The sequence below is a fragment of the Helianthus annuus genome, chromosome 8, assembly GCF_002127325.2.
Source record: "Helianthus annuus cultivar XRQ/B chromosome 8, HanXRQr2.0-SUNRISE, whole genome shotgun sequence".
NCBI classification, from domain to species: Eukaryota; Viridiplantae; Streptophyta; class Magnoliopsida; order Asterales; family Asteraceae; genus Helianthus; species Helianthus annuus.
Window position 1 is genome coordinate 91,906,323 of NC_035440.2, and position 72,089 is coordinate 91,978,411.

A 72,089-nucleotide genomic window follows, 5' to 3' on the forward strand; every position below is an offset into this window, starting at 1 on the left:
AGAGACATAAAGGTGATACGAGGTTGCAGTGTCCCGTGAACCCTAAGCGCCGCGCTATGGCCAAAGCGCGGCGCTTCGACCCCAAATTTTCATTATTTAAACCTGCATAGACAGAACATTTAGCATTCGTGTTTTGTTGTTTGTTGATTTCTTTGCTGTATTAGTTACGTGTCTTTAAAAAACGATGTCGTGGTTAAGCAACTATCTTTTCGGTGAATATTCTAACGAGTCAGTTGTTCCTGATTCTTACGAGGGGACCGCTATTTCTGACTCATATGAGAAACCGGTCTCGTCCAACTTGAGGGAGGCAGAGGTTGTATCTGACATTCGTTATCGTGATAACACGGTGAAGCTGGATTTGAATACCCCTGTGGAGGACCCTTACGCACAACAAGGTTATTCGAATTTCGGTTACGGTGGCGAGTACAGCTTTGTACAGCAGGAGTGTTATCCAAACGACGGTTACGGTTGTCAACAGAGCTTACAAGGTTATTCGAATTTTGGTTACGGTGGCGAGCACAGCTTTGTACAGCAGGAGTGTTATCCAAACCACAGTTACGGTTGTCAACCGAGCTTTGAACATCAAGTATATTCGGACCTCGGTGACGATGGTGAGCCGGAGGATGTGTCTGTTGAAGAGGAAGGCTGTTACCCGGTTACATTTTCGTTTGATACAACGCAGACCTTTTCATCACGTAAAGAGTTGGTGCGTTGGGTACAAGACACGGCAAAAGACAATGGTTACCTCATTGTGATTAAGAGGTCGAATAAAAGAGGAGAGAATTACAAGATTTGGTTTCAATGTACTTTAGGTGGGGAGCATAAGAGTATAGCTACACAGAGGAAAACGGGTAGCAAGAAAATAGGCTGCCCGTTCGAGATGATCGGGTTTTCGGAATCATCCGGAAGTGTTTGGAGGATCGAGGTGACGAAGGCGAAGCATAACCACACTCCTATTGAAAACTTAGAGGGTCACGCGTATGCGAGAAGGCTTTTTTCGGAGGATAAAAACTGGTTAAGGAGCTGGCAAAGCAAGATATTCCCAACCAAAGTATCTGGCGAACGCTGACAAAAAACAATCCGGATAGAAAGCTTATTCCGAAAGATATACACAACGCTGTTTAGAAGATCAACGCCGAAAAAAAAGTCGGTAAGTCTCTGATGCAAAAACTTGAAAACATTCTTCTCGAAAAAGATTACACTTATTACATGCGCACGAATGAGATATCGAACGAAGTTGAAGATGTCTTCTTTGTTCACAAAAAATCATTCACTATGTGGTGTGCCTTCCCGCATGTGCTAATGATTGACGCCACATATAAAACGAACATGTACAACCTGCCATTTGTTCAGGTCATAGGCATGACGTCGACAAACAAATCGTTTACGGCTGCTTGTGCGGTAATTTCCGCTGAGAAGTCAGAGAACTACCTATGGGTGTTGCAGAGGATCAAGTCTATGCTGGTAGGATGTATGGAACCGCGCGCGATTTTAACAGACAGGGATTTTTCGCTAATGAACGCGTGTGAACAAGTTTTTCCAAAAGCGCATAAGTATCTTTGTCGGTTCCATATTCAACAAAATATTAATAAGAACAGCAAGAGAAAATTCTCTGACAAGGAGTGGAAAGAATTCGTACGTACATTTTGGACATTGTGCGAGTCTACGACCGAGGAAATATGCAGGTATAACTTGGAAAACCTTGAAGCACAGCTGAAAGAATATGGCCGTGAATGTCACGGCCCCCGACCCGGTTTGACCCATTTCAGGAGCCGCGGGACAGAAATCCCGTGATATTTATTTATGTGATTTTAGCAGCGGAATTCTTTAACATCAGGATCGTTATAAAGCTAAAAACTTTTCCCGATTATTTTATTTCACAATTCGGGCTAAAACCCCGATAATTTACAATAATAAGATTTTTCTGATAAATCTTTATTTCAAAACATATTTCTTTATTTTATACTGAGCCACTATCTTAAGCTTGAAATGCTCCCCGACACTTTTCCTGAATTACAGTAGATCACCTGAAACATGTTTGAAAAAGGTTTTTTGTCAGCGGGGAAATACTGAGTGAATCATTCAGTTTACTGAAAACGACACATTTGTTATAATTCACAGTATTAAGATCTTTTACATATGTTTCTGATATCAACCAACTACCCTCAGTATTTGTCATTCGACCGGATCTGTGACAGTGGTCATATCACCATTGGCTGCCCCAATGAATGACGTATCACTAAATTTAGGTTCGCCCACCTAAAGTGATAAAAACAGTAGTAATGTGCACAATACCCCACATACTGGCTGTAATTTGGTGATTACATCAACTTAATCACTGTAATTATAATTCTGAAAATAATTTGGAGTATTGTAAAACATTTGATAAAAAGAGAGAATGACTCACATTGCAGATTTAATATGGATAGAATATGATTTAGCCTGGTTAACCTAATTTCAATAATAATGCACACAAAACTGGGTTAGTGATCAATACAGCAGTCACGATAACTCACGAAATCAAATTCTCACAATGAACGACAAAGTGCAATACTTAAACATTCATCGATTTAACGACGAACGACAAAGTATAACCCAATGTGGGCGGCACTTAAACATTCTTTGGATATATTGATCTCGAAAAATGAATCGTAATAGCGATCGAGTAATTACCCTGTTTTGCGGCAGCGATTCGAGTGCAGTGTGTGTTTAATTGTAGTATTTCTGTGCTAATTCGACGTATACAGAAAGTTGGGACGTCGTTTTAACTTCTAAAAGCTACTGCCAAGGTCTGCTATTTATAGTGAATTTTGTGACACTCTTACGGACCGTATGGCATTTACGGTCCGTAAGGGGTGCAGTCTATTTATGTAGACTAGCTGAGTTCGGGACTAGCTTGGCTGACTCAATAGTTTTCTTAATTTCAATTGTGACAACGAATTTGATGGATAATTATCCACTAGGGTTTGCCCCCCCTTGAGTTTTAGGGGCCCTGATCCTAATTCCGATTGTTCCGAAAATTTTAGGGTTAGTGCGGAATTACTTGGGTGTCTCAATTAGGGTTTCCTTATTGACTAATTATCATTCTAATTATAAATTTTAATGAGAGTTGTTACATCCTCCCCACCTTAAGAAAAATCTCGTCCTCGAGATTTATTGAAATAGATGAGGGTATTTCCGCTTCATTTCTGACTTCAGTTCCCAAGTATATTCTGGTCCTCTCTTTGAATTCCATTTGACTTTCACCAGTACTAGTCGCTTGTGTTTGAGAAACTTGATTTTCTTATCTTCTATTTGTAAAGGTTTCTCTATGAATTATAGCTTTTCATTTACCTCCACATCTTGAAGAGGTACTACCAGGGATTCGTCTGATAGACATTTCTTAAGATTAGATACATGAAATACATCATGTACTCCAGCTAGTTCTTCTGGTAGTTGTAAGCGATAAGCAACTGGTCCGATTCGTTGAATCACTGGGAATGGTCCAACATATCTTGGACTCAGTTTTCCTTTCTTACTGAATCGTACGACTCCTTTCCAAGGAGAAACTTTTAAAAGTACTTTATCTCCTATCTGGAATTCTAGTGGCTTGCGGCGATTGTCTGCATAGCTCTTCTGGCGATCTCGAGCCGTCTTTAGTCTTTCCTTGATTTGTGTTATCTTGTCAGTGGTTTCTTGCACGATTTCTGGACCTGATAATTGACTTTCTCCTATTTCTGCCCAACATACTGGAGTTCTGCACTTGCGTCCATACAGTGCTTCGAATGGAGCGGCATCAATGCTTTAGTGATAACTATTATTATAGGAGAATTCGATTAATGGTAAATGGTTATCCCAATTACCACCAAAGTCAATTACACATGCTCGGAGCATGTCTTCTAGAGTTTGGATCGTCCTTTCACTTTGTCCGTCTGTTTGTGGATGATGTGCAGTACTTAAATTGAGTCGGGTTCCCATTGATTCTTGGAAACTTGTCCAGAAACGGGAAGTGAAACGACTATCTCTATCCGATACAATGGAGAGTGGAACTCCATGTAAGGATACTATTTCATCTACGTACAACTTGGCTAACCTTTCCATATTAAAGGTTTCCTTTATTGGTAGAAAATGAGCGGATTTGGTTAATCGGTCTACGATCACCCAAATGGCATCATTACCTTTTCTGGTTTTGGGTAACTTAGTAACAAAGTCCATTGTTATGAGTTCCCATTTCCATACAGGCATTTCTAACTGTTGTAGCAGACCTGAAGGTTTCTGATGTTCGGCTTTAACTTGTGAACAAGTTAAACACTTAGATACGTATTCGGCTATATCCTTCTTCATTCCTATCCACCAGAAATTCTTTCTTAAATCTTATTGTTTCCTGGATGTAAAGTATACCTAGATTTATGAGCTTCGTCTAAAATCTTTAACCTTAAATTTCCCTGTTTAGGTACCCAAATTCTGCTTTTGTGGAATTTCCAAATTCCATCATTTCCTTGTTCCAATTCTTTTAGGTAACCTTTCATTCCTTCGGCATCGTCCTTGATTGCCGTTTCCTGAATTTCCTTTAATTGTTCCATTAAATCTACTTGTAGATTTATTCTAAGAGCACGGACTCGTCTTTGCTTCTCATGATACTTACGACTTAAGGCGTCTGCGACTACGTTTGCCTTTCCTTCGTGATATTGAATATCACAGTCGTAATCACTCAGGATTTCCATCCATCTTCTTTGCCTCATGTTTAACTCTTTTTGCCCAAATATATACCTTAAACTCTTATGATCTGTATAAACAGTAAACTTACTTCCATACAGATAATGTCTCCATATCTTAAGGGCAAAAACTATAGCTCCTAATTCTAAATCATGAGTCGTATAGTTTTCTTCGTGCTTCTTCAATTGTCTGGAAGCATATGCAATTACCTTCTTGCGTTGCATCAACACACATCCGTATCCTAATTTTGAAGCATCACAATATACCTCAAAATCTTCTGTTCCTTCTGGTAAGGCTAAGATTGGAGCATTGGTTGATTTCTGTTTTAAGATTCTGAAAGCTTCTTCTTGTTTAGGTCCCCACTCAAACTTAGTGGCTTTACAGGTTAGCTTAGTTAATGGTATAACTATCTTGGAAAAATCCTTAATAAACCGTCTATAATATCCAGCTAATCCTATAAAACTTCTAATTTCCATTGCAGTTTGCGGAACCTTCCAATTGGTAATTGCTTCTATCTTAGCAGGATCTACGTGAATACCTTCGTGATTCACCATGTGTCCTAAAAATTGCACTTCTTGTAGCCAAAATTCACACTTCGAGAATTTAGCGTACAACTTTTCTTTTCTTAACAAAGTTAAGAGTGCATGCAAATGTTGACAATGTTCGACCTGACTTTTTGAATAAATAAGTATATCGTCTATGAAAACAATTACAAATTTATCCAATATGGTTTACAGATCCTGTTCATCATGTCCATAAACGCTGCAGGTGCATTAGTTAATCCAAAGGGCATGACTGTAAACTCATAATGTCCATACCTAGTTCTAAAAGCAGTTTTAGGTATGTCTTCTTCTTGAACCTTTAATTGATGATATCCGGAGCGTAAATCTATCTTAGAAAAATATTTAGCGCTTTGTAATTGATCAAAAAGATCATCAATCCTAGGTAATGGGTATCGATTCTTAATTGTAACCTTATTCAACTCTCTATAATCGATACACATTCTCATCGATCCATCTTTCTTTTTCACAAACAACACTGGTGCACCCCAAGGGGATGAACTAGGTTGTATAAATCCTTTGCTTAGTAATTCATCTAATTGCTTCTTTAATTCTAGCATTTCGGTAGGAGCTAATCGATAGGGTGCCTTGGCTATCGGTGTAGTTCCTGGAATTAGATGAATCCTAAATTCTACCTCCCTATCTGGTGGTAACCCAGGTAAATCTTCCGGAAATACATCTGGGTATTCTGAGACTACAGGAATTTCCTTAAGTTCTTTTCCTTTAGTACAAATGATTACTGAAATCATATATACTATTCCTTGTTTCCCTTCATAATTAGTAACTTTCATTACTGATATGAACTTCAGCGGCTTTCGAGGTTTATCTCCTGTAATCATGATTACTTTCCCAGTAGGTGATTGAATTTCTATAGAGTTTCTATCACAAATGATTTGAGCATGGTTGGCTATTAACCAATCCATTCCTAACACAACATCAAATTCAGAAAATTTCATAGGCAATAGCTTTGCAGCAAATTTATGACCTGAGAGTTCTATTTCTACTTTTTGCAAAACCTGATTGATTTTTACTGAACTCCCATCTACAGTTTCGACTGTAAAAATCTGCCTAACGGTAGTTAAGGGTAACTTAAGAGCTTGACAGAATGAAGTATTTATAAAACTTTGGTTTGCACCAGACTCAAATAATACTTTTGCATAAACGTTGTGAACTAGAAACGTACCGACGATGACATCCGGAATGAGCTCTGCTTCTTGAGTGGTTAGCTGGAATGCTCTGGCATTCTTCTTAGTAGCTCCTTCGGTCGCTTTGGGTTTGTTGTCTACTGGGTTGGCTAACTTAGGACATTCTGTTTTGAAATGTCCGGCTTCTCCACAATTGTAACAAATTATGGATTTCTTCCTGCAGTTTTCTTCACGATGTCCTATCGTTTTGCAAAAATTGCAAAGTTTGTTACATTTTCCAAAATGATTCTTTTTGCAAATTTTGCAGAATGGCAAAGTTGAGGATTGCCCTGTTCCTCTTTCCTTGAAATTCCTACTATTACCCACTCTAAATCCTTGGGTAATTTTCTGAGCTAGTTCCTTCTTCCTATCTTCATCTCTTGTACGTATCAGTTCATCGGTTAGGGTGTTAGCTAATTCTACTACATCGTCAATAGTGCGAGGTCTCGCAGCCTTAACGATATTGCGAATTATGCTAATTAATCCCCAAATATAGCGAGAAATGAGTACCGGTTCTGGCGAAGCCAGGTTAGGTACCACTCTAGCATATTCGAAGAATGTCGAAGTATAACCACGACAATCCACACCTAACATCCGATGAGTTAGGAACTTATTTGCCATTTGTTCCTTTTCATACTCAGGACAGAATTTTCTTTCTACGAGATTCTTAAATTCTTCCCACGTCATAGCATAAGCCCTATCTCTTCCTTTAGCTTGTAACACAGTGTTCCACCATTCGAGTGCTCCTTCTTTAAACAGATTTGATGCGTACATGACCTGATCATCTTTGGCACACTTACTTATTGCAATTACTGCTTCGGTTTTCTCTAACCAACGCAGTGATGCAGTTGCCCCTTCATTGCCTGCAAATTCAGTGGGTTTACAAGCAAGGAATTCTTTGAAAGTGCAACCAGGTGTTGCAGCCTTCCGTTTCTTAGGGAGCGGCGTGTGCTGGGATTCATTATCATGATTAACATGATTATGGCCACCGTTTATACTATTACTGAAGTTATCTTCAGTAGTACGTTTACTAGGAATGATATGTTGCGGTTCGATTGGACTTTTTACAGCAGCAACAAATGCTGGACTAGCATTGGCTATCCCTTGAGCAACAATATTTTCAATATCTTGTCTAGTCATATATTGATCCCCTGGATGTTGCTCCGACTGATTAACCTCATTTACTGGTTCATTACCACTATTTGCCATCTGATAATATATAATAATTTTTATTAGTATTTGATAAATAGTAATCATACATAAACAATCAGACAATTTATAATACACGTATAGTCAAAACTATCGATTTCTCGATTCCATTTCATATCCGTTATAGTATGCATCACTACACACAGATATTTTACAAAGTTTTATTCGGAGTTATGTTACAGACTGATTTCACTATATCCTATTACACAACTATAGTTTTACCACCTTCCTATCCCTCACCATTTGTTGTTCTAAAAACGCATTTCCCTTTCATCATATTTCCAGGCAATCTGTCCCCCTATCTCCCTGATTCTATTCCCTGCATCCATCAACTCTTCACCGAAATGGCGAAGTTCAGCCATATTCTCAGTGCTCATTGGTGGATTAGGTAGGGGTTCTGGATCGAATTGCGGAAGGAAGGAATAAGGGTCGTTGACAATATTTTGAAATTGCCAATCATTCGTCCACCATTCTTCCATTTCTATAGGTTGAGCGTGGACTATTGGTTCTGGGATTGCTGGTGCAAAATTCATAGGGAGTGGATTTTCACTAGGATAGGTAAAAACATTCGTATTGACAGGCTGAATAGTTTCACAGTTTGCCAATAGAAAATCTATTTCATCCTGAAAAGTTATTTCCTGGTTTTGGTTTTGATTGGAGCTCTCTCCGATTTCTATCTGTGTTGGTCTAGAACCTTGCCCTACTTCCATTTCTATTTCTTGAGAATATTCCTCAAACTGTATCTCCATTTGCCTAGAATCTTTCTTAACTTCAATTTCCATCTCCGGCTGTTTACCAGTTTCTTTTTCTATTTCTAAAGGATTGTTTATTTTAGGAAGTTTCGGGACTGGCTTTTTCCTACGGATACGATGTCCCCACACGTAATTCTTCTTTTTCTTTCGTTTTGGCTTTGTCAAAGGTGGAGCATGGAATTCTACAGGTTGGTCCACATCAGCAAAGTATCCAGTAAACTCTTGGGAAACTTCTATATTCACCGGGTAAAGATTGAGGTTCTGAAATGCTTCAGATATCTCGCTCATGCTGTGTAGCATATATGCAAAATGCACAGAAATGCTAAGTTAAAACTTTGGAACAAAGTTTAACAAATAAACATCGAAGTTTTATTGCACACTATTTGTACAAAATAACAGGAAAGAACACACTCAGATTTATTTATTTATTTACTGAGAAGTGCTATTACTAGACTTAGGGTATTTAAAGATTTGCATGTTCTGCTACAGTGGCTAGCATATACAAATTTGCCCATTTCTCATCTAGCTTATCTTCCCAAGGTGATTTATTGATTAATTCATGGGTTTCCTTTTTAATCCTCTTTTCTCGGATTTGCTCTTTACTTTTCTTAATAATCATACTCCTTTTTCAAGGAGAAAGCGGTTTTTCATATTGTGCTTTTCGCACAAATATTCCTTCTTCAGGGATTGTAGGGAGTTTTGAAAATTTAGTTTTGGATGAACTTCCCCCTTCGTAGACTGACCTATCTAATTTAAGATAGATATCTTGCAACTTTTGCTTACCCATACTGTAACTAACAAATAGTCAGTTTAATAAAACACATAATCACATAATAGTAATCAGGAAAAATTAAGTATCTGTTAAATACTTAATTAGCTTAACTCAGTGGCTCTGATACCACCTTATTTCTGTCACGGCCCCCGACCCGGTTTGACCCGTTTCAGGAGCCGCGAGACAGAAATCCCGTGATATTTATTTATGTGATTTTAGCAGCGGAATTCTTTAACATCAGGATCGTTATAAAGCTAAAAACTTTTCCCGATTATTTTATTTTACAATTCGGGCTAAAACCCCGATAATTTACAATAATAAGATTTTTCTGATAAATCTTTATTTCAAAACATATTTCTTTATTTTATACTGAGCCACTATCTTAAGCTTGAAATGCTCCCCGACACTTTTCCTGAATTACAGTAGATCACCTGAAACATGTTTGAAAAAGGTTTTTTGTCAGCGGGGAAATACTGAGTGAATCATTTAGTTTACTGAAAACGACACATTTGTTATAATTCACAGTATTAAGATCTTTTACATATGTTTCTGATATCAACCAACTACCCACATTATTTGTCACTCGGCCGGATCTATGACAGTGGTCATATCACCATTGGCTGCCCCAATGAATGACGTATCACTAAATTTAGGTTCGCCCACCTAAAGTGATAAAAACAGTAGTAATGTGCACAATACCCCACATACTGGCTGTAATTTGGTGATTACATCAACTTAATCACTGTAATTATAATTCTGAAAATAATTTGGAGTATTGTAAAACATTTGATAAAAAGAGAGAATGACTCACATTGCAGATTTAATAGGGATAGAATATGATTTAGCCTGGTTAACCTAATTTCAATAATAATGCACACAAAACTGGGTTAGTGATCAATACAGCAGTCACGATAACTCACGAAATCAAATTCTCACAATGAACGACAAAGTGCAATACTTAAACATTCATCGATTTAACGACGAACGACAAAGTATAACCCAATGTGGGCGGCACTTAAACATTCTTTGGATATATTGATCTCGGAAAATGAATCGTAATAGCGATCGAGTAATTACCCTGTTTTGCGGCAGCGATTCGAGTGCAGTGTGTGTTTAATTGTAGTATTTCTGTGCTAATTCGACGTATACAGAAAGTTGGGACGTCGTTTTAACTTCTAAAAGCTACTGCCAAGGTCTGCTATTTATAGTGAATTTTGGGACACTCTTACGGACCGTATGGCATTTCCCCTTACGGTCCGTAAGGGGTGCAGTCTATTTATGTAGACTAGCTGAGTTCGGGATTAGCTTGCCAGACTCAATAGTTTTCTTAATTTCAATTGTGACAACGAATTTGATGGATAATTATCCACTAGGGTTTGCCCCCCTTGAGTTTTATGGGCCCTGATCCTAATTCCGATTGTTCCGAAAATTTTAGGGTTAGTGCGGAATTACTTGGGTGTCTCAATTAGGGTTTCCTTATTGACTAATTATCATTCTAATTATAAATTTTAATGAGAGTTGTTACAGTGAACGTGAGTATTTCTTACATAATTATGTTCAAATTTTATATAATAACAAAAACTGACTATTTACGTTTTTTAATTTAAGAGGTTTTTGATTATTTGATGAAATCTTGGTTGGATCCGTACCGTGAAAAGTTTGTATCTTGCTGGATTAACAAAACTATCAACTTTCACCAAACTACGACCAACAGGGTTGAGGGCATGCATGCAACACTAAAAAGTCACTTTCCAAGTCATCGCAACACACTGGATAAACTTGTACTGTATGTTGATCATGTTGTTGATAGACAATACGCCGAGATTAGAACTAGCTTTGAAACCAGCCTCCGAAAAGTGATGAAGCACCACAAGGATCAGCCCATGCTTGCATATATTCTCAAAAAGGTTTCAATATATGCGATTGAGCTTTTGAGTATAGAACTAAAACGTAAGGAAGACGGGTTGAGAGCCTACGGTGCAAGCTGTGGTTGCCAACTTTTTACCAGCTGTGGTTTGCCATGTGCCTGTCGTTTGGAAAAGATGGAAAATAACGGTAATTATTAATATTTTTGACCTTTCTCGTTATGATTTTGCCACCTAATTTATTTTCATCCACAGGTCAGCAAATCCGGATCACACACATAGACGTGTTCTGGAAGAAGCTTGACTTCAAGCCTGCAAGGAATAACATAGAGGATATCGATGTAGACGCGAAATTTGAAAAATTGAAACAACAGATCGATCCAACACCCCCTCAAGTGAAAAGGAGCTTCTTTGAAAAGTTTCAGCAAATCCTCAATCCAGGGAACAATAACAAAAAACCTCATGCTGTTCTGAAGAAAACTCGTAGTCGCCCAACATTGAAAACGCAGGAAGAAAGGAAGGTTGAAGCCGCTAGAAAAAGCTCGTACATTCCGTCGGAAGAAACTTGGGTCGAGGCCTCAGACGATCTTCCCCGTCACAGCTCGTACATATCACCCGAAGATTCTAGAAGACAAAAGAATACCAAACCGCTCAACCTACACCCTGATTTCCCGATGATCAAGCTCGGTCCTAAGACTGATTTACATACGCAGGGGGTTAGGCAGATGGACAGGCAGACACTTATTAGTTTCTGGAGGGCCATTTCCAGGGTTCCCTTTGGGAAATAATGGCAAAAGGCCACCACTATTAGAGACCCCTTGTACCGATACCTGCACCATATTATCGGGTCATCTATCGTGCCGCGGGGTACCAGCAGGGAGAAGGTCAACCTCAGTGACCTTTTCTTTCTATACTGCCTACTTCGCGGCCAGACCTGCGATCTAGCAGGCTGCCTGGCAGATTACTTTGCCACAGCATACCACCGGCAGCTCTGCGGGAAGCTGCACGGTGGCTCATACATCACCGCCATTGCACGCTCGTTAGGGATCGTGCCCGAGAGTGATCCGGAGCTGTCCGCGCCGATCCCGTCGACTACGTTGGGCCGCGCGTTAGTATCTAGCATGCAGATCTCCCGTGTCTTTGATGTTGGTCTGAGGTTCAAGGGTCGTGACGGGCTGATTTGGCAGCCGGAGGTGTTGCCGGAGGTCATCCCGGTTGTTATTGAGGTGAGGCCTGGAGTGTTAGCCCCTCCTCATGTTCAGGAGGCCGCTCGGCAGGCTCAGCTACAGGCTCTGGGCCTCGATCAGCCTCAGGGCGAGCCTCAGGCTCAGCCTCAGCCTGTATTCGAGGATCCGGCTCAGGAGGAGCAGGTCGAGGAGATCCCGGTACCACCAGTTCAGCCAGCTCCTGAGCCGCCACAGTACCCGCAGCACGTTTATGCTGACCTGCCTCCGGCAGCGCGTGAGGTGGCTCGGGACTTCGACCGGCGCCTCTGACGCCAGGGCGCACGCATTGACTGGATCGTCGAGACGCTCGTTGCTCTACGAGAGGTCGCTGGGTTGCCTCCACTTCCCCTCCCACCGTCCCCACCACACGAGGATTAGTAGCTTAGTTTGTTTGTTTAGTGTTTTGTTATGTATTATGTACTCAGTTGTACATTTTTGTTTTGTATGTACAAACTGATATATATATATATATATATATATATATATTGTAGTTAATCTTCTATTTATATCACGTTGGTTTTGGATTGTTTACGTTTAATTCTTATGGCTTTCTGTACATTTTATTTAACGTGTTCGTTTAATTTAACAAAATAAACTACGTTAAGAACTTATATTATATACGTTCTATAAAAATAATGATGTAATGACGTAATTATAAAACAACTATGAATTATATGTAATAAAACTCAAATAAAATTTTTTCATCCAAAAATCCCTACCAAACTAATCCAACCAAAAATCCCTACCAAACTAACCCACATCCCACCTGTTTCCAAAAACCAAAAAAAAATCATCCAAAGCGCCATGCTATGGCCAAAGCGGGGCGCTTTGGTCTTGGTCAACAGACAAGGACTGACAGTCAGTCCTTGTCTGTTGACCAAGACCAAAGCGCCCCGCTTTGGCCATAGCGCGGCACTTTTGATGTGCAAAAAGACAAATGTTGTGTGCGAATAGACCAAGCAGGGCCGTCTCCGAAAATCCCAAAAAAAATTTTGGCCCTGTTCGAGATAAAAAATTTAGGCCCTATTCGCAAATCTTCATATAACATAAACTCATCAGTCATTCAATCATATAACTAAAAATTCATAATACTACGATAATTGTTATGAAATAGAGAAAACAAATTAACAAAAATAGTATAGCAAAAACGATTAAAGTATCGAACTTACTTGCTAAGCAAACAGTGTGGTTCTCCTAGCATTTTTTGAAGCAAAGCTCTCGATCAACTCCTTGTAATCCATAGTATCTAATATTTCACTTTCAATAGATATTGTTGCCAACCCGTTTAGCCTTTCTTGTGACATTGTAGAACGTAAATAGGTCTTCAACAACTTCAACTTTGAGAAACTTCTTTCCGCTGATGCAACGGTTACCGGAATTGTCAACAACACTTTATACGCATTTATACCATAAGGATAAGTAGTACTGCGTTGGAAGATATAGTCTAAAACGTCAAAAGGGTTGTCAATGTGTCTCGGTAAAAATGTAGTAATCAACTTCAACTCCGTATACAATTCTTTAGCATCAATATCCGATTCTCCTTCATACTTCAATGCATCTTCAAGGCGATAACAACACTCCTTAAGCTTGGCTTCATCAAGAGTCTTCAACTTTTTAGGAAACAAAAACCCAAATATTTTTTTCGAATTTTTGGTATTGTTCAAATCTTGTTTCAAGTGAAAAAATAGCTTGATCAACAATACTTAAAAAATAATTTACTCTAAAATCCTCCTCGGGTGAAAATGTTACTTCTTCTACACTTGACGATTCATCAAATTGTTTTTTCCTATATATCACACGTTTTTGACGAAATTCCGCATTTACACCTATTTCATTTGCAATTTCTCTAGATTCATCAAGTGCCTTAGAGAACCCCACTTCTCTATAATTCTTAAAGAATTTAATTAATTTGTCTACTTCATCAATAACAACATCAAGGACAACATCTTTTGCTTGCAACCGTTTGCTCGCCACATTCACCTTTGATAATAATTCAAACCAAATGACAATTTGTGCCAAAAATTCAAAATCACCAAGTTCATACTCTTCTAATGATTTAGCTTCACTTATGATTTTAGCATCTCTATCCGTCCCCCTAACTTCTCGCAAAGCCTTTCTTACATCTCCAAGTTTAGTTCTTATAGGCTTAATACTATCTATACGACTTTCCCAACGAGTCGTAGACAATGATTTAAGAGTTAATCCTTTAACATTGTCTTTCAAAAATTTCCACCTATTAATAGAATGGGCAAAGATAGTATATAACCGTTGTATTGTTCCAAAAAGTTCCTTAGACTTAGTAATTGTGTTAGCCATGTCAGACAATGCTAGATTTAGACTATGACAACCACAAGTACTATAGAAATCTCTAGGATTTTTTTCTAAAAATCTAGTTTGAACTCCTTTGTTTTTTCCTCTCATGTTTGCCCCATTATCGTAGTCTTGACCACGCATATCACCAATATCAAGATCTAGCGACTCTAATTCCTTACATGTTACTTCAAAAAGTCCTAAACCCGTGGTATCATCAACAACCAAAAAACCTAAAAAGGATTCCTCAATGGTCACGGAACTAGAGTTAAAATTCACATACCTCACAATTATGGACATTTGCTCTTGGTGACTTGTATCAGGCGTGCAATTGAGGATGATGGAGTAATACTTTGCTTGCTTAACCTTCTTGATGATTTCGGTTCTAACTTTATCCCCTAATAATTGTATCAACTCGTTTTGAATATTGTGGCTAAGAAAGTGTACATGACACTCATCATTCAAAACTCGGCGCACATGTTCTTTCATAATCAGGTCAAACTCTTCCAACATCTCAACCAAACCCAAAAAGTTTCCATTGCCTTTTTTATACAACTTCTCATTTGACCCACGAAACGCTAAGCCATATTTTGCAAGAAACTTCACAAGTGCAACAATCCTTAAGATGACTTGTTTCCAATAATCTTTTTCTTTTCTAAATTGCTCATATGCCGATTTGTCAATTGTTTCATTGCATTTCAACCGTTGGTGCAATTCAAACCATTCATTCATATTCTTGAAATGTTCTAAACCAACTTCATGTTGTTTAAGTCTACCACTGGCATGTATCCAATCATTATAACCTTCATCATCCAACCCACCTTTCGGATGCCCCGTTCTAAAAACTTTACAACAAAAACAATAGAGTTTGTCAAGTTTTTTTGAATACACTAGCCATTCTCTATCGCACGTCTCCCTATTTGATAGAATTCTGGTGTACATGGTATTAGAAAAATGTGTTCCAAATTTATCCACGGGGCCCTTAACAACATCCCTATCTCTTTTTGGACCTTTCATAACCAACTCTTTAATCATGTCATTACTAAGCCCACCCCAATTTCTAGGATCAAAAATATCAATATCCGGAACGGGATTAACATTATCTTCACCTGCGTTCATGTTGTCTACATCTACGTTCATATTGTCTTTGCCCACATTAGCTTCTTCATCTACGGTAGCATTAACATTGTCTTCACCTACATTATCATCACCCACATTATCATCACCCAAGTTAGAACTAGAACTTTGAGTTTCTTTTGAAAAAAACTTGTGTATTCGGTTTTGTTTTACTTCATCCGCATTTCTTTTCTCTTCCTCTAGCTTCTTCCTCTTACGTTTTTGATGGCCGGATAGGTGTTTGTATTTAGGAACGGGAGGCATAATTTCTACATAAACAACAGTAAACTAGAAATCATTCAAATATTCAATCATTCGTTATTCATAACAGTAAACTAGAAATCATTCAATCATTCATTATTCATAACCGTTTAATCAATCTAATTATCTAAATAAACAACATTAAACATTTAAACTAGAAATCAGACTCGAAACAACAGTTACTGAATTCTGAAATCTGATTATCTGAATCTGAAAGTGAAATCTGTTGAATAGTAACATCATTAAGCTGAATGTTATTTCAATGTTCGTTATTCGTTAATCACTTAATCTGAATGTTTTTCAATTTTCGACAAACAAATAAATAATCTGAATGTTATTTCAATTTCGACAAACAATAAATTAACAAACTTGGAACCTGCGGATGTAACATCAATCAACTTATCGACAAACAAAACTCAAAAGACAACAAACAAACATAAAACATTTAAATACCTGAACTGAATCGCGATTCGCAGGGAAGGTGCAGCACTGCAGCGGCGTTTAATGATCGATGGCAGGTGCGATTCGCAGAAATACGGCTGCAACGTTTGAACTTTGATCGATGACTTTGGTCTTTGAATTTTTGATCAGAAATCCTCGCACAGTCGGTCAGTCGCACGCGACTTTTGATTTCCCTGCAGCCTGCAGGTTTGGGCCTATAATCAGGTTTTGACAAAGTTTAGGGCCTTGGGCTAATATATATAAAGAAAACATAAAAAAATTTGGGCCCTTTAATTATTTGGGCCCTGTTCTCAAGCACACTCTGAACACCCTTATAACCGACCCTGAGACCAAGCCTTAAAATAATAATATAAGGATAATATAAGGATAATTTCCTCTAACCAAATGTATTGAAGCATGTAATATGTTATATTTTAACGTAGAAAGGTACACACATGCCCCACTTTGCTCCATTGTTGCATGTAGGATTCCAAGCAAAACTATTTAACTGAACATTTCGGACCATGTTATTTTCACACCTTTTTCGTCGCTTACACTTATCGTGCGCATCTTCACAAATAAATACGTTCTCGGTTTACTAAACTTTCACGTGAACATTAGACGACACCAAATAAAGTCAATTAGTCAAATATGGATGACAATATCACAAATAAATATGTTCCTCGGTTAATTAAATAAAGAGAAAAGTGTCCCGATATTCATATGTTTTTTCCCTTTTTCATCTTTAGTCCTCAACTTTTTAAAATTACAGTTATAGTTTTGTAATTTCGTTCTCGGATAGTCCCTTACGCAGATGGAGGTTAGTTTTTGGTGTAACTGAGTGCGAAATAACTAAAATGTCCTTGCTACAAAACAAAATAATAAAAAAAATAAATATTTATAAATTCAATGGGCCCCACTCAACCCCTCATCCAATCAAACCCTTCCAATCTTTCTTTGTGAAACTATCCACTATCACAATCCAACCTAACCTAATCTTTTATTAAAATACTAATTTCTCTCTCTTCCACTTACACAACCCAACCCAATCGAATTTTTCACCCACTATCACAACCCTACCCAACCTAAACTAGTATTTTATTATATAAAGAAATAGAAGTTAAATAATAAAAAAGGAAAAAGAATTAAATATTATAAAGAAATAGAAGTTAAATAATATAAAAAAGAATAAAGAATTAATATTATGTTGGTTGTTGGTTGCAACCATTGGTTGCCATACCAACCCGGTTGTCCATAAATTTCAATTATTTAATTAAAATAATTTCCTATAATTTTGTCTTATTTGCCAAGTGGCAACCGTTTGTGCAATTTGGTCAATATAGTGGGTAGTCTGAGACCCACCCCATCCACATTCAGCTTCACTCTCCCGCCACCACACTCCACCACAACAACCATCGCCACCACATCACCCTCTAACCACCATGACACCACCCTCTCCACCCAGGGAAAGAGATCTTTGTGCTAATTTGAATTGTACACCACAAGCAGTCACCTTTTCCTTAGTAAAAATTAGCAACCGGATGTCTGGATTTCTTTTTGTTGATAAAATTATTTGAAAATTTTGGTTGTAGAATAGACTAAAGACGAGGTTAAGCAAATTGTGTCAACACTTAATGGTGGTCAGGTGCCATCTGCAGATGTTGTAGGTAAGCAATTCCAGCCCATAATTGGTCAAACGAGTGATCATTTGGCATCATGATTATTGGAATCCGTAAACATTTGGTTAGGTATATCGATATGCATATCATTAATCCAACTAGTTTCTCCATTTTTGCAGAGATTGTGGTGAGCCCGCTGTTTGTGTTCATCCAATGCGTTAAAAGTGCACTGAAGTCCCACTTTCAAGTTGCAGCCCAAAATTGTTGGGTTAAGAAAGGTGGCGCGTTCACTGGCGAAATTAGGTATATTACCACGCCATAAAGAAAGCGTTATCCTATCCTTTAAAACGGTTTTTGATGTTCATTCATTTTATAACTTGTTTAAAGATTCTGAAATCGATATTCTTTTGTATGTGCAGTGCAGAAATGCTTGTTAACTTGGGTATCCCGTGGAACAACTATGAAAGTTGTTGCTGCACAAAATAAAGCAATAGCAGGTCCTTGGGAAAAGTACCCCACATCCATTGCAGTAACACACATTATTCTATAATATCACTCATGTGGTTTCTAACAAACGCCGACTTCCATAAAATAAATTGTTGGTAACGACAGAGTAAAGGGTCTTCACTGAGTTTGGATAATGGTAGTTACATTGATCAAAGAAAGTGCTACTATGGTATCAGCAGAGAAAAAAATCCCTATTTGCACTATCAGTGGGGAGGTATATGGAAAGGTGGGTGGAATAGGTAGAAGATGGAGATGGTGGGTCCCACAAAGAAAGATTGGAGGTGTTTGATTGGGTGAGGGGTTGGATGGGGCTTATTGAATTTATAAATGTTTTATTGTTTTTATTATTTTGTTTTGTAGTAAGGGTATTTTAGTAATTTCACATCCACTTAACAACAAAACTAGCCCCCATCCGCGCAAGAGACTATCCGGGAACGAAATTGCAAAAGTTGCGGACTATAGCTGTAATTTTATAAACTTAGGGATTAAAGGTGAAAAATGAGCAAACCACAGGGACTATCCGGGCATTTTTCTCTTAAATAAATTTTCAACATGAATATTAGAAAACCATCAAAATGAGGCGATACTAGTAAGGCTGGTTGTTGTGGGTTAACTAAGGCTTTGTTACCAGTTTCACATAAGTTGTTAACGGCCGCTCAGTTAACAATGATGGTGACCGATGAATGAAGATTTTGTTAATGGGTTAACTATGAGAAGAAAATGTAATGATGGTGGGACTGACCCCAATTTAAAACAATAACATGTCTTGCTTTATTTATTATCTTCTTTTGTTATTGGTATTGTAGCAACATTTTGGGGGTTTGGGTATCTTTGATTACTTCTGTACTTACTTTATTTTATGAACCAACGAAATACCTATGATTTGATACATAAAAATTGTCCGTCATTTTTTACTATTAGACGGGCGAGTTCAATATTTAATATTACCTTTTTTGTTAATTGTGTAAGATTTAAACGTCTCCTCGTTATATCCAAATTCATTTTTTCCTTTGAATGTAGGATATAATAATTTTATTACATTTATTAGGCTAATTTGGAGACCATATATCTGGATATTATTCATATTTTTTGATTCAATTGGACCAAAATTTATCGGTTGGAAGACTTGGAATATCGGTTGGAAGACTTGGAAGCTCCTTATTTCCCACCCATTTTCTATTCTAAGGTACATTCTACGTCTCAGCGTATAGAATGCCTATAAATCCAGTAAAACTGCTTGTGATTTATGGTGGTTAATTATGCTTTGACTTGCTATTTTTAATTTCTGCTTTGCTCACATAAATTTGCGTCTATACATTCAATTTTGTTTTTACTTGACTGTTTGATCTTAATCCATTGATACAAACATTTAATTTTGATAAAAAAACAATTGTTATTAACTTATTATAAAGATTTGAAAAGTAATTTTGGAACTTGAGATGAAATTGTATAATGGTTGACAGCCCATATTTCTTACTGTTGGAAAATAAGTGAAAATAGCATTTTTCACAAATATAGGAAAATGATTTTTTCCTATTTTGGAATAGAAATAAATATAATAAAATGAGCGGGTTTTATGTATTTATTTGTGGGTTTGTGTTCTATGTTGGAAGAGCTTCGCAACGAACTAAACCACGTCCAAAACCGAGCTAAGATGAATGAGATATCAATGCTCAAAGTTGGGTGTTTGGAACATTCAATGTTGAAACTAAAGGGAAAGTAGCACCTTGTCCCACATAGGAGGAGAGATGGAACTTAAATGGTTATTTAATGTGGAACTCTCCATCCTTATTGTTTCATGGAAGCACACACTAGTATCCTCGCAAAGGGTGCTCAGCACCCTAACGCGCGCGCGCGCGCGTACGTGGCGTGGGCGATGAGGCGCAATGTGGCGCACTTCGCTCGCATCGCCGCGAGCCGCTTGATAGCCGCCTTTGTATTTTTGACCGCGCGCGCGTGGTGGAGCACAAGGGTTGCAATGACCAAGTGGTAGGTGATGCGGCGCATGACGTGGCAGTCATGCGTGTGACACCCCGTTGAAACACGCTAGCTTGGCAGTGGCTGCCTTAACTTTCGGGACGAAAGTTCTTAAAACTTGGGGATAATGTGACACTCTAGGTTTTTCCGAACGAACACCTTGTAATATTTTGTGTATATAAATATTATTAAATGAAAATGTGACTTTTACATGTTATGTGCGATATGTATGTAATATATATATGTGTGTATGAGAGTCGAGACCACGACTCGCAACCACCCGGTTGCGAGTGGGCCTTTGGGCCGTAACCGGTTTGGGTCGAAGCCCCAAGCCCAACCCGAAACACCCCTTGTATATATATATCCCACCTTTCCTTATTTCCTTCATTTTACACAAACAACAAACACACACACTTCTAATCCCTCTCAACTAGAAAACCCCAAAACAACATCCAAACTCTTCCAAATTTTCGGTTCAAGCAAGGATCCCGGACAAGAAACTCGGTCAAGATAATCACTCGGACACTCCATCTTCTCGGTTCCTTTCTCTTTGTTTTCGGCTCCTCCTTCTTCTTCTTCACAACCGGTTAGTAGTATCCTTGTGCATAGGATCTATGTTATGTTGAATGGACTTGTATGCTTGGTTCATAGTGTTATGTATGATTTTAGGATGATTTGTGGAGTTTGACAATATGTGGTAACATGTTTGAAAAATGGTTAGTTAAAATTGTTATGCATGACTTTTAGTATGATTTGTGAAGATTAACTATATGTGAATGAAGCTTGACAACATGTTCATAATGGCTATAGAATAGTGGTTTAAAATGTGCTTATGATCAACCCAAAACTATGTTCTAAGTCATAAAGTGTATGTTTTACTTGTTCTTGCATAATAATCTTGCTAGAAATATGTGATTTTGGTTCATAAATGTATGATTTTGTTAAAGAGAAAACCCTAGAAAACTATGAACATAAGATGAACTTGTTTGAATATGGTTTGAAGGTTTTAAAAATGGCAAAGTTTGATCTATTTGGTTTAATGGTCAAATTAGGCAAAGTGTTTGTAGAAACCTTATTGGTAGTTTCCTAATCTGGGACTGATTACTTTGTACAATTTGGACTGTCATATCTGCATCATCACGTGTGCATGAAAATGACAGTTTCCGACTCGCAACCACAGCATTCCGACTCGAGACCACGCAGTTGCGACTCGCAACCATAGCATGACAAGTCGAAACCACACGATTGCGACTCGAGACTACGACGGTTGCGACTCGCAACCACAACGTGACAACTCGAGACCACGGTTGCGACTCGCAACCATAACGTGACAAGCCGAAACCACCTGGTTGCGACTCGAGACCAGCTGGTTGCGAGTGGGCTGTCCATTTTGGTTATTGGGCCAATATGTGTTATGGGCTATCTGTTGACTGGGTTATGTGTTGCTGTTGACTGCTTAAATGTTTAGGCCGGCCCAATAACCCCATGACTATTTACTTATATGCAAGTTACGTGCCTATATGTGTTTTTACGTGAATGCTTGTACACCGAACCTGACCTATACCGGTAACCATGTTAGGACGTAGTGACCAACGTGATTGACAAGTAACCTAAACCTACCGAGCAACCCAAGGTGAGTTCACAACTTAAAAGCATGCGTCCCGGTGGTTTGGGACACGAGACTAAAACAATCCTATCCCCTGGTAAAAGGGGATACCATTTACATACCTTCCCTAGTTATTGGAAACAAAACTTACTTTTCCTTCCCTGGTATTGAGAAACCTTTTGGTTAATTACTGTTTATACGGATTGCAACTAACGGCACTAAACGAAACTCTATCACTCAAGTCCCTACTACAAATACCGATTAGTCGCCGGGGTCAGGCGAGCGGGTTATTAGTTGATAGCGCTATTTAGGTGTTTACCAGCCTCACACCGTGCCCTGGTTTGGGATCGGTCGTGAACTAATGTACTCAGATATCCGTCAATGATGATAGAACATTGACATCGGGGCATCCTGCGGATACGCAACGGTTACCTAGTGTTCGGTATTGGAAAAACAGTTTAGTCGCTAACTTTTGGGGTAGCTCCCCAGGGCATGTATAAACGGATAAATTAACCGGTGAAACAAGTTTTTGGTAATTAAAACTGGACAACTAGTGAACTCACTCAGCATTATTGTTGACCCCTTACTGCATGCTTTGCAGGTAACCCGTGACGAAGGAGCTTGCTGCTTGGGAACGTGTAGTGTCTGTTCACCCTTGTGTTGGGTGTTACCTTGTTTTGAACTATGAACTTTGTTTAAACTACTTTACTTATGCTTCCGCTACTTATTAACTGTTTGAACTTAAAACCTTAAACTCTGAACTTGATATTTGCTAATCTTATGGTTAGTAAGTATTACTTTTGTTATCAACTTAATTATTCAGTATAATTGGTGGCTGGATCCTGGTCAGTCACGCCCCCGAAGCGGGTGTTATCCGCAGGTGGATTTTGGGGGTGTGACAGATTGGTATCAGAGCCATTGGTTATAGTGAACTTGGTTTTTTAAAAAAAAAAAAGGGGAAAATCTTTTTGGAGAAAACCAGACTATAACCCGTGACTCGCGACGACACTACACTCCAAGTGCAAGGCTCAACACTTTCGACCTCATAGCTCGGACCAGTGTTTACCTGTTTGCTTATGTTTCCTGTTATGCTATACGTACTAGTATGCCTAAATTAGATAGATACACCTCTCTCTTCTATCTCATTCTCGCTACATTACGACATCACACTCATATCGTGTTTTCTGGGTATGAAGACAATGAGTGGACGCGGAAGAGGAAACATTAACATGACACAGGCTCAGTTCACTAACCTGCTCAACACAGTGGCTGCAGCTTTCGCAGCTCACCCTATAAGTCAGCATGCACCTGCGCAACCACCAGTGTGTACTTTCAAAACTTTCATGGATTGCAAGCCTCTCCCTTTCAACGGCACTGAGGGTGCCATAGGTCTTCTGCATTGGATTGAGAAGATTGAAGCTGTTTTTGCTGTTTGCGAGTGTCCCCCTGCGAATTGGGTGAAATTTGCTACTGCTACGCTTGAAGGAAGCGCGCTTTCTTGGTGGAAGGCGCAGATTCAGATGTTTGGTTTGGAAACTGCTAATGCTACTGCGTGGGAGGATTTCAAGGACATGATTAAGGAGGAATACTGTCACCGGGATGACATCCACAAGCTTGAGAATGAGTACTATGAGCTCAAGATGGTTGGGTCGGAAATTGAAACTTACACCAAGCTGTCCAACGATTATGCTGCTCTTTGCCCAAACATGTCTCGACCTATGTACCGAAGAATCGAACTGTACATCAAGGGTTTGGCTCCAGAGATTCGAAGCCACGTAACTACAGCCAACCACACAACCATTCAGCCGATTGTTCGACTTGCTCACAAACTTACTGATCAGGCTGTAGAAGAGGGCAGGTTGCCCAAAAGGATCAGTGCTACCGTCGGAACTTCTAGTGACAGCAAGCGTAAGTGGGAAGGAAGTCAAAGCAAGGATGCTAACCCCACTCAGGCCCCAGCGCAGCAAAGGAAAACTGAAAACAACAAAGGCACTCAGCAACAGGGTGGCTACCGGGGAAGCTACCCTAAGTGCAACAAGTGTAACAGACACCATAATGGGGCGTGTAACAAGGGCCAGTGTCAGCGATGCCACAAGATGGGGCACGAAGCCAAGGATTGTAGAAGCCAGTTCCCAGCAAGACAGAATCAGCAGCAACCTCAACAGCAACAGCAGCAGGGAAACGACCGAGCATGTTTTAAATGTGGGGCAACAGGGCACTTTAAGAAGGATTGCCCTGAACTGAATCAGAACCGCAACAATAATCAGGGAGCTGGGAACAACAATCAGAACAACAATGCTGGGAATGGTGCTAGAGGAAGGGCTTTCGTGATTGGAGCTGGTGAAGCAAGGAATGACCCCAATGTCGTGACGGGTAAGTTCCTACTCGATGATCGTTATGTTTCTGTGTTATTTGATTCCGGTGCCGATGCTAGTTATGTATCCCTACGTATTAGTAAGAAGCTTAAGCGTCCGCTTTCGTTACTAAGTTCTCCTCACATCGTCGAGTTAGCTAATGGTAGAAACATCGAGGCCTCACATGTTGTCAAGGGCTGCAAACTAGAGTTGTCTGGTCAGACATTTAGCATCGACCTTTTCCCTGTTACTCTTGGAAGCTTCGACGTCGTTATTGGTATGGATTGGTTATCCAAGCATCGCGCTGAGATCCTCTGTCAAGAGAAAGCAGTTCGTATTCCTCGCCGTTCTGACAAACCCCTCATTGTACAAGGTGGCAAAGGTGGAGAAATCTCCGGCATTATCTCATTCTTGAAGGCCCAGAAGTGTTTACGAAAAGGGCACACCGCTATCCTAGCACTTGTCACCAACACGCAGGAAAGGGAAAAGAGGATTGAAGACTTTCCAGTAGTGCGTGACTATCCCGAGGTATTTCCTGAGGAATTACCTGGACTCCCTCCCCATCGTCAGGTCGAATTCCAAATCGAGCTAGCTCCCGGAGCAGCGCCTATAGCTCGTGCACCTTATCGACTAGCCCCCGCAGAATTGAAGGAACTCTCTACGCAACTACAAGAACTATTGGATAAAGGGTTTATTCGTCCTAGTTCGTCACCCTGGGGAGCACCTGTACTCTTTGTTAAGAAGAAGGATGGCACGTTCCGAATGTGCATTGACTATCGTGAGTTGAACAAGGTTACCATCAAGAATCGTTACCCTCTCCCGCGAATCGACGACCTATTCGATCAACTGCAAGGATCAAGTTACTATTCTAAGATTGGCTTGCGATCAGGCTACCATCAGTTAAGGGTCCGCAATGAAGATATTTCCAAGACTGCATTCAGAACTCGTTATGGTCATTATGAATTCCTCGTTATGCCCTTTGGAATGACCAACGCGCCTGCGGTATTCATGGATCTCATGAACCGAGTGTGCAAACCCTACCTCGACAAGTTCGTGATCGTGTTTATAGACGACATCTTGATCTACTCGAAAAGTCAGGAAGAGCATGAACAGCACCTACGCCTTATCCTCGAACTCCTTCGCAATGAGCAACTGTATGCCAAGTTCTCGAAATGCGACTTCTGGCTTCGAGAAGTCCATTTCCTTGGGCACGTGGTTAACAAGGATGGAATCCACGTCGACCCTGCAAAGATCGACTCTATAAAGAATTGGCCTACCCCTAAGACTCCGACCGAAGTCCGCCAATTCTTGGGACTGGCGGGATACTATCGAAGATTTATCATGGGATTTTCAAAGATCGCTCAGCCTCTCACGGCTCTTACTCAGAAGGGTATGGTTTATAAGTGGGGTGAAGCTCAGGAAACCGCGTTTCAGAAACTAAAGGATAACCTCTGTAGTGCTCCTATTCTCTCGTTACCTGAAGGAACGGACGACTTTGTGGTTTACTGCGATGCGTCTATTCATGGGCTCGGTTGCGTGTTGATGCAACGCGAGAAAGTTATTGCTTACGCCTCCCGACAACTCAAGACACACGAAAGGAACTACACAACACACGACTTGGAACTGGGAGCAGTGATCTTTGCGCTTAAGATATGGAGACATTACCTGTACGGTACCAAGTGCACCATTTACACCGATCACAGGAGTCTCGAGCATATCTTCAAGCAGAAGGAATTAAACATGCGACAACGCCGATGGGTCGAACTTCTGAATGATTATGAATGCGCCATCAAGTATCATCCGGGCAAGGCCAATGTTGTGGCAGACGCCCTCAGCCGGAAAGACACTGTATCAAAGCGCGTGCGAGCATTACAACTTACCATCCAGTCTAGTCTCCCTACCCAGATTCGAAATGCTCAGATTGAAGCTCTGAAACCGGAAAACATCAGGGCTGAGTCCCTGCGAGGATCGAGGCAGCAACTAGAACAGAAAGAAGACGGCGCCTACTATGTGGCAGGGCGCATTTGGGTCCCACTCTACGGAGATCTACGAGAGCTTGTGATGGACGAAGCCCATAAGTCCCGTTATTCAGTACACCCTGGTTCAGATAAGATGTACCACGACTTAAGAACCACATACTGGTGGCCTGGCATGAAAGCCCACATAGCAGCCTATGTTGGCAAATGTTTGACCTGCGCAAGAGTCAAGATCGAGTATCAGAAACCAGCAGGCCTACTACAGCAACCGGAAATCCCGAAGTGGAAATGGGAGCAGATTTCCATGGATTTTGTTACAGGGCTACCTAGATCCCAACGCGGGAATGACACTATTTGGGTGATAGTAGATCGATTGACTAAGTCTGCACACTTTCTGGCCATTAAGGAAACAGACAAGTTTTCTACCTTAGCAGAAATCTATTTGAAGGAAGTAGTCTCCAGGCACGGGGTGCCAACTTCTATTATTTCCGACCGAGACGCTCGTTTTACTTCCGAGTTGTGGCAAGCTATGCACAAATCCTTTGGCTCACGTTTGGACATGAGCACCGCTTATCACCCGCAAACGGATGGGCAGTCTGAACGCACCATCCAAACCCTGGAAGACATGCTTAGAGCTTGTGTGATCGATTTTGGCAAGAACTGGGAGAAACATCTACCGTTAGTGGAATTCTCCTACAATAACAGCTATCACACTAGTATCCAGGCGGTACCTTTTGAGGCATTGTACGGTCGTAAATGCCGATCACCCCTCTGCTGGGCGGAAGTCGGTGATAGTCAACTCACAGGCCCAGAACTGGTAGTGGACACAACAGAAAAGATTTCCCAGATCAGGCAACGCATGGCGGCAGCTCGTGACCGTCAGAAAAGCTACGCTGACAAGCGTAGAAAACCGTTAGAATTCCAGGTCGGGGACCGGGTTCTACTTAAAGTCTCACCCTGGAAGGGTGTGGTTCGTTTTGGTAAACGAGGCAAGCTAAATCCACGTTATGTTGGACCATTCGAAATTACCGAGAAAATCGGTAAGGTAGCTTATAGATTAAACCTGCCTGCAGAGCTGAGCGCGGTGCACAACGTATTTCACATATCTAACCTGAAGAAGTGTTTGTCGGATGAAACACTTGTGATTCCTTTTAAGGAACTGACGATTGATGAACAGCTACACTTTACTGAGGAACCGATTGAGATCACGGATCGAGAAATCAAAACCCTCAAACGTAGCCAGATACCCCTTGTGCGAGTTCGTTGGAACTCACGACGCGGCCCAGAGTTTACCTGGGAGCGGGAAGACCAGATGAAGTCCAAGTACCCCCAGTTGTTCCCTAACGAAAACCCCAGCACTGAAGCTACAACCGAATTTCGGGACGAAATTCCAAACTAACGGGGGGATGATGTGACACCCCGTTGAAACACGCTAGCTTGGCAGTGGCTGCCTTAACTTTCGGGACGAAAGTTCTTAAAACTTGGGGATAATGTGACACTCTAGGTTTTTCCGAACGAACACCTTGTAATATTTTGTGTATATAAATATTATTAAATGAAAATGTGACTTTTACATGTTATGTGCGATATGTATGTAATATATATATGTGTGTATGAGAGTCGAGACCACGACTCGCAACCACCCGGTTGCGAGTGGGCCTTTGGGCCGTAACCGGTTTGGGTCGAAGCCCCAAGCCCAACCCGAAACACCCCTTGTATATATATATCCCACCTTTCCTTATTTCCTTCATTTTACACAAACAACAAACACACACACTTCTAATCCCTCTCAACTAGAAAACCCCAAAACAACATCCAAACTCTTCCAAATTTTCGGTTCAAGCAAGGATCCCGGACAAGAAACTCGGTCAAGATAATCACTCGGACACTCCATCTTCTCGGTTCCTTTCTCTTTGTTTTCGGCTCCTCCTTCTTCTTCTTCACAACCGGTTAGTAGTATCCTTGTGCATAGGATCTATGTTATGTTGAATGGACTTGTATGCTTGGTTCATAGTGTTATGTATGATTTTAGGATGATTTGTGGAGTTTGACAATATGTGGTAACATGTTTGAAAAATGGTTAGTTAAAATTGTTATGCATGACTTTTAGTATGATTTGTGAAGATTAACTATATGTGAATGAAGCTTGACAACATGTTCATAATGGCTATAGAATAGTGGTTTAAAATGTGCTTATGATCAACCCAAAACTATGTTCTAAGTCATAAAGTGTATGTTTTACTTGTTCTTGCATAATAATCTTGCTAGAAATATGTGATTTTGGTTCATAAATGTATGATTTTGTTAAAGAGAAAACCCTAGAAAACTATGAACATAAGATGAACTTGTTTGAATATGGTTTGAAGGTTTTAAAAATGGCAAAGTTTGATCTATTTGGTTTAATGGTCAGATTAGGCAAAGTGTTTGTAGAAACCTTATTGGTAGTTTCCTAATCTGGGACTGATTACTTTGTACAATTTGGACTGTCATATCTGCATCATCACGTGTGCATGAAAATGACAGTTTCCGACTCGCAACCACAGCATTCCGACTCGAGACCACGCAGTTGCGACTCGCAACCATAGCATGACAAGTCGAAACCACACGATTGCGACTCGAGACTACGACGGTTGCGACTCGCAACCACAACGTGACAACTCGAGACCACGGTTGCGACTCGCAACCATAACGTGACAAGCCGAAACCACCTGGTTGCGACTCGAGACCAGCTGGTTGCGAGTGGGCTGTCCATTTTGGTTATTGGGCCAATATGTGTTATGGGCTATCTGTTGACTGGGTTATGTGTTGCTGTTGACTGCTTAAATGTTTAGGCCGGCCCAATAACCCCATGACTATTTACTTATATGCAAGTTACGTGCCTATATGTGTTTTTACGTGAATGCTTGTACACCGAACCTGACCTATACCGGTAACCATGTTAGGACGTAGTGACCAACGTGATTGACAAGTAACCTAAACCTACCGAGCAACCCAAGGTGAGTTCACAACTTAAAAGCATGCGTCCCGGTGGTTTGGGACACGAGACTAAAACAATCCTATCCCCTGGTAAAAGGGGATACCATTTACATACCTTCCCTAGTTATTGGAAACAAAACTTACTTTTCCTTCCCTGGTATTGAGAAACCTTTTGGTTAATTACTGTTTATACGGATTGCAACTAACGGCACTAAACGAAACTCTATCACTCAAGTCCCTACTACAAATACCGATTAGTCGCCGGGGTCAGGCGAGCGGGTTATTAGTTGATAGCGCTATTTAGGTGTTTACCAGCCTCACACCGTGCCCTGGTTTGGGATCGGTCGTGAACTAATGTACTCAGATATCCGTCAATGATGATAGAACATTGACATCGGGGCATCCTGCGGATACGCAACGGTTACCTAGTGTTCGGTATTGGAAAAACAGTTTAGTCGCTAACTTTTGGGGTAGCTCCCCAGGGCATGTATAAACGGATAAATTAACCGGTGAAACAAGTTTTTGGTAATTAAAACTGGACAACTAGTGAACTCACTCAGCATTATTGTTGACCCCTTACTGCATGCTTTGCAGGTAACCCGTGACGAAGGAGCTTGCTGCTTGGGAACGTGTAGTGTCTGTTCACCCTTGTGTTGGGTGTTACCTTGTTTTGAACTATGAACTTTGTTTAAACTACTTTACTTATGCTTCCGCTACTTATTAACTGTTTGAACTTAAAACCTTAAACTCTGAACTTGATATTTGCTAATCTTATGGTTAGTAAGTATTACTTTTGTTATCAACTTAATTATTCAGTATAATTGGTGGCTGGATCCTGGTCAGTCACGCCCCCGAAGCGGGTGTTATCCGCAGGTGGATTTTGGGGGTGTGACAATGCGCATGCGCGCGCGGTTGGGCGCATGGTGCATGGGTCCTGCTGTGTCGTGCGCGGCGCACCAGAGTCAGCCAATACGGCGCGACTGTGTGGCGCGCACGTATAGGCTCACAGGTGACGTGGCGCACGTGCGCATGGACGGACTTGAGCCAAGAGGCCGCACCGCGCATGGCCTTGAGCCAAGAGGCCGCACCGCGCATGAGCGCGCATGGACATGGGGCCAGTGTGGCGCACGCGCGCATGGCAGTGAGCCAAGATGCCGCACCGCGCATGGGCGCGCGCGCGCGCAGAAGCTTCCAGCATTGCATTGAATGACAGGGCAGTTTCAGTCCAGCTTCGTAACTGACGAGTTAATAGGCTTTGACTGAGAATTAAATGACGTATTAAATTGCATTGAAGACGTTTAATGCAATTTAAACCTCTCATTTAATTCATTTTGACTGTTTCAACCTAGGAGCTGTATAAATACAGCTCCATACCCACTTCAGAAAGACACTAGCAACAACAGCTATATGCAAACAATTCTCTACACATTTCTTATCATCTTCTTCTTGCAAGCTTCAAGGTAACCTTCGGGTTGTAGGCGAATTCCGGCAGTACTACTGCTCCGGCTGTTGTACCCTGGGAAACAAAACGAGTACTCCTGGGAGACTCGGAATTTGTTTTAAGGGAAGCGTGTGTTCACGTGCCTCAGCCACTCTGCTTCTACTCCTTTCTGGTTTTTTGGTTTATTTCAGTTGTATTCGTACTAGTATTTTAGCTTTCCAATTTCTGTATTGTAATCTTATTAATAAAATTTGTTTTATTTTATTTAATTACGCGAACGGTTCCTACACTTACTACAGAAAGACACACATGAGCAGGACATACTACAAATTGCCACTTGTGTGGATCAAATTACAAAAGACAGGTGAGTATTTCATTTACTTGTTATTTTAATTTAATTTTTACAGTAAATATGAAGGATGCTTGGAAACAGCCTTAGAAGTATTTATAATGTCTATGCAGGCTTGAATGTTGAAGTAGATAGAATATTGGAGATTGCTTGTGTCATTACTGATGGGAAATTGCGGAAATTGGTAGAGGTGAGGTCATAGTTTGTCTTTCTTTTTGATAATTATGGTTTGTGAATAGTCGAAGTGGGAATTTCGACCAGTTTGCTTATGCTGTTATGCACGGGTAGATTTGGGTTATGATTGACCTTTAATGAGCAATTTGGGTAAAATATTTTAAATTTTGCTAAAAAGGAAACGAGTCAAATGATTATGCATAAAACATAAATCTCTGTATTCAATAAAATAGATTATTACTGAAACTATATAATTTATGTGATAATATTTGGCACACTAAAGGTTTTAGACAAAAATTGTTTATGGTCCATATAACCGGTTACCCGCCCGTACCAAAATTTACATGCTTTGACTCGAAACCATTTCGACCCGGTACTCCAGCTGTACCAGAAGTTACATGCTTTGACCCGAAACCTATGGACCCGCTACTCCAGCCCATACCAGAATTTACATGCTTTGATCAGAAACCATTTGGACCTGTTACCCCAACTGTACGAAAAGTTACATGCTTTGACCAGAAACCATTTGGAACTGTTACCTAACCCATATGAACCACCCATCTTCAACCTCTAGTGAATGGTGTCAGTCTTTTAACAAATTCATTATGTTTCCAACTGTGGTTTTCCGTTTATGTGTTCTTGATTGTAGCAGGCAATCTGTTAATGTTACAGGAACTAAAAACTTGGCTCTTTTTTTTTTCTGCTTAGGGTCCTGATTTGGTGATTCATCAAACAAAAGATTGTGTAGATGAAGTTGGAGAACAGAGCCAAGATCATCATGTGAGAAATGGTGAGGCTCGCCATTAGTTTAATTTATTTATCAACTATTATTGTATGAGGAAGACATATACGATTTATGTATGCTAGAGGTGGCAGAATGGGTAGGCTGGACAACAGGTCAAAACGGGTCATCTTTTAATACGGGCCAAAATGGACCAAGTCATGTTGACCCATAAACACTGTTTTGTTCTTTTTAAAGAAGTGAAAATTTACTTTATTAACTCTCATTACAAAACGATGTTTTATGTTATTAGAATAATAATCTGAATCTCCAAATAAAAAAAATTAGGAGGTCGATGTTGTATACATTTAAAAAAGGCTGCAAGCAAATTCCAACTCGCTTGACCCATCTCCCTTGTAGCTAATTTTTGTAAATTACTCATTCAAGATAGACCACAACCCATTTACAAGTAAGCGGGTCAAAATTGTCACCTCTCGTGTATGTATCTTTTTAGTTCATGAAACCAAAAACTGTTAAAAGTCCTAATTAACATGCGCATATATACTTGGGTTGTCTGAGAAGGTGACACAAAGTATAACTAGTGAAAAAGAAGCTGAAGAGATGGTGAGATTAAACTTCTTCATGATTCTTAAATACCAATAATGACAACTTTGTCAATCTTGTAAATAAAATCAATCAAAATTTGCAATGACTACAGTGGCCCTTCACAATAGTGAATTTATATTTTAATCAATTTTTTTATATTGTTGTAGGTTATAGATTTTGTGAAGGGACATGTCAACGCATATATGCCTTCACTTGCAGGAAATTCAGTTTATGTTGATTTTATGTTCTTGAAGGTTAAAATCTGCCCATTTTTTAGTCATTTTGTTCACACTCTTCATGTGTAATCTTCATACAAAACACATTAATCTTCACATTTTTTATTCATTTTGTTCTTTCAATTGCAGAAGTACATGCCCGATCTCGCTAGTCTTTTCTCTCACGTTCTCGTTGATATCAGCAGTATCAAAGCTTTATGTTGCCATTGGTTCCCAGAAGGTATCATCTAAACTTATATCTGTTGGACTAGACGTGCTAATATTAATAAAATATAACGCAAATTGACATGTTTAAATACACAAGCTAAAAGTGCTCGGTTCACATGGAACATGTTTTAAGCTGTTTGGTTTACTCAGATTTTTTAAATTTCATTATGTTAGTTTTGGCCTGTAGATGATAAAAAGGCTCCAAAAAAGGAGAAGAAGCATGGAGCCGTACTGGATGAGATCAAAGAAAGCATAACCGAGCTCAAATATTACAAGGAACATGCATTCAGATCACCAAAGTCTAAGAGGTAATGTCGAATGTCAACACCATGTATTAAGTTTTAGTTTGAGTTATACAACCAATAAACTTGTTGATCATAACAAAATTGTTCTTGTTATTTGACCCGAACGATAAAATTTTTCCACATAGTTCATCATGGTGTTTGATAACAGGTCATGTTAATTGATCATACCCATAAGTGGTTCTAAAAATACTCGCTTTTGTGCACCTCTATTCACACGAATCGATTAAGTGTTGAAGTCAACTATCTCATGATCCGAAGAGTAATCCAATCGGATGGTAGTCCGATCGATTAGCCGTTCGTTCAATACCCAACTTCAAACAAGTTGATTAAGTGTGGGACCATGTGCTAGCCGATCGGCTGGCCAGTCGCTCGGTTGACTGTCCGTTCGGACAGCAGTCCAATCGGTCAGCACCCTGACCTGATCAGCCTGTTCGTCTAACACTTGGTTGTTCTGATTGTTTGTCGTTTTATCGAGGTATTTTGTCAATGAGTCAAACCACAGAACCCTCATCTTTACTTGGTTCTCCTGATCGGATAGGAATCACCCAAATCCGGTTAGCGAACGGTTCGAGACAGTGTTTAACGTTTAACTCGAAATCGGTGAACCTCATGGATATAATCCGGATCTGGGGCCACGCAACCACCGGAATGATTAGCAAGTTGGCACAAGCTCCGTTTCTATCGGTTTTGAAGATATTGAGTGTAAAGGAGTTGAAAGAAAGTTGGAAAACCATCTTTCAATCCTTTTTACCGTGTATATGTTTAGATCTATTGAAAGATCTTTGTTTGTTTTTGTGGAAATCAGCTAGATCCAAGTTATTCTTGGTGGATTGAGGCCAAAACATGAAAGTCTTCAAGAACCCATGATGACATCATCCTAGAACACTTGAATCTTGATGATTTCACGGTTAAAAGTTACGATTTGAAAGATAGAAAGGTGTAGGAGTGCGTGTAGATCAAGAAAGTACAAGATTTAGGAAGAGATCTTACCGGAATCGAGAGAAATCTGAGAAAAAGTGAGCTGAGTGTGCTGGTCGGACAAAGGTTTCCAAAAGTAGAAAAGATGACAATGACAGGGATATTTATAGGATGCCAAAAGGGGTAAAGGCTGGCCGATCGGTCAAGCAGCACGATTGGACAGCCTGTCCGATCGGACAGCCTGTCCGATCGGACAGCCTGTCCGATCGGCTGGCTGTTCGATCGGCTGGTAGCCTGATCGATTAGCTGCCTGGTTTGAGTGTTCGGTGCGACGATTTTTGATATTTCGATTCCGATTGCGACTGATGAGAATATGATGGAGTTTTCTATTCAAATTACTTTTTAATCCTAATCACTCATATCTCACGCTGTCTTTTCGTCACCAATTATCGTAATTCGATTTCAATTGAGTTCGATTGAGTTTCGATTGCGATTTGATTGATTACCACACATAACATAAAGTAAACATGCACAAGTAACACATAAGGCACACACACACGTATAACAGTAACCAAAAATGCGATATTCGAGTTTCGAGTTCTATGATGATTAGATTAGTTCGATTATTGTTCAATTGACTTTATCGCATTGTTACTTCCTTTTATTCACAGTCGTAAAGCGTTTCGTAGCGATAAACATTCAATTACTTCGATTTTAATTAAATACTCAACATAATACAACTAACGTAAACATAAAATAGGCTAACTACAGTCAAAGAAGTCAAAACAGTAGTTGAGCAAGGAGTGACAGATTGCAATTAGCGATCTTTTCTTCCTTTGACTTCAATCTTGACTTTGACTTTCGAAAACACGGGGTGTTACAAAAGGGTTATCGGTGTGGCGATTGTGGGAATTTGGTTGGGGAGTGGGTTGGTGAGTTTGATGTTGTGTTTTACGGTGGTGTGTGTTTGATTGGGATGAAAATTGGGAGAATTGGTTGAATAATAGGGATGAAAATTGGTTTGAGAAACGGAGAATTGGTTTGGATAACTTGCTTTGATTGGTTTTGGGGGTTTTTAGGTAGGGGAGTTGATTTGGAGATGGTGGTGGGGGGTGGTGGTGATGGTGGTTGTACATGATGAAGGGTGGTGGCGGTGGTATTTGGAGATGGTGGCGGTGGTGGTAGAGGGTGGTTATTGATTTATATATATACATATATATATATATATATACACACAGAGAGAGAGAGAGAGAGGCCAGTTAACGTACAATACGGCTTAACGTACATCACGTACGACAGATAATTACGCACGTTCATTTGAAAATCACACACGTTATAAACTAAAAAACCCAAATCACGCATGTTGGAAAACATTAATCACGTATGATGAAAACATTAATCACGCACGTTATACACATAATCACGCACGTTGTCGTACGTGATGTACGTTAAGTCGTATTGTATTTTACACTTTTCCTATATATATAAATATATATAGTTATAAAAATAATAATATTTTTTAAATTATTTTGTTTTTTTTAATAATACTAAATAAACAAGGTAAAAAGACCAAATACCCCTAGGTGACCAGATTTAACCAAAAAATAAAAAATAAACTAGGTTAGACCTAAAGGACATAACGTGCAAGATTTTGAAACGTTAAGGACAAAACTCATCAAATTTATAGGCAGAGGACACCGCCTGGAATTTGGTACAAACATAAAGGATAAACTTGTAAAACGTTAAGGACAAAACTCATCAAATTTAAATGCATGAAGGAGGGGTTATAACAACCCTCGGTAAAACAGACATTCTCATAATATTTCCGACACCCTAATATATCTTTAAATATATCAATATGTCTTTATATGCACCCCATATGTGAAAACCGAGCCCCAAGATAGATTATACTATATAAAATAAATAAAAAACAATAATTATTAAGCTGAGGCGGGCCGCGTAGGGCCTCACCTCAAGCTTAAGCGGGCCGCGCGAGTGTGTACCAGGATATCGCCAAAACCCTTAGTTGATGCGGGCCGCGTACATGTTTGGGGAAGTGAAGGCGGGCCGCGAGCGTCCTGATTTGTGGCATGACCCGGAGCCGACACGTGTCAACACCGTGTCAAGTCTAGTGATGAGTGGGCCAAGCTACGCCGTTGACTTCATTTGACGCGGGCCGCGTGAACCCGGCCCAAATCCCACGCGGGCCGCGAGAAACCCCAGATCAGATCCTATAAATAGCACGCATCGGCTTCATTCGACGATCACTCAAATCTTTCTTTCTTTCTAAATTTCTGAAGTAGTATACACTATACCCGGGCATTATACCCCCTAAAATAGCGAGGTTCTGCTACGATGTAAGTATTATAACCCCTGGAGACGTATTAGATACGCTGCCCGATTGATCTAGGGTTCCGTAACGGCTGTCGTGGTTCTGCCCGACGTAGTCGTTGGAATGCCGTCTCGGGGAGGGTATTACTAATGTTAAAATGGGTTATTATACTAACACACGTGCATTTGTGTAATTTATAGATTATCTCCAGGAAACCCTTACGAAAAACCTAAAACAGCAATGTGAGTAATCTCCTTTTTGTTAAATGTTTTTACAAAACCTTAAATACCTTTCCATGCAAAGGACAGTTATTGAGTATTTGTGAAGAATACAATTATAGTGGGTATGTTGGGGTTTTGTATACAAAATTGGTTACTGGCGTGGTAACATCCCATATGTTGAGTATGACCGTACCACTGATGTTAATTGTGATGTCTTGGATACAAATGTAATTGCGGATGTGCCCTCAATACTGCAAATTGGTTTTTACTTAAACTTGATTAAACTGGGATTCACTCACCAGTATTTCCCACTGACAAAATGTTTTTAAAACGCGTTTCAGGTAACAATATGTGAAGGCCAATTAGAAGCCAGCTGGACAACACTGAAGGCTTGGAAAAGTGGCAATAAAGTTACCTAAGAATAAAATGGATGTTTTTATTAAATAAATAGGATTTATTCCTATGAAACGTGTGTATTAAAAACTTGGGTTTTTACCCATATGTTTAATGCTATAAAATGTGGTGGTTTACTCTGATTAAAATATTTCCTAACTACGATCCTGATGAAAATTTCCGCTGCCAAATTGGATAAATAAAATGTGATACCACCGAAACTGGCTCACGGCCGCCCGTTCCCGGGAGATAGGGATCGGGGGCTGTGACAGAAGGTGGTATCAGAGCTATGCCACTGATTCAGCCACAGAAGTGTTCTGCTGACATCAAAATTTAAAGTGTTAGGAAATAAATTATGGAAATACGTGTATAATTGTATTTCTTGCTATGTGTTATCTGACTATTTGTTAGTTTATAGTATGAGCGACCAAGGACCTTCTGACGCCTATCGTCAACTGTCTGGTTCGCCTAGGAGCGAAGGCACCTCCTCTTCTCAGCCTGCCCTCTCAGGGTATTCTGCTGACACAGAAGAAGGAATCTTTGTGTTTAAGGCTCAGTCTGAAGAGCCATTTCCTCAGAAAAAGAGGGGATGGTTCAGTAGGGGAGCACACGAACGTAGGAAAAGAATGAAAAAGTTGCAGGAACAGCGAGTGTTAGCCGCAGCAAAAAGAGAAACTGATGCTTATAATCAGGATATGCTCAATAGGGGTATCGCTAATATCCATATTTTAGCAACCACTGCTGCCGACCCAAACCTGGAACAAATGCTAGCACCACAACCACAAAATCCTGATCAACCCATGGAAATAGAAGACCAGATAGAAATACCTGAGTACAACCCGGAGGAGATACCTAGGGTACCTGCACCTGATCCTCTAGACCCAAACAACTACGACCCCTGGTGGGACGATGTTAGGGACTACGTGCAACAAAACCCAATTCAGGAAAATGTGCCAATACCCAACTTAGGAGCTTATCCAGGGTTAGATCCTCAAGATCCCTACAACATTAGTGATGCATATGTTAGGGAAATTTTAGAAAATCCATACCCGTACCAAGCCCCTATGCCTCCGTATCAGGAACCCGTACCTCAGTTTCCAAACCCAGTCCTAGAACCTGCACCCCCAATGAGTGCAGAAAATGTCCAGGAACTTAGGACTTTTGGGGAAGAAATTTTAGAAAGTAGTGATAGAATGCGACAGGTGGGAGAACGCCTCGTATGGAAATACGATGAGCGTAATATGGATTTTTGGATGAATCCATATCAGTGAAGGTGATGGTAGAAACAGTAATAATAATAATAATATAATAATATATGTGTGTATGTGTTAGAAAAAAAAAAAACTACGGATGCATACTATTAGTATTGTAGCTTTACATTTCAGTCGGTACTGTAATTTTTATTTCTGTACTGGTGTGTATTGATGCATACTATATAAATAGAGTAAAAGTCGCAATGCTCGACGCTTTTGGTTAAAAAGTGCGTGTCATGTGATTGGCTATATATAAATATTATTTGTGATATTAATATTTGGTAAATGTCTAAAATTCAGATGGCCGACGCGGGAAATCAAGAAAATCTGAATAACGATAACCAGAGTAACATTAACGTGGTTAATGAGAATTCGGACAATAATAACAACGGAAATCAAATGGATAATAGTGTCGTTCAGCATATTGTGGCACAGGGAATTATAGATGCGATGCCATTTATTATTCAAACAGTTCAGGAAGCGAATAATAAAAGTAAGCATAGTAGTAAGCGACCAACTGAACCCGAAAACAGCGTGAACAATGGACCCATACTTCAAGCGCCCGTTCCCAAAAGAAGAAGAACCATGCCACATGGTTGTTCTTACAAAGAATTCTGGTCCTGCAAACCAATAGAATTCTCGGGCAATGAAGGACCCATTGCAGCTTTACGCTGGATAGAGAAAACTGAGGCAGTTCTGAAAATAAGCAAGTGTGCTGAAGAAGATAAAATAATGTTTGCTTCAAATCTGTTTAAAAATGCAGCCTTAGAATGGTGGAACACTATCCTCCAATCCAGAGGAAGTGATAGGATTTATAATATGGAATGGGAAGAATTCAAGAACATGGTAGAAAGGAAATTCTGCCCTCCCAATGAAAAAGAACAGATAGCAAATAAGTTTCTGAATCTAAGAATGACCGGGGTAGATAGTAAGGGTTATACTACCACATTCTTTGAATATGCTAGAATAGTACCTACCCTTGCATCACCTGAACCGGTATTAATCTCCCGTTACATCTGGGGATTAATTGGAGAAATTAGACATGTAGTCAAGGCAGCTAGACCCCAAACCATAGAGGAAGCTGTAGAACTAGCCAATACCTTGACAGATGAGTTAATCCGTACTAGAGAAGAAGACCAGAGGAGAAACCTAACCCAAAGGCTTACTCAAGAATTCCGTTCTGGGAATTCCAATCGTAGGAATGTAGGTTCTACCTCTGCACCCTACTGCAAAGCCTGCAGAAAGAAGCATTCTGGAAGATGCTCTACTTACTGTAATTTTTGCAAGGCCCCAGGACACAAGGAAGAGAATTGCAAGAAGAAATCCAGTAATGGAATGTGTTTCAATTGTGGGGAAAAAGGTCACATTAGGACAAACTGTCCGAAATTGGCTCCAGCTGCAACCAACAAAAATCCTAAAAATGCCAGAGCATTCGTGCTAACTACAGAGGAAGCCAGGATAATTCCAGACGTAATTGCTGGTACGTTTTTAGTTAATGATATTTTTGCTAAAGTATTATTTGACTCTGGTGCAAACCAAAGTTTTATTAATACTTCGTTTTGCAAACTCCTAAATCAATCATTAACTAAACTACCACAAGAATGTCTAGTGGAAACCGCAAATGGAGAAACTGTTAAGATTTCTGAAATCTTGCAGGGGGCAAGAATAGAAATTTTTAATCAAAAATTTATGGCAAACCTTTACCCAATGAATCTGGTTGGATTTGATGTAGTATTAGGAATGGATTGGTTAATAGCCAATAAAGCCAGTATTTTATGTGATCAAAAGACAATTCAATTAAAATCACCAAGAGGTGAAAAGATCTCAATTAAAGGAGATAAACCTTTTAGATCCACTAAATTCATCTCTGTGATGAAAACTGCAAGTTGTATAAGAAAAGGATCTATAGTGTATTTGATTTCAATAATCACTAACACTAAAGGAAAAGAATTAAAAGATATCCCAGTAGTGTCCCAATTTTCAGATGTCTTTCCAGAAGAATTGCCAGGACTACCGCCAGACAGGGAAGTTGAATTCAGAATTCATCTGTTACCCGGAACAGCACCGATTGCCAAAGCACCTTACCGTTTGGCACCCGCTGAAATGCAAGAACTGAAGAAACAACTAGACGAGTTGTTAGAGAAGGGATTTATACAGCCAAGCTCATCGCCATGGGGAGCACCGATTTTATTTGTTAAAAAGAAGGACGGATCAATGCGTATGTGCATCGACTACCGTGAATTGAACAAAGTCACGATTAAGAATCGGTACCCATTACCGAGGATCGATGATTTGTTTGATCAACTTCAAGGAGCTCGATTTTTCTCTAAAATCGATTTAAGATCAGGATATCATCAATTAAAGGTACAGGAAGAGGATATTCCTAAAACCGCATTCAGAACAAGGTATGGTCATTATGAATTTACTGTCATGCCATTTGGTTTAACCAATGCCCCAGCCGCATTTATGGACATGATGAACCGAATATGTAAGCCATATTTGGATAAATTCATAATTGTCTTCATAGATGATATTCTAATTTACTCTAAAAGTAAAGATGAGCATGCAAAGCACTTGCACTTACTTTTAAGTTTATTGAGAAAAGAGAAGCTTTATGCTAAGTTTTCAAAGTGTGAATTTTGGTTAGAACAAGTGCAATTTCTCAGACATTTGGTGAATCATGAAGGAATTCATGTAGATCCAACGAAAATCGAGGCAATTACCAAATGGAAAACCCCAGAATCACCAACTGAAGTTAGAAGTTTCTTAGGATTGGCTGGTTATTATAGAAGATTTATTCGAGATTTTTCTAGAATAGCCATTCCTTTAACTAAGCTAACCTGTAAATCTGTTAAGTTTGAATGGGGACCAAAACAAGAAGAAGCCTTTAGAATCCTTAAGCAAAGATTAACCCATACACCCATACTAGCATTACCAGAAGGAACTGAAGATTTTGTAGTCTTTTGTGACGCTTCTAAATTAGGTTATGGATGCGTATTGATGCAACATCAAAAGGTTATAGCTTATGCATCTAGACAGCTTAAGAGTCATGAAGGAAATTATTCAACCCATGATTTGGAATTAGGAGCCATAATTTTTGCCCTTAAGATTTGGAGACATTATCTTTATGGTAGTAAGTTTACCATATTCACAGATCATAAGAGTTTAAGATATGTCTTCGGGCAAAAAGAGTTGAATATGAGACAGAGACGCTGGATGGAATTGCTTAGTGACTATGATTGTGATATCCAGTATCATGCAGGAAAAGCCAATGTGGTGGCTGATGCTTTAAGTCGAAAATATCACGAAAAACCAAAAAGGGTACGTTCTCTTAAATTAAATCTACAAGTAGATTTAAACAATCAGATTAGAAAAGCACAAGAATCAGTAATCAAGGAAGATACTGAAAAGTTAAAGGGAATGATTAAGGAATTAGAACAAGGAACGGATGGAATTTGGAGGTTCCATAAAAAGAGAATGTGGATACCTAAATTAGGAAATTTACGTCACCGTATATTAGAAGAAGCCCATAAGTCTAAATATACGATGCATCCAGGAAGTGATAAAATGTACCAGGATTTAAGGAAAAATTTCTGGTGGATAGGAATGCAAAAGGACGTAGCAGCTTATGTTTCTAAATGTTTAACTTGCTCACAAGTTAAAGCTGAACATCAGAAACCCTCAGGATTGTTACAACAATTAGAAATACCAGTTTGGAAATGGGAATTGATAACAATGGATTTTGTTACCAAATTGCCTAAAACAAGAAAAGGTAATGATACAATCTGGGTGATTGTAGATAGATTAACCAAGTCAGCTCATTTCTTACCAATGAAGGAAACCTTTAGTATGGAACAATTAGCCAAATTATATGTAAATAAAATTGTTTCTTTACATGGCATTCCTTTATCAATTGTTTCCGATAGAGATAGCCGTTTTACCTCTCATTTTTGGTCAAGTTTCCAAAAAGCAATGGGAACCAGGTTAAATCTAAGCACAGCTTATCATCCTCAAACGGACGGACAAAGCGAAAGGACAATTCAGACAATGGAGGACATGCTTAGAGCTTGTGTAATTGATTTTGGAGGTAACTGGGACGAACACTTACCTTTAATAGAATTTTCTTATAATAACAGTTATCACACAAGTATCAATGCTGCACCATTCGAAGCACTTTATGGACGAAAGTGCAGAACCCCAGTCTGTTGGGCAGAAATTAGGGAAAAACAATTATCTGGACCTGAGATAGTACAAGAAACAACTGATAAAATCATTCAAGTCAAGGAACGACTGAAAACAGCACGTGATCGCCAAAAGAGCTATGCTGATAACAGACGCAAACCATTAGAATTTCAAGTGGAAGATAAAGTGTTATTGAAAGTCTCTCCCTGGAAAGGAGTGGTAAGATTCATCAAAAGATGAAAGCTTAGTCCCAGGTATATTGGACCTTTTGAAATTATCCGAAGAATAGGACCTGTAGCTTATCAGCTACGACTGCCAGAGGAAATGGCAGGAATACATGATGTGTTTCATGTATCCAATCTTAAAAAGTGTTTAGCTGATGAATCACTCGTAGTACCTCTTAAGGATATAGAGGTTAATGAGCAACTCAAGTTTGTGGAGAAGCCTCTACAAATTGAAGATAGGAAAGTTAAAAATCTCAAGCATAAGAGATTGGTTCTGGTCAAAGTAAAGTGGGACTCCAAAAGAGGACCCGAGTACACGTGGGAGCTTGAATCAGAAATGCAAAAGAAATATCCACACTTGTTCCAGTAGATCTCGAGGACGAGCTCTAAAACAAGGTGGGGAGGATATAACAACCCTCGGTAAAACAGACATTCTCATAATATTTCCGACACCCTAATATATCTTTAAATATATCAATATGTCTTTATATGCACCCCATATGTGAAAACCGAGCCCCAAGATAGATTATACTATATAAAATAAATAAAAAACAATAATTATTAAGCTGAGGCGGGCCGCGTAGGGCCTCACCTCAAGCTTAAGCGGGCCGCGCGAGTGTGTACCAGGATATCGCCAAAACCCTTAGTTGATGCGGGCCGCGTACATGTTTGGGGAAGTGAAGGCGGGCCGCGAGCGTCCTGATTTGTGGCATGACCCGGAGCCGACACGTGTCAACACCGTGTCAAGTCTAGTGATGAGTGGGCCAAGCTACGCCGTTGACTTCATTTGACGCGGGCCGCGTGAACCCGGCCCAAATCCCACGCGGGCCGCGAGAAACCCCAGATCAGATCCTATAAATAGCACGCATCGGCTTCATTCGACGATCGCTCAAATCTTTCTTTCTTTCTAAATTTCTGAAGTAGTATACACTATACCCGGGCATTATACCCCCTAAAATAGCGAGGTTCTGCTATGATGTAAGTATTATAACCCCTGGAGACGTATTAGATACGCTGCCCGATTGATCTAGGGTTCCGTAACGGCTGTCGTGGTTCTGCCCGACGTAGTCGTTGGAATGCCGTCTCGGGGAGGGTATTACTAATGTTAAAATGGGTTATTATACTAACACACGTGCATTTGTGTAATTTATAGATTATCTCCAGGAAACCCTTACGAAAAACCTAAAACAGCAATGTGAGTAATCTCCTTTTTGTTAAATGTTTTTACAAAACCTTAAATACCTTTCCATGCAAATGACAGTTATTGAGTATTTGTGAAGAATACAATTATAGTGGGTATGTTGGGGTTTTGTATACAAAATTGGTTACTGGCGTGGTAACATCCCATATGTTGAGTATGACCATACCACTGATGTTAATTGTGATGTCTTGGATACAAATGTAATTGCGGATGTGCCCTCAATACTGCAAATTGGTTTTTACTTAAACTTGATTAAACTGGGATTCACTCACCAATATTTCCCACTGACAAAATGTTTTTAAAACGCGTTTCAGGTAACAATATGTGAAAGCCAATTAGAAGCCAGCTGGACAGCACTGAAGGCTTGGAAAAGTGGCAATAAAGTTACCTAAGAATAAAATGGATGTTTTTATTAAATAAATAGGATTTATTCCTATGAAACGTGTGTATTAAAAACTTGGGTTTTTACCCATATGTTTAATGCTATAAAATGTGGTGGTTTACTCTGATTAAAATATTTCCTAACTACGATCCTGATGAAAATTTCCGCTGCCAAATTGGATAAATAAAATGTGATACCACCGAAACTGGCTCACGGCCGCCCGTTCCCGGGAGATAGGGATCGGGGGCTGTGACAGGGGTATTTTAAGATACCAAAAAAATAAGAACGTCTTCCTTCTTTATTTATAGATACACCTCTAAAATAGGGTAAATTGGTCTTTTTAACACTATTTATATTTTAGTCCCCCATCTTATTGCATTTAAATCCTTTTGTTTTAAAAAAATTATGGATAATTAGTTACACTTTTCCCCATCCACAACAAACTTATAATTCTTTTACGCCATCTTGCAATATGTTATAAACTATAATGTTTAAAAAATCCAAAGGTACTGTGACCACCTACTCATTTTTGTCGATGTTTCGATAGTTGTCTTGGTCAGTATTGACGTGCAGATTAAAATGTATAAGTAAATGATGCCTTAGTGTACAAGTGGTTAAAGCATTAAGTCATTATCATATATTTTATTATCAGCTAGCAACACTAACATTTTTAACACTAAAACTATTGTTGAATAACTCATTGAAAATTTTCCTTTACGGTTTAGTTAAATATCAACAAAACCTCCTACTTTAAAGGGGTAACAAAATCTTATAGTTAACCAAAGGATTTTGTTTAATATTTAAACTCTAAATTGCAGGTTTTTTTTTAGTATTTAAACTCAAAATCTTAAATAGTCCCACAACGTACATCGCTGGCTTTGGAGGAAACCGGCGTTTAGGGCTGGCAAATTGTGTCTTATCGGGTTTAACAGGTTTCTAACGACGTATGTAACACAAGTAGTAAGCTTGAATACAACTCGTTTAGCTACTTTATATCTTATGTTTATAACACAGTTTTACGTTTTATGTACCAAGAAGAAGAAATGATGGATTCTAACATCATAATTATATTTATTTTTAAAAAGTAAAAAAAAATCACGTTGTGTACTTTTCAGTAAACAAGTTTAATCGTGTCTTATACATATATCTATTGCCAGCCCTACTGGCATTTTAAACCTCCATGTTTGAATTTTGAAATTCATACCCCCCACTCCCACTCCCAGTTCTCTCTCATCATGTTTGAATTTTGAAATTCACATTCCCTACTTCCACTCCGAGTTCTCTCTCTTGATTCTTTCATCTTGTTCAGGAGCAACTAAATCTCAAAGTCGGTCTGATATTAAAGGATTTCTTTTCTTGAATCGTTGTTAGGGGGCTACAATTGAATGAACAAATGGCTGAGAGGTATCTATTCTATCATAATCGAAAGAAGGGTGAAGAGTTGTGCCAAACTGGGTTCCGATCTAAGTTTCAAGGGTAAGGTTTTGAGTTTTCTTTTGCTTATTGGCTCGATTGATGCCCTAATTTGGGCCTGACATCTGTTATATGTATCGTTCCTTATTTGAGTTAGGGTTTATAATAATCATTTAGATTTATAATTATCTTGTTGCAAATTTATGACCTTTGACTAGGTTCCGATTTAATCAAACCCAAGATACAGCAAATCAAGCTTGCTCTGGACGAGCTTGTTGTTATTGGTGGAGATGATTCAGCACAAATACTTGCCTTCATGAAAATCAACCTTCCAACATGAAAGTTTTAGGTATTTTATTTATCTTAATGAACTTTAGTACTTTGTGAATTATTATTCTTCTCTCTGTGATTAGCGTTTTGAATATGTACCACACTGGATCAAGAATTTGAAGACTCGAGTCATTGGATGCCCAAAGGCCATTGATGGGGACTTGAAATGTAAAGAAGTTCTTACAATTTTTGGCGTCGATACTACATGTAAGGAAATTTCTTTTATGTCCGTTTTCATATTATTATTATTATATTCTGTTGCTCCTTATTTTGAGTTACAGGTGTTAATAAATTTGACAACCTGTGCAGATCTGTGTTGAACAGATTGGAAAATGTTATGATAGATGCCCGATCAACAGGAAACATTATCACTGGAGCCTGATTATTTTCTAGTTGTGGATGAGATTTAGGGGTGATGTATAAGAGAATGAAATAATAATATCATGACGTGGGTCTTTTATCATCGCCATGCTTAGTATCTTGCTTTATATGGTTTGTATTATTGTATGGACTGGTAAACGTAGAGCGTGAGCTTTATTTGAGCTGATATATAAACAAGCATGCTAATTTAACTAGATATTTAAGAGTTTGCAGATGGTAGTTATGAATATTATGTTTCATTTGATGAGTCGCAACAGTTTTTGGTTAATTTTGGTTGATATTTCTAATTTTGATGATGGCAAGTAAGTCACTGGTTTTTGAGACGGGGAACACCAACTTCTTCGCAGCAATTGGTGCGATCTTCTTTGCAACCAATTTTGTTTCCACTTTGAAGGTACCTAAAGCGTCATTAATTTTTTTTAATCAAAACAAACAATTTATGACTGTTGTTTTGCAATTAGGGTCTCTTTACATTTTGTTGCTTGGTAAGAACTTGTTCTGATTTCAAATCTTTTCTATTTATTTTTCTTTTTTATTTTTTAGATCATATTAATAGTGGTGGACCTAGCATTTTCACATCTGTAAGCAACCTTTTATTTTCGTTCTTGAGTCTAATTTAAGTATTTTCATGTAGGTTAATCGTTTATCGGGTTGGGTTGTTGAAAATAGGCAAATGAGGAGTATCTATCTTACATGAGCTCGAAGTCAAACAGTCAATAGGTGAGTGGTCTTGATGAAGACAACTAATTAACAGCTAATTGATGTTTCAGGTTTGGTCAATCTTGGTTTAAAAAACGCACCTAGGCATGAGGCAACCTAAGGCGCAAAGGATTGCGCCTTGTGTGACATTAGGCGAGCAGTGTACAAAAGGCGCAGGTGAGGCACACTTTTAGTGGAAGTTTTTATTAAAAAATTGGGAATGGCCCTATGCTATGTTGCCTCTGCTTTGGAGATGTATGATTTGCTGTGTTGCTTATTTAAAGTGAAATTTTTGCAGGTTTTAGGCCAAACATATATGGATTAGTAATATTCAATAAAATCTAATCTGATCTGATTTTTTAACATTTTAAACCATGCCTACGTTGTAATAAAAGTTACAAGTTGGCTCACATTCCCACAAGTTCAATACTATTTTAATCAACTTCTGTTTCTTAGGCTGCAGGGTATGGGGGTCGTCCCCATACCGTCGAGCTCCGGCGACGAACCGCCCTCCACGCCGCCCCCCTCCGTCATCGTCCTCATCGTCGAGATGTCGCCGTTTGCGACGAACCAATCTGGTGGGCCCCTTTGTTTGTGTTTGTGTTTGAATTTCAAAATAGAAGATTAAAAATTCAAAAAAAAAAAACTGCCATTGTTGAGCAGTTGAGCACCAGTGAACGTAGAAGAAGAGGAGATGAAGAAGAGACTGGACAGAAGAAGAGGGGATGAAGTCAAAAGAGAGATGGGGCCATGGGGATACGAGCTTTTTATAGTTTCAACCTTTTTGTTTTCAAAGTTTTCAAAAACTATCCCTATACTATATGTTATTTGTGATATAAAAATGAAACTTAGAAAACAGCTAAACAAGAAAAGAAGCCAGAGTCATCAAAGGCAGATACAAACAAATTTAAAGAAAGGAGGGTAAATTATGTATATTTTTATCTGTATAGAATGATGTAAAATAACACTACTCATATTTTTTCATGTTGAAAGTAACTTATTATTATTATGTAATGTTTTTTAATATTAATGAAAATATTTTGTTAGTTTATTTGTTAAATGTTAAAAAAAGTATAAGATTAAAAAAAAACATAAAAGTGGTGGGATAGGATTATTTAGGACCATCCTCCATACCCTCTAGTTTTGTGAGATGGACCATCCTTGAAAGGACTATGATGTGGCGCCTACGTGGCGGATCATCCTCCCTTGGAGGACCATCACCATACCCTCTAGCCTTATTATTTCAGTTGGTTTCATTTAGTATTAGTTTTATCTAACTTGTTAGTGTATATATAATTTTCATTGTCTTGTCCGGTGTCATTAATGTACTAGCATTTTTTTAACAGCAAAGATTTTCCCCCTAAATATACACCTCCTAAATATTGAACCTCGGTCTCCACACAAAAAAGTAATTTCTCTTGACCACTAGGCCAAAGCCTGAGTGGCATCAATATTGATAACTAAATAATATTATCCTAATTATTAATTACATAGAATTTTCCTAATAATAACTTTAATGGTAAATTACACTTTTCGTTCTTTATGTTTGTATCGGATTGCAATGGATAGCCTTTAACTTCAATAATTGTAGTCACAATCCTTTATTTGGAAAACTCAGTGCATCTTTCGTCCTTTAGCACTAACAAAGTTAAAATTTTTAGTTAAGTCTATTCACTTAAAGACAGTTTAGTCTTTTTACCAATTTAATTAAATTATAATTTAAAACAAAGCTTAATATGTCCCCTCACCTCCTCTCTCTTTCTATCTATCTCAGTTCTCTTTCTCTTCAACCAGTTTGCTTTCTTTTTCCCTTAAAATACAAACATGAACCCTAATAAATTGCCACTCAGATTTCAGAAGTCTTTAGGCAAAATGAGTGTAGTTCATGGAGATTTCGGTACGTACAGTCACTAGATCTTTGAAACCCTAATAAACAGTCGCCATCGCTAAACCCTAATAACTTGCAACATCACGAGATTTCGCCCCCTCCACTTCTCTCTCTCTCTCTCTCAACCTTAATAACCTGCAACGTCGACAACGGTTTTTGGTTCTTTCTGGGTTTCGCCGAGGGTGTGGAGGATTTTTGGTTCTTTCTGGAAGAACTCGCGGTCAGTGGTTTTGGACAGGAGGCGTTTGTCGATGGGTTTGCAGGCGAATGAGTCACCGGTGATAGTGGAGTAGCAGCGGTAGACGATTCTGAAGCGGCCTCGGCCGATCTCGTCGGTGAGTTGATAGTCGTTGTTTATAAGTTCCTTCATGTTTGGATGATGGGTTGTTGGTTGGTTTGTTGGATGGTTGTTACAGAGGGATGAGGGTGTAAGGGGTTTTATAATGGAAACTTTGGGCCCTGGATTTTGGGTTACTAGATGCGAATTCGTATTTAGGAAGGTGAAAGTAGTTTTGGAATCATGGGGGTGTTTGGTGGTGGTTACAAACGGTGGATGTCGGATCTGAGCTAAATTTGGTGGTGTTTGGTAGTGGTTGTCTTTTTGGATATGTCAGCTAGATTTGGTGGTGGTTAGTGATGGTTGAAGGCGGTGGTTTTATTTCCAGAGGATTTAAAGAGGGTTGAGGGGGAGAGTGTGAGTTGAGAGAGAGATGGAGGGGGTTGAGGGTAAATATTAAAGCTTTGTTCTAAATTTTAATTTAATTAAATTGGTAAAAAGACTAAACTACCTTTATGTGATAGGATTTAACTGAAAATTTAAACCAAGTTAGTGGTAAAGGACGTAGAGTGTAATGAGTTGTCCAAATAAAGAATTGTGACTGTAATTATTGAAGTTAAAGGCTATACATTGCAATTAGATACAAACATAAAGGGCGAAAAGTGTAATTTTCCCTACCTTTAAAGTGAAACAAAAAAAAGAGTTATTGACTTAAAAATTAACACACTAGGTATATGGCTACAAAGTTACAAAAAAATAAGGGTAAATTACATTTTTCGTTCTTTATGTTTGTATCGGATTGCAATGGATAGCCTTTAACTTCAATAATTACAGTCACATTCTTTTTTTATAAAAACCATTTACACTCTACGTCCTTTACCCATAACCTGGTTAAAATTTTCAATTAAATATGACATGTGCAAGGCACAAAGGGTAATTTTGTAATTTTACTCATTATCCTAAAAAAATTATAAATAAAACAAAAACATAATTCCATCTTTATCTCAGCTTCCCCTCTCTCTCAATCATTTCTCAATAAATCAAGAACCTGCAACTTCCCATTCTTCCCCAAACCTTCCGGTATACTTTCGGTAAATTTATAACTGTAACACTTCCAACAACGACAACTCAGCAACAAACTCCGGTATTGAACCATGCTTCAACAAATCCCCAAACTCATTCTGTATCCCACCGAAAAACATATTATTAGAAAGATCCATAGACTTCAAAGTTTTTAGGGCTCCAAGCTCTTTTGGTAACAACACAGTAAGCCATTAACTTGTAGAAAAAGTCTATCTAACTTTTGAAGCTTACCGATTTCCGTCAGAACTTCTCCTATGATCCCACAGTCCGCTGCATCGAACCAAATAAGTTGCAATAAAAACTAGGGTTTTGAACAAATTGAAACCGAAGAAGGTGAGATGCGCACATATTTGGAAGGATAGCGATGATCGACTCACTTCGTAAAGGCCTCGTCGGCCTAGATTCACTGCGAAGAAGGTGAGATGCGTATAGATCCGCTAACGCCGGTTCAAATAGCGACATTGGAGAAGTTGTTTGCTCAAATCTTTGAGTGTATCATCGAACAATTAAGTTAAACGACGGAGTGTCACACCCCAACCGATGGCAGAATCATCGGGGCGCGGCACTGAGCGAAACAGATTGTCCAGGAGAATCCATAACAACTATTAGTTATAATATATTAAAGGTTCATGTCCCATACCACAAACATATAAAATAAAAACAGTTATTATAGACGATGTTCTCATAGACAAATATCCATTCCGACAACTCAGATTTTATTTAATTGTTTGTTTCTAAGACTCCATCCTAGCTTGATTCCCACATAGCAGCAAAACATCCTAAGCACCTGTCACATACGTCAAAATAAAGTCAATACGCATAGTGTAAAGGTGAGCATACAAGTTTGATAATAATAATAATAGAGTTCGAAATCGTTTACGCATAACCAGCATGTAACATGTACAAAGTGAAGGCAAGTAGGTTATCGACAGAGAAATATGCACAAACGTGACTGCGAGTTGTAGAATGTGTAACACATATCCCCACTGGAGCACGTGAAGTAAAGCCCTTAACAACCCCTGTCCACGACAGGTGCTGAGTCCAAACTATAGTACTATCATTGCTAAGGTGTCAGGCAACAATCACTGTGTTAACATAACATACAAGCATTCATCGAATAACACGTAGCATGCAGTAACAATCAGCATATAAATAGTGTTTGCGTCGTGTGTAGATTATGATTTAAAATAAATAACGCATGTAACACCCAAAAGTGCGTAAAGCAAAAAGAGTTCGAGTATACTCACAGATTGTGTTTAACAAGTAAACTCCCTCTTGGATTGAAGGGAGCGCTGAGAGAGATTAGCCTGAACAGTTAACGATAGCATAAACGATGAGTGGTGCGTTAAACGGTGAAAAGTGATCAAGTGTCGGATAGTAATCCGATCGGTTGACCATTCGATCAGATGTCAATCCGTTCAGATGGTTATCCGATCGGATGGCCATTCGATTGGATTGACATTCGTTTGGTGAGGATGTGTTTGTGTACGATGGCTTTGAAGTTTTCGTTGTAGCATTTTGAAAACATGGAAGTATCTCTACCCTTCAGGTCGTCGATCGAACGGTCGTTCGATCGGATAACGATCTGATTGTCAGGACACTTAGTGAAAACAAGTTCACAGCAGGATTGTCACTCGATCGGATAGCAATCCGATCGGTTGGCACTCCGTTAGTTACTGATGATCTTTGAAAACTATGAAAAGGGTTAAGTGTTGAAGTTCCAAATGTCATATCATCGGATGGTCGTTCGATCGGATGGCTATCCGATCGGGCGGCAATCTGTTTGACGTTCAGATCTTTGAAAGTGGAATAAAAAGTTTAAGTGTGTACCTCAAGTGTAATCCGATTGGATTGCAGTTTGATCGGATGGCAATCCGATCGGACGACAATCCTTCCCAACGAATCTGATCGTCTTGATCTTGATTATTCTGAAAGTTTGCGGTTTGCTCGAGACGGTATGACAACGTACCAAACAACGGAACCTCGTCAAGACCCAAGTAATCCGATAGAGCTGGAATCACCCAAACCCGATCAGTTTACCGGTTCGTGACGGTTGTTCATGTTTAACCCGAGGTCGGTTGTCTCTTTGATAGAAACCGGATCTTAAACCAACACATCACTAGGAAAGAGTAGAAGGTCTGTACAAGCTTCGATTCTATCGGTTTTGAGTGCATTGAGTATAAAAGAGTTGAAAGAAAGTTGGAAAACCATCTTTCAATCCTTTTAACCATGAGTATGTGTAGATCTATGCGAAAACGTTGTTTAATCATGTGGAAATCCTTCAGATCTTAGTTGTTCTTGGTGGAATGAGGCCAAAACTTGAAGTTCATAAGAACCCCATGATGACATCACCCTAGAACACCTCAATTCCACTGATTTCATGGTTAAAAGTTAAGATTCAAAGGTGAAAATGATGAAGAAGTGTGTGTAGACCATAGAATACAAGATTTAGGTTGAAAACTTACAAGAATCGCGAGAAATCGAGAGAAATAAGACTTGAGTACGGCTGGTCGAGTATGTTGATGCATGGAATGTCTGTTGACTACGTCTACATAAAGTCTTAGGTCTAGATAGGTCAACAGGGGGTCTAGAAAGACAAATTATGTATATATGATATAGGTTCGCTCATAGGGTTAGTCAGGTCCGCTTATAGGAACATAGATGGTTTGCTTATAGAGCAGTGTTGTAGGTCCGCTTATGTGTCAGGACATATAAGCGAACCAGCAAGGCCTATATATATGAGATCATTTGAGCGGATCTGTAACGAGTGGTGTGTGTGCTTGAGGAGCGAAACTCTGTCAAAATTTCATCAGAAAAGCAATAAAAGCAGTGGAATTGAAAGGACAAGCTGTTGTAACTTCATTTATGTTGATTCCGCCTTCATACATGAAGATGAACTACCTTGACTGACTTTTTAGGGTCAAACAACGGTCCAACAAGTGGTATCAGAGCTCAGGACGAGGAGTTCATACTACTACAGCTTGAATATGCAGAAATCTCTCTTTTCTACTCACTTTCTCTCATACTTTTTTGATTTACAGTGGTTCCTACGGTTGAAATTGTCTGAAAATGGAATATAACGTGTAAAACATACTAATAACAAACCCTAGAAAGTTTCAGGTTAAAATTCGGACTAAAAATGGTTAAAACAGGGTAAAAACATAGGATCGCTTTTTCGAACAAAGAGATTCGCTTTTTCAGACATAAGTGTTTAGGTTCGCTTGAAATTCTAAGCAGGTTCGCTCGAAACAACCTGTTTGGTTCGCTTTTTCAGACAAATTCACTGATAGATTCGCTCGAACGGACACATACAGGTCCGCTCGAACATAAATTCTTGGTCCGCTCTTTTGACATTGTTAGGTTCGCTCGAAAGGACAATTTCTAGTCTGCTCGAACAGACAGTATCTGGTTCGCTCATATATTACCTGGTTCGCTCGAACGGTTATAAGTTGATTCGCTTATTTGGTTCGCTTATCTGAACCATTCAGATTCGCTTATCTGTCATATACAGATAGATTCGCTTTTATGGTCCTGTTTTTCAAAATTTCAGAAATTTTTCTAAGTGTTGGTTAATTTTGCAGGTACAGTCAAAATGGATGATATCTTCTTGAATCCTTTCAGTGACATGTATGCATTCACGGGAAGTTCTGGAAGCAATGATACGTCTTCGAACAATACGAATGAGAATCAACCAAAGGAGAAGAAGAAGGAAGCTTGGGAGTCTGAGAGTGCCTTCGGTACATTCAACAAACCTCCGAAGCTTATGGCAATTGAGGAGTACAGCCGTTGGTCGAGAAAATTCCAGGATTGGTTGATGGCGTTCGCGTTTGCAAGTTGGAAAAGTTTGAAAAATGGATATGTTCATGGAGACAAAAGTGGAGAAACTTTATCATCAGCTGAAGAAATTGAATCTTTTGTAGCCGAGCAAAAGTGTGTAGCCTTGTTGTTCCAGTCAGTGCGGGAAGATATCATTTCGTTAATAGACTACTCCAATGCAAAAGATTTGTGGGAAAAACTCGAGAAGAAGTGTCTAGGAAGCAAAGAGATTGTAAAGAATAAAAAGAAACTTCTTAGAAAAGAGTTCGACATGTTTGGTTCGCTTTTTCAGACATAAGTGTTTAGGTTCGCTTGAAATTCTAAGCAGGTTCGCTCGAAACAACCTGTTTGGTTCGCTTTTTCAGACAAATTCACTGACAGATTCGCTCGAACGGACACATACAGGTCCGCTCGAACATAAATTCTTGGTCCGCTCTTTTGACATTGTTAGGTTCGCTCGAAAGGACAATTTCTGGTCCGCTCGAACAGACAGTATCTGGTTCGCTCATATATTACCTGGTTCGCTCGAACGGTTATAAGTTGATTCGCTTATTTGGTTCGCTTATCTGAACCATTCAGATTCGCTTATCTGTCATATACAGATAGATTCGCTTTTGTGGTCCTGTTTTTCAAAATTTCGGAAATTTTTCTAAGTGTTGGTTAATTTTGCAGGTACAGTCAAAATGGATGATATCTTCTTGAATCCTTTCAGTGACACGTATGCATTCACGGGAAGTTCTGGAAGCAATGATACGTCTTCGAACAATACGAATGAGAATCAACCAAAGGAGAAGAAGAAGGAAGCTTGGGAGTCTGAGAGTGCCTTCGGTACATTCAACAAACCTCCGAAGCTTATGGCAATCGAGGAGTACAGCCGTTGGTCGAGAAAATTCGAGGATTGGTTGATGGCGTTCGTGTTTGCAAGTTGGAAAAGTTTGAAAAATGGATATGTTCATGGAAACAAAAGTGGAGAAACTTTATCATCAGCTGAAGAAATTGAATCTTTTGTAGCCGAGCAAAAGTGTGTTGCCTTGTTGTTCCAGTCAGTGCGGGAAGATATCATTTCGTTAATAGACTACTCCAATGCAAAAGATTTGTGGGAAAAACTCGAGAAGAAGTGTCTAGGAAGCAAAGAGATTGTAAAGAATAAAAAGAAACTTCTTAGAAAAGAGTTCGACATGTTTGGTTGTCTTAAAAATGAATCGGTTTGTAAAATGAATGAAAGGTTCGGTCATCTGAAGCTGGAGCTTGCACGACACAAGATCACGTATTCTGATGAAGAACTGGTTGACAAACTGTTCGATTCATTACCAGACGAAGTTGATTGGAGATACTACGCACTGATGTTGAAGAACACTATTGCTCCTGAAGATTTAACTCCAGATGTGGTGATTGAGAGACTTGAAAGTCATGAGCTAGAACTGAAGAAAACATACAAAGTCAATCACTCATCTTATCAGCAAAACCTGGATTTGTATTATCCAAAAAGCTTGATGCCGAAAGCTACTTCTCCGAAAACTGCATTTCTGCTGAGAATGTTTCTTCAGCAAGCAAAGAAAGTCAAAGCAGTCCAAGTAGCGGAAGTCACAGTGGTTATCACAGTGGATCTTCGTCTTCTGCAAATCGTTCTGATGCGAAGTTTTCATGCAATATTGCCATAGATTTGAAGAATGCACAGAATTTTGATGAGGAGTCGGCTAAGCAACAGATGGTCTTTTTGGCATCTGTGTTAGAATCTTATGAAGGATTAGTGGCTGGTAAGATCGGGAACACAAATCTGACGAAAGAAGATTATGATCAGATAGACCCCGAAGAAATGGAGCTTATCGATATTCGTTGGGCGATGGCAAGTGCTGTTCGACGTGCTCAGCGTTTCATGGAGATAACAGGCAGAAAGACGATCGGTGGTCCGTCTACAAAGCTAGGGTTCGATAAGTCAAAGGTGACGTGCTTTAAATGTAAGCAGAAGGGTCACTTCAAGAGGGAATGCAGAAATGCGTACGCTGATGAGTCGGAGAATCCATTTCGAGATGATTACTACAAAAAGGCAATCTACCATCAGAATAAATCCAAGCCACCTAGATTGAAGCAGCCTGAAGATAACAGAGACAAATCTAGAGCTCTGGCTGTGATTTACGATGATGAGGGGTACGATTGGAGTAAGAAAGTTTTACCGGAAGAAGACGCAGTCGGTTATGCTTTCATGGCAAAGAATGAACCCATTCCGTGGAAAGATAATCGAACAGAGGATCAGAAGTATAGATACCGGAAAATGATTGCTGAAAACAAGATTATCAGACTTTCTGGTATATTTCTGGAGGCAAGAAGAGCAAAGAGATGGGATCCAGACAGAGAATGCTACCTTGATCCGTATGGAAACATTGCAATTGATGACAAAACACTTGATATAGAAGCCATCATCAAGGAGTACAAAGAAGAGGATGAATACTGGCAGCACAAGTGGTGGGGAACACCAACTGAGAAGATGATTGAAGAAGAGAAAGAGAAAGAGAGAAAGGAGAAAGAGGAGAAAGAGAAGAAAGAAAAAGAAGAGATCGAGAAAGCAAAGCAGGTTGATACGGGCATCATAGATACTATGCAGGAGTTGACAGCAGAGAACCTGGGAAAGATGGCTGACAAAGTGCTAGCTGCGAAAGCACTTGAGGTAGATCCTAATTCTGTTACTGAGTCAAAGGATCAGGTCAGTCCAAATGCGTCAACTAATGCGTCAGGTAAAAAGATTGATGGAAATGCTGACTGCAAAAATTGCACCAAAGAATGTAATTTTTGTAGCACTGTCACGTACCTCAACAGTGAGAAAATTAAAAATCTGACAGCTAAGGTCAGAAGTGTTGAGGATCAAATACTTGGTCGTGATAAAACTGTGAGAGCTTCAACTGAACGGATTAAAGAATTAACTACTCAAATTGAAAAAGATAAAATTGATCATGAAAAGGTTAAAAATGAAAATGAAAAGTTAATTCTTGAAACCGTCAGATTTCTGAAAAATTTGAAAAACTCAAAAGCATAGTTAAAGAAAGTGATGATCGAAATGGTAAAACGTTTAAAGAAAACGAACATCTGAGAGCTGTGGTGAGAATTAAAGAAGAACCAATTAATAAACAACTGGATGAAATCGCTAAATTGAAACTTAAAGTTCAAGAAGCTGAAATCGAGAACGAGCGAATTCAGTTGAAACTTAACAGTTATAGCTCCGCAAGCTTTGTGTTACAGCACATTGTTCCCAAACCTATAGGGAAAAACAAAGCTGGCGAAGATGTGTTTTCTGATGGTACTGGTGTAGGTTTTCACAAAGTTCCACCGCCGATTTTGCATAATTACATGAAAAAGGAATCTGGGTTGGTTGAACTTGAGGAAGGAAGTGCGGTGCAACTTCCTGAGAACATTGATGTCACGTTCACGTCTTCCAATGACGAAAGTGTCCAAAATAATGTGGTAAAAAGTGTGGTTGAGAAAGTGCTTAAACCGGAAAGTGACACTTCTGAGGAGGATGGGTGTTTTCTGGATAGATACATTCCGAAACAAAAGTCCAAGAACAACTTAGATGAAGAATCAAACCTTGTCATGTACAAGATGATGGGTTCGGATAAGTTGTTTTCGGATTCAGAGTTTTCGATCGAGAATGTTAACATGAACAAATTGACAAATGTTTTCAAACTGGTCAAAGTTGAGTTGTCAGCGGTGAATAATCTGTTTCAAAAGAATGGTAAAATGAGGTTTGAGAAAGAAAAGGTTTACAACAAGAAATTTGTTAATCCACCACGTTTTTACAATAACAACAGAAACAACTGGTCGGGTGGTTATCAGGGGAGTAAACCGTTTCAGAAAAGAAATGTTCCAAACAAGAGGTTTGTCGAGAAGAAAAAGTTTGTGAACAGTTCAAGTTCAATGGCTGATGAAGAGAAAGAAATTTTTTCAAAATCGAACAAAGAATTTTTTGAGAAGAGAGCTTCACAGGCTCAGTCTGAAGGCACGAGTCGGGTAGTTGATACTCGTACTTGTTTCAGATGTGATCAGGTTGGTCATATTGCATGAAAGTGTACATATGTGAAGCCTAAGATTGAAGCTGTGAAAGTTCAACAGAAGAAAACTGATGTGAAGGTTAAAGCACCGATGATTGTTGAGAAAAGAGTTGTTGAGAAGAAGAATGTTAAAATTGACAACTTAAAAGTGAATAATGAACCCGTAAAGAAGTCGGTAACTAAAAATGACACATTTTACAAAAGGGTTGCATTAACTCAACAGGTGTGGAAACCTAAAATTGATCCAAAAGTTGAGAAGAAAGTTTCAACTCCTGAGGTGAAAAAGGCTGAAGAGCCAATTGCGGTTGATTATGATGCAAATTTTCCACCACTCAAGGCTGAAAATTTCAAAATTCAAATAGCAAGAGTCAAGGTTACACCTAAGGCTGATGAGGCCTGGGTGGACACCATGTTTGACTAAATAGTTTGAATTGCTGGAGCTTCCTGGTTAGCGAAGCATGAATCGGCATCTTTCTTGAAGTTGTTTAATTGATGATTTGTTATGTGCAGGATCTTCCACAACTTGTATCCAGGTGGATAATGGATAGTGGAGAGTGGAGCATCGAGACATATGACAGGGAAGACCGCATTGTTGTATGATGTGAGAGACATTAACGGTGGTTATGTGGGTTTTGCGGGTAACCAAGGAGGAAAGATCATAGGTGAAGGAACGTTATCGAATGGCATTGTAACGTTTGAAAGAGTTAACTACATTGCTGAGCTGGAGAACAACCTGCTGAGTATCTCCCAGATTTGTGACAGGATGTATACTACTCATTTCACTGACAAAGAATGTTTGATCTTGAAACCGGGATTTGTGGTACCTGAAGAATGGATCATCATGAGGGCACCAAGAGTCAATGATCTGTAGGTGTTGGACATGAGCGTTGCTACTACAACCACGGGTCAGGCTCATTGTTTTGTGTCTAGGGCAACGGAGAAAGAATCAAGATTGTGGCACCGAAAGATGGGGCATATTCACCTAAGGAAAATGAATCACTTGGTGCAAAACGATTTGGTCACAGGAGTGCATGTCAAAGGTTTTCATCTGGAAAGGGAGTACATAAGTTGTGTTAAAGGCAAACAGAAGAAAAAGTCACACCCTACAAAGCAAGTCAATTCAGTTTCAAGACCTTTGGAAAGACTTCACATGGATTTGTTTGGTCCGGTGAATGTCAAAAGCATAACAGGAGATTACTACTGTTTGGTCATAACTGATGATTATTCCAGATTTTCGTGGGTTTCATTCTTGAAATCTAATGACGAAACGTTTGACAGCTTGATGGCGTTGTTTAAAAGAATTGAGAATTTGTACCAGAGGCCGATTTGTAGAATTCGTAGTGACAATGGTACTGAGTTCAAAAACAGTAAGATGGAAGAATTTTGTGATGAACGAGGTATACTGTATGAGTTTAGTGCTCCGTACACTCCACAGCAGAATGGAGTTACAGAACGCAAAACCGGACGCTAATCGAGACAGCCAGAACGATGTTTGCAGACTCTAAGTTACCAATTAATTTCTGGGCTGAAGCTGTTTCTGCTGCATGCTATACTCTCAACAGAGTTCTTACTGTCAAGAAGTTCAACAAGACGTGTTTTGAGCTAATCAATAACCGCAAGCCGAATTTGAAGTATCTAGAACCATTTGGGTCACCCTGTACGGTAATAGAGCCTCATGGAAAGTTTGGTCCGAAGAGCTTTGAGGGAATCTTTGTTGGATATTCAAGTCCTACACGACGTGTCTTCGTTCCAAGTGAGAAGCGGATTATTGAAGCAGCGGATGTTGAATGTCAGGGTTACACTATGCCGCCACAGAATCCTGGTGATTCATGGCGATATCATTATGACAAACTTTGGGATTCATTTGACATGAGAGAAGAATCAGAGGAAGAAGAAGATTTCTTTGATGAGCTGGATATTTTGCGAGAGTATGAGTTGCAGCTCAGGTTCCCAGCGGAGTATTCTGGAAGACCTCGGGAAACTTCAAATGATGATGAAGCAGGTCCTAGCAATGCTGGTGAACATGATGATGAAGTTGCTCCTAGTAATCAGTTGGAAGTGAATGATGCTCAAGAAGCTGATAACATGCCAGTTTTTGACCATGGTGATTCAGATCTTGAGGGGGAGCAGATCCAGTTGTCAAGTCAAACAAACCAAGTTGGTGACCAAGATGCAGAGCAGAATGTGACTAATCTGGAAGGAAGTGTAGAAGTTCCAAGCGAAGTGATGCCGCGGACTCTTTCTTATCATCAAGAGGAGTTGATCATAGGAGAATTGCAGTCGGGCGTTCGCACGAGACGTCAAATTGACCAGGGTCTTACATGTTTTTATTCTACAGTAGCACCTTTACAAACTGAATTTTCATTAAGTTGTTTTATCTCGCAGATTGAACCGAGAACTTACAAAGAGGCGCTTACTGAAGACTCTTGGGTCATTGCAATGCAAGAAGAGTTAAGTCAGTTTGAAAAGATGGGTGTGTGGAAGTTAGTAGATTTGCCGGATGGTCAAAGAAAAATCAATACCAAATGGGTATTCAAATGTAAGAGAGATGATAGAGGAGTGGTTGTAAGGAACAAAGCTCGACTCGTTGTTCAGGGCTTTAGTCAACAGGAGGGGATTGATTTTACCGAAGTCTATGCTCCTGTCGCTCGACTAGAGGCAATCAGAATTTTCCTAGCATTTGCGTCTTAGAAGAATTTTAAAGTATATCAGTTGGATGTTAAATCAGCGTTTCTTTATGGGAAGGTCAAAGAGGAGGTTTACGTTGGTCAGCCGCCGGGCTTTACTGACCCAATCCACAAGAACAAAGTTTATTTGCTGGACAAAGCGTTGTATGGTCTACATCAGGCGCCGAGAGCCTGGTACGAGACTTTGTCTCAACACCTACTCCCTAACAAGTTCATTCGAGGAAAAGTGGATGCCACTCTCTTCACTAAAGTCGTTGATGGTCATCTTCTGATAGTACAAATTTATGTGGATGATGTTATTTTTGGGTCAACAAATGAGAAATTGTGCAAAGATTTCGAACAGGTGATGAAGCAGAAGTTCGAAATGTCATCAATGGGGGAAATGAAATTCTTTCTGGGTCTACAGGTTGAACAATTACCTGAGGGAATTTTCATTCATCAAACGAAGTACGTTCATGATATTCTAGAGAAATTTGGGATGTCAAGTTCTACTCCAGCTGCTACCCCACTTGCGACTAATCATGGGATTCACCCAGATCTCACCGGAGACAGGGCTGATGAAACGTTCTACCGTTCCATGATAGGTTCTTTGATGTACCTAACTGCTTCACGTCCTGATATCATGTACCCAACGTGCCTCGCAGCAAGATTTCAATCTAACCCGAGAGCATCGCATATGGTTATTGTCAAAAGGATATTACGTTACCTGAAAGGTACTCCGTCATTGGGGTTATGGTATCCTAGGAAAGGCGATTTCACGCTCGAAGGGTATTCCGATTCGGATTTCAGATGCTGCAAAGTCAATTCAAAATCAACAACTGCAGGATGCCAGTTCTTTGGTCCTAGATTGGTTACTTGGCAGTGTAAGAAACAAACGTTTGTGGCGTTATCTACATGTGAAGCGGAGTATGTTTCTGCTAGCAGTTGCTGCTCTCAGATCTTGTGGATACAGCAACAGATGCGCGACTACGATTTGCAGTTTCTTAACACACCTCTGTTTGTTGATAATGAGGCCGCAATTAATATAACTAAAAATCCAGTACATCACACTAAAACTAAACACATTGAGATTCGTCATCACTTTATTCGCGATTGCTTCGAGAAAAAGTTGATACGAATTGAGAAAATCCACACTGACGAACAAAAAGCTGATTTGCATACCAAAGCTTTTGATAAAAATCGGTTTCTATATTTGTTAAAACTTAATGGTATGAGATTGCTTTCGGTGTCGGATGGGGTTGTAAGCGTTGATGAGAGTACTGTTGCGGATGAAGACGAGAAACAATCTGCAATGGTTTGTCGCTTTTTTACTTGTTTTGGTATTTAGGGGGAGATAGATAGTTGTACATAGTTATGCTTTCAGAAAATACAAAAACAGTAAAAAATGCAAAAATACAAAAACATGATAAAATTGAAAAAGAGCTTGTGTATATAGGGAAAATGATAGTACATCGGCTAGACAATTACAGTATGCTAAAGATTTGGAAAGACTATATGAGTTAAACAGTCTCACTATAGATGTGTCGATAGGTTTTCGTACATTTAGTAGATTTATTCGGGATATAAACCTAAAATTTCAAACTTGTGAAATTTGTGGGGAACACTACTTGGATATATAGGTAACCCCTGAAATCTCGTTTGAAAGGTCTCGTATTCTGATATACTAGGTGTTTATACTCTATGATGTCTGGGGTATTATTCCGGGACTTCTGCTGAACGGTAGTTCTGACCTAGTCCTTGGCTAATACTTTCACCAAAATGCTTGAAATACAGCATAAACCCTCAGCATGCAGATGAAACAATAAAATTGATAGTCGCTGCTGTTGTAATGCAAAAAGATCCTCTAAAGGGGACATACTGAAAAGTCGAAGCTGATATCTCTCTGCGTATACGGAAGTATCGACCTGAGATCCCTCAGTCCTCGCATACCTAAATTATATACAGACATCATTGTAGTATTCTTACCTGTAAGACTGAATATTGGGATTCTGGATACGGGAGTATATTCAAGAGGTGGGACACATGAATTGATCTAAGTTCATAAGATATCTAAATCATATCCTGAATAAGTTGAAGTTTGTATGAGAATTTAAGATGGATCAGTATATCGACAATCGAGGTGAATTGTTTAAGTCTGAGTATGTAATGTAGCTTAACGGTACTTCTGATTTGTCTGTAAAGCTGATATGATTCCCTGACACGCTCACCAAAAATAATTCTGTAAAGAGTTTATTTTCCGCAGTTTAAGTTTTCTGTATTTCATTTCTTAGTTTAGATCATCTAAAATACAAAAAGATTTTATATTTCTGCTTTAATTTTGACAAACCAAAGTGGAGAGTTGATTGTTGGATTCTCAGAGACTGAAGCAGATGCAGGAAATTCTGAGCTGAAGAATGAGGAGAGCTTACATTGTTAGAAGTTGGATTATTTTCAAAGTTAAAACAAGTTCATTAACTTGATACTTGTTATTTTCAGAAAATTTTTGAAAATGTTTTTACTAAATCAGTTTGATTCGTCAAAAGATCAACCAGGGTCATTAAATTGAACTTGGTAGATTAATCAAGTGATCAGGGTCATTAATTTGAACTTGAATACTTGAGTGGATTTCTAAAGCTGATTGAGTTTATAGTTTATTGTTTGAAAAGATAAATTCTAATGTTATGGGTAGAGTAACAGGTTTGGATGTCATTATTCCCAACGGAGGCAAATTGTCAAAGCTTGAACCAGATATCTCAGATTCCAGCATACTGAGTGGGGGAGTCTGTGAAAGGGGGAGTCTGGATCAACTGCTAAAGGGAAGATGGAAGTCAGAGTCAGGTATTAATCCTGAAACCTGTGAAGAATGCTTATGAGGAGAGGACAGAGTTGGAAGAAAAGACCAAGACCAAGTTTCAGGATCTGAAGGCTTAAGACTACGTCAACATTCAAGGGGGAGTCTGTTGATGCATGGAATGTCTGTTGACTACGTCTACATAAAGTCTTAGTCTAGATAGGTCAACAGGGGGTCTAGAAAGTCAAATTATGTATATATGATATAGGTTCGCTCATAGGGTTAGTCAGGTCCGCTTATAGGAACATAGATGGTTCGCTTATAGAGCAGTGTTGTAGGTCCGCTTATGTGTCAGGACATATAAGCGAACCAGCAAGGCCTATATATGAGATCATTTGAGCGGATCTGTAACTGTCACACCCTGGCTTTGCGGAAGCGTGGTTAGTTTGGTGTGACTTCTTAATACCATAGCTTAACCATAACAAGCTATATGAATTTTAAAAACCATGCAAGATCATCCATTAAATTAAGTCAGAAAAGTAAAATACCATAACATTGTCTCAACGGAAACACATCCTAACAACATAAACAGTGTTCAACAGACACAAACATCAACATGACATAAACACAATTTAAGAACTGAGACTTGTCCAGGAAAAAGTCACATCCCTTAAACTTGGATGACCTCGTAACTAGTGCAGCGGGAAAACGTGCCATACCGTGCCAGATCCTTTAATTCCCTGAAATACACGTAAGTTGAAAAATCAACAAAAATGTTGAGCGAGTTCATGCGTAAGTGAGTAAATAAACCTTTGTATGTATAAAAATCCTGGTATGTAGCAAATAAGGAAAAAGAGATCACCAATGGTTTGCAAGGCCATTGATATGTGTGAAGTGCAAGTAGGAAGACTCAAACCTAGCAGATTTTGCGATGGGTACAAAGTCACCACCTGGTCCATTAGGCGGGCTCAGGGGTTGGGCTCGCTACACCCAGATAGATCTACCGCTACTGTCCCTCGGTCCTACCTTGAGGATTAATGGCCTCAAGTTTCCGCCTACCCAATTCACATGATCTAAATAATAACCCTCCTTACGCTAACCATACCATGTATAAAGTATTCGTAATCAAAGTAACATGTATTTCACCCCCGCTGTTTAGAAAACTGAAAACAGTTAAGAGAAAAGGGGGACATGAACTCACTGTGGTGCGTCTCTACCAAGTATACCTCCAATCAAGCAGCTGTGCGACGACCTACATGTACTAACTCTATTAGACGGACGGCCGTGCCTTAGCTTTATGGTTTAGGTTTTAGGGAATAGTTAGGCAACTATTTCGTGTTTACATGCTGTGCATACTTGGTATTCATTTCCTTCCCAAGGATGGGGGATTTAATACATGTGCGTTCGAAATATATTATTAAGTCCCACTTAAAATATATTTTATTTCTAATTTCAAAATATAGATATTTTTCTCAAAAATATTATATTTTCTATTACATAAGATTTTCCCAAAATAATGCTTTAACAAAAATACACGTTCATAAATATTTCCTTAAAATGCGTAAGTTAACGGTCAAGTGGTAATAATAATTACCAATGTAACTCATGTATTTATCGTAGAGGCGTTCGTATTATTTTGGATTCGTTAACATTCGATAATATTATTTTTACCATAAAAATAATATATGTGTACTTCACAAAAATAATCATAAAACTCCACAAGTGTTGTTATGAAAATATATACTAAATATATATTTATCATGTTTAATTTTGTGAAAATCCCACCTCCGATATTTTGTAAATAAAGTCGTGGCGAAACTTATATTTGAAAACATGTCGAAAAGTATTTCTAACGCTTATAGTGAAAATAATTCTAAGTGTTAGGTTTTTGGAAAAATTTCGCCAGAGTTTCCTCTATAACTGGAGGTGGCCACGCTTTCAAGCGTATCATTTTCTTTTATAAATCAAATCAACCATTTTCTTATTTAACCAAAACAATATTCAGAACAACAAACTAGTCAATAAACATGTAAACCGCAAAAATTCCATGAACTTGTAGTTTTTCCAAAACTATGATGTAAATCCCATCACTTTTAGCGGATTTTTATATAAAACAATCCGATCTCGTAAAAACCTCGTTTTTAGAGAAATTCCGTCTTTACAACTTCTCGTCATCTTTTACAAAAATAGTTATTTTGTCGAATCTTTGTGCTACACAAGTGTTTACAAAACTGTGTGTTTTAAAAATCATTCTTGTTAGTGTAAGATCCGTCTTTAGAAAACATGATTTCTTTGACACTCGGTCCTTTGAAAATACCCCTTGTAGATCCGTAGATCTACTAGTTTTAAACACTATTTCACAAACAAAATCGCTTTTACACAAGTTCATGGTCCGTGTGTGGTAGAGTTTCATCCTTTAACCCTTGTTACTTCCAAAACAACCTTATGTCATGATCCATGATCATGACCAACCCGGGTTAAATGACGATCCGAGCTACCACAACATAGATCGAGTCCAAATAACCACACAAATCAAATACTACATGATTTACACAACATATAAGCTTTTAACCATCACTTTTAGTGTTTTTAGTAGACTTTAATGCATCAACTTGTAAGATTACGAGTTTTAACCGTTACAAATCATTTTAACCATCTTAAAATAGTTCCAGAAGGTGATTCAAGCAACTTACTACTAGCTCGAGGCTAGGGAAGAATCTAGACGTAAAATGAGAGGATAAAAGCAAGAGAGTGAGGTCCTTCGCCTTCCGATTGCACCAAGCCTCCTTATACGTGATCCTTAACGTTTGAATGGTCTTGAAATGTGTTGAAAGAAATCGAAAGACGGATGGTTGGAGGTGTGGGTGCTCGGCCAAGAGCTCTACAGGGAGAGAGAGGAGAGTGTTGTGGTGATGTGTGTAGTGAATGATCATAATGTGCATATACTTGAACTTATAGACAAACTTTAGGGTTATGATCCAATGGATCTTATGTTACCAAGATATTAAACATAATTGATTAATTTAATCAACATGGTACAAGGTATGTCCCCAAGGGGACTGAATTCGGTTTAGGGGGGGGGGTAGTTTGGTTAATTTTCAACTATTAGTTAGATAATAGTTAGGTTCGTTAAGTGCTTAACCCGGTTAGTAGTGCGTTGTGCTTTAAGGCGGGTGTTAGGGTATTCAGGGACCCTAACTGGCTCAGAAAAGGATAAATATTGTTAATGGCAATATTTTCATGTTCCGGGTAAAGTCCGGTTGTTCGGTTGGATAGTAATCCGTTAAAGCGTTAAACAAAGCTTTAAAGTGTCGTTAATATAAATTTTAGTGACACAACTTATTCCCGACACTTTGGAAAGTGTCTAGTAACATTTTTCTCATGTTTTTGGCACTTTATTAGTTAGCTAAAAGCTGAATTGTTAATTAAAGTGCTGAGTTTTGTGCTTTAGTGTACGTTTTAGGCACCTCCAGTCATTGTAACTTATTCCTAGAGACGCAGTTCTACAACCCTTGTATCCCTACACTCTCCACTAGTGTAGTAACTATCTCTGGCTCGTACAGGCCTTAGAGGCAGTATCTGCCTGGTGCTGGCTATGACAGCACGTTCAATAGGTTATCCGTTCATAGTGCTACTGTGCTTTTGTGCATCATGTTTGTCACTAAGGTTCAGCTTGTAAATAATGTAGTGGCAGTAAATAGAGTATGACGCAAGTATGTACATGTATCAGCATTCAAGTAGTAGTCTATCCATAATTTCAAGTAAGCACAGTAATTAAGCAGAATTCAAATATTAATTAAGTCGTACGGAAACCTGGTTTAGTGAGGGTTGTCACATTCTCCCCCCGTTAAAGAAATTTCGTCCTCGAAATTCGTACTACCTTAACTCCTTTTGGTCACGTCACACAAGTATAACATCGAGGTAGATAGTCATCAAACCGCATCAACGCTTACTCACACTTGGTGGTTCCAAGAATATTTAACAATCCGCACCCTAGGGTTAAGAAGGTGGGTGCTCATAGCAGTTGATGTTAGAAGTACAAAATGTGTTTTACGTAGCCTAATGTATAACGGCTAGCAGGGGGTCCACAAGAGAGGAGTTTCAACTAATAAGATCCTCCAATGTCCGATCGCAGTATCCAAGCATGTTCTCACGAAACATAGCACCCTCTATATAAATTTAGAGATTTTCAACTCAAATGAAGTGGTAAAGTGATCTGTCAACTCCCCAGTAGACGAGTGGCAAGGTTCAGTGCGTTGAATATTTTGAATGGCGAGAATACACCGAATGAATACCAACGAACCTGGTGTATTCTTGCTTTGAATTGTAGTTGCATCAGGAATATTTAAACAACAAGTCAACAAAAGTTTATGTATTTTGCGTGAAATAGTTGACCATGATTAGCACAAGCTTGCAAGTTTGTAATGACACCACAAGGTATCGCAATGACAAGATTCGGAATAGCGGTGACTGGACAAAATCACCGAGTTTGAAACCAGATGAAGGTGTACCGAAACAATATGAAGATTTGACTTATGCCATGTTACAGAGTTTCCCAATTAAACATGTAACATTAAAGAACCACTGTTTCCAATCGAAGATGAAAAGTAATAAGTATTGCAAGGCATTTGATTGACAACGAAAGAATCGTTAGGAGGTACATGGTGCTTATGAAATGAATCTATGCACCATTGTTTTAACACCCAGTTGTGTTGAGACCGATTTAATCGTGATAAGCAAACGGATTTAGAGCGAATCAATAAACAATTAAAACCGGGTATGAGGTGCGTAACCAAATTAGCGTAAGCTTCAATTCTGTGAAAGTATCACCGCAAGGTATCAAAGTCAAGCAACGATTTGGGGGAGTCATAGACCAAACAAGTCTACCATGACTCGAAGCAAAAGGATATGTGCCAAAATATTAGAATATGATGCCCTCAATACATCATATGGTGTCTTAAATCAAACACGGGAACTAGATAAGTTTAAGCAATCGAACTTAGTTTCAATGTAACCCAACAATAATCGTACATATCAACAAGGGAATCTTGGCACGATAGCAAACCTGTAACTTAAAAGAAAGCAGTTGCAAGAAAATGTATTGACTTGATAACAAAAGAGTCAACAATGACAAGAATGTAGATCATTCGAATCACAAACCAGTGTTTAGATTTAGCAACGTAATATCGGAGCTTTAATGAAACGTTTATTCGAAATGGAACCGCATGCGTAGCAAAGGTGCATGTATGGCAAATAAGTTTCCAGGAAAATGGAGCAATGTGTGTTTGCTATATTGAAGAAATGACCAAGTATTCGAAACAAATATGTGTTCGCTCTCAGCGAAGGAAATCACGTGATGCAACTACCTTGAGGGGAGTAGAAACGCAATATCTACTCGTTAGGAGTAAGAGTGAAGACTTCAACGGAAGCAAATTTAAGTACGAAATGACAAGTTTGTCAAGTTGGTAACGTTTGATTGAGTTGACAGATATGGTTCCTAGATTGTAAGGCCTCTAGTTCCTCCGGATTCCGCACCATGTGTGGATCCGACTTATACATTGTGTAGGCGGCAGCATTTTGTTTATGTCTAAGCACAATCATTGTCCCACAATTTCATCCTGGTATATTCCCTGAATTTCTCTGCTGACGATGTTTGATCGTCGATCAGTCGTATAGTAGTAGTTGGATCATCATAGTCAGTTGTGTAAGAAGTTCATTAGTCTTCAGCAAAAGCCACCGACTCTGGTATGTTAGCCCGTTCGGCTCCTGATCATTTGGAAGTTACTCGTCCTTTCTTTTGGCGAGCAGAATTGCGGTTATCCAAAACAAAAGTTTTGGTATGTTATCTTCCTTCTCTATCAACCACTGAGGTTGCACTGTCAATCCTTGCATCTCTGAAGGTGTAAGTCGCTCGAGGTGCCTTGGGCTACAGGCACGTGGCCTGGAAATCAGATTGATGAAAAAACTCGACTTGTCGTCGAGGAGATTACTCTGGCAAGTCTTCGAGGAAGACTTCAGGGTATACTCCGATCACGGGGGTATCGTTAAGTTTTAGTTCTTTGGCTCCCTTGTCCCCGACATGAGCCAGGAAGCAACACATCCTTCCCACAACAACTTTCGTGCCATATGTAATTCGTGATCGGTGGTGGCGTATCCTGCTTCGTGTGTCACAATCATTCATTCATCCATCCTCGAGGTGCGGATATCAACCTCCGCTCGATCGTTTGCCAACTAATACCTCCATTTACCACGTTGAAGCTTCCCAACTCAACTGGCATTAGATTTAGCGTAAACTTACGCCCTCCGGGTTCTATTGTGCCGATTCCAGTTACTGCATTGGCTTCCACTAGCTTCCCCTAAGCGAGCTCTAATGGGTACTGGAATAACTACTCACTTGCTACTTAAACCAATTATACTCTCAAACTCTAGAAGTGTGAATCGTACAATTTGTTACAGTATCAAATAGTACAGACGCATAACGTTGGGTACTATGGAACGTACCGATTTCCATGCTTGAATCCCAGGCGTGTCTCCCTAGCTTCGGTGGGGAGCTTTCATCCGTGTGCCTGATTGTTTTTAGGGCGATATTTTCTGAAATGCTTTTTGCTTCCACAGTTAAAACAACTTTGAGTACGTTTCTGTTTATCGTTCATTCTACTTTGATAATTGCTATTGTCGTTGTCCTCTTCTTGATCCTCACTACCATCTTGGTCCCCATTACTATGTTCAGCATTTTGCCAACAAGTCTCCTTGACATGTCCCACCTTGCCACAGTTACCACAATTTCCATATTTGCATCGCCCGACATGATAACGTAAACAATTGTCGCACTTAGGTAGGATACCCTTGTAATCCTTTCCCTTTTTGGCCTTCTTCTTGTTACTCACCTGAGTAACCATCTTAAAATTTGCGAGCTTCCTCTTGTTATCCCCAGATGGCTTTATAGCAGTCTCCTTTTTCTCCTCCGCAGTGGAAAACTCTCCTTGTCTAACTGCTTCTTCTGTGAGTGCTATGCTTATGTTGATAGCCTCGGTGATCGTTGACGGTTTTGATGCTGTTACCAGGCTTAGAATCTGAGGCGCCAATCCCTTTATGAACTGTTCAATTCTCTTAAACTCTGGTGTCCCCAGGAGTAAGGCAACTTGTGATAATTCGTTAAATCTCTGCACATACTCCGCTATCTTTGGTCCTTCCATTTTCAAGTTCCACAGTTCTGTCTCCAATCTCTGGACTTCTGCCCTCGAGCAATATCTTTCACACATCAGACTCTTCAGTTCGTCCCACGTCATAGAATACGCAGCGGTCTCACCCATTGTTCGAATTTGATGGTTCCACCATGACAGAGCCTCATTCAACAATAGTCCAGTTATGTACTTGACTTGATGTTCGGGGTCACATTTGCTCAATCGTAAAACAGAATCTGTCTTTTCAACCTAGTGCACGAAGGCTAAGGCACCCCCGTTGCCGTCGAACTCTCGAGGTCTGTGGTCCAAGAACTGCTTGTAGGTGCAGCCGTTAGGGGGGTTATTTCCTGAGGTACCTCCGCTGCAATCGGAGCGATGGGCCTCGTACCATGCGATGGCCTGTAAGAGGTGCTCTCGCATTTCCGCCTCTGTTGTAGGTAGAGGGTGGTTGATATTGGTGTTCCCTTGAGTCGACATCTTCCTAGAAGAAGGTCGGTTAGGTCAGGTCTTGTGAAGGACGCGAGCACGTCAGTCTCTATTCAACGAATAAGACCTCCTAGGTGTATTACATATACGTATATACGCAGTCGTTATACATTCAGTCACATATTATCTCATGTATTGCACATCTTGTAAATAGGAAGGTAGCACGTAAGCATGTAGTATTATAGTTATCGCACAAATACGTAGACCAACCGCGTGCTTAGTGGGGACATAGCGGCGGAGTTTTGTGTTAGTCAGTAGTCGTAAGTATTGTCGCGTGTTTAAAGCTGATTGGGCTTTCATTATCCTCCGGCCACAATCGCGGTGTTTCACAAAACGCGTCGCATCAGAAGGGATACAGGGTCACCCTACCCTTGTCCAGCAAGTATTTTGTTGCATCAAAAGTACGTAGTCAGAAGTGGTACTTAATAGCCTTCGACATCCCGGCTTATCATTAGCGTATTTACTCAAGCGTAATGCAATT

The 72,089-nt window shown here is 39.4% G+C and overlaps 2 protein-coding genes and 1 non-coding gene across 3 annotated transcripts; 2 read left to right on the forward strand and 1 right to left on the reverse strand.

Moving 5' to 3' along the window:
* Positions 1-13,435: 13,435 nt before the first annotated feature.
* Positions 13,436-17,807, reverse strand: LOC110870349 (zinc finger MYM-type protein 1-like). The gene is made up of 3 exons (XM_022119534.1): positions 17,754-17,807; positions 13,983-15,977; positions 13,436-13,873 (listed from the first exon to the last, which is right to left on the reverse strand). The coding sequence occupies exons 1-3, from the start codon at positions 17,805-17,807 to the stop codon at positions 13,436-13,438; spliced, it is 2,487 nt and encodes an 828-aa protein (XP_021975226.1).
* A 13,335-nt stretch (positions 17,808-31,142) lies between these two features.
* LOC110873417 lies at positions 31,143-32,161 on the forward strand. Its single transcript, XR_004864157.1, has 3 exons — positions 31,143-31,211; positions 31,310-31,386; positions 32,079-32,161. It is a non-coding gene; the product is annotated as an uncharacterized LOC110873417 (transcript).
* Positions 32,162-32,799: 638 nt separating this feature from the next.
* Positions 32,800-37,299, forward strand: LOC110870346 (oligoribonuclease). Its single transcript, XM_035976076.1, has 5 exons — positions 32,800-32,808; positions 32,865-32,951; positions 33,063-33,153; positions 33,328-33,448; positions 37,258-37,299. The coding sequence occupies exons 1-5, from the start codon at positions 32,800-32,802 to the stop codon at positions 37,259-37,261; spliced, it is 312 nt and encodes a 103-aa protein (XP_035831969.1). The 3' UTR covers positions 37,262-37,299.
* The last annotated feature ends 34,790 nt before the right edge of the window (positions 37,300-72,089 follow it).

Excerpts from the sequence above, each read along its gene's own strand:
- LOC110870349 (XM_022119534.1), bottom strand. The coding sequence starts at position 17,807 with ATGGTTGTTGTGGTGGAGTGTGGTGGCGGGAGAGTGAAGCTGAATGTG. Across the intron at positions 15,978-17,753 it reads TGAAGCTGAATGTGGATGGG|TTTACTGTTGTTTATGTAGA; the intron begins GTGGGTCTCAGA and ends AATGATTTCTAG. Across the intron at positions 13,874-13,982 it reads CACCCGAGGAGGATTTTAGA|TTGAAGACTCTTGATGAAGC; the intron begins GTAAATTATTTT and ends TTTCCTAAAAAG.
- LOC110870346 (XM_035976076.1), top strand. Across the intron at positions 32,952-33,062 it reads TTGATTTTATGTTCTTGAAG|AAGTACATGCCCGATCTCGC; the intron begins GTTAAAATCTGC and ends TTTCAATTGCAG. Across the intron at positions 33,154-33,327 it reads TTGCCATTGGTTCCCAGAAG|ATGATAAAAAGGCTCCAAAA; the intron begins GTATCATCTAAA and ends TTTGGCCTGTAG.